Below are 72,089 nucleotides of genomic sequence, written 5' to 3'. Positions count from 1 at the left end.
CAAATTTCTTTTTAAACAAAATAGAAAATAAATAAACAAATAAATAACATTTTTTTTAAAAAGAGGAATAGAAAATAAATAAATGAATAATAATGAAATTTCTTTTTTAACAGAATAAAAAATAAATAAACAAATAAATAATATTTTTTTCTTTTAAAATAAGAATAGAAAATAAATACACAAATAACTGACAATTTTTTAAACAGAATACAAAATAAATAAATGAATAAAAAACAAATTTCTTTTTAAACAAAATAGAAAATAAATAAACAAATAAATAACATTTTTTTTAAAAAAGAGGAATAGAAAATAAATAAATGAATAATAATGAAATTTCTTTTTTAACAGAATAAAAAATAAATAAACAAATAAATAATATTTTTTTCTTTTAAAATAAGAATAGAAAATAAATACACAAATAACTGACAATTTTTTAAACAGAATACAAAATAAACAAATGAATAAAAAAACAAATTTCAATTTAAACATAAATGAAAAATAAATAAACAAATAAAAAACAAAGTTTTTGTAAATTTTAAATTTCAAATTTCAAATTTATTTTTTTTTTAATTTCAAATTTTGAAATTTTTTTTTAAATTTCAAAATTTTAAATTTTAAATTTTTTTTAAATTTCAAATTTTAAATTTTTTTTAAATTTCAAATTTTAAATTTTTTTTCATAAATTTAAATTTTTAAAATTATTTAAATTAAAATTTAAAAATTTTTTTAAATTCAAATTTTAAAATTTTTTATTAATTTAAATTTTAATTTTTTATCAAAATTTAAATTTTAAATTTAAATTTTAATTTTAAATTGAAATATTATTTTATAATATTTCAGTAAATTTAAATTTTTCTTTTAAATTCAAATTTAAATTTTTTTTTTTAATTTCAAATTTTAAATTTTTTTTTAAATTTCAAATTTTGAAATTTTTTTTAATTTCACATTTTATATTTGCTTCGTTCTTTTAAATGTTAATATTCTTGTTTTTCTTGAATATTTTTACATAAAGATAACAATAAATTCGAACAAAGTGAGGAAAAATAAAACAGAATATCGATAAATTCGATTGTACTATAAAGATATTCAAAATATATTATGACAAAGTAAATTTTAAACTAAGAGATGTAAATTTCTGAATTTCTTCTGTTTTCTGTAAATACAAAATAAATATAATAAAGATTTTTTTCCAAAGTATTTAGTTATTTAAATAATTTTGAAATCAATAACTTCTTCTAAGATAAAAATGTACGCGATTGAAACCGAATTATATTATAGTAGAGCACTGGTGTATCTACTATAAAACCAACGAGGCTTATGCTTCAGAGTTTCTGTTCCTGGATAACCCTAAAGAAATTACATCTTCGATATTGTGCAGCTTGACCTGTTATGGTGATCCCTTCATTGCTGGTTATGGAGAGTCCCAATTACAGACAAAGTTGCAGGATATCGAAAATGTAAAGAGGCATTCACTCAGCAATTTAGCGATACTGCGACGTGTCATTTATAATGAATCCAAATATAGTACTGTCAATTCATATTCATATTACATAAAGTTACTAAATAATCTTACTCTACATCCTTTATGCTATTGCTTTCGCAGTGTTGTGAAACTACAACCTTAAAAGATTTTGTCTTAGAGGTAAACACTGAAACACATACAGAATTTAGATTAGTTAACCAACTAATTAATAAAAATTGTGTTTTTTACACATTGGTTTAGACTTATACTATTTACATCTGGATAAAATTAGCAAACACCTCGTAGTTGGTCGTCGATTCGAATCGAATGTATATGTTACCGTCCAAACCCGATTTCAAGCCAGACTAGTTTGTCCTAGGTCAAACTAGTTTTATCCTACGTGTGAGGATAAACTAGTTTAGCCTAGAACAATCGAGCTTGGCCTAAATACTTTAGGTCAAACTAGTTTGTTCTAGGCCGAACTGATTTATGTAATACAAATCGGTGCCAGTGTAAAAAAAATGATTTTGTGTAATTCGAAATGCCACCACAGTACACACCTGCGGTTAAAGTGTACCTAGGTAACCCCAATGGCAGTGCTTCAGTTAGGTTGGTTTGGTTAGGTTAACTACATTTTTAGTAGACGTTTCCTTTTTTTTCTGTTGCTCAAGAACTACAATGAATCAATAACTAGTGACGTTAAATACTGGGCAGCCTGCCGGCGGCTCCCCTACGGGAAGAGTCCGTTGGGAGCACGAACAGTCGGAATGCACCGCCATTGGGGTTACCTAAATACACTTTAACCCCCCGTAAAAATTAATAGAAGGTGAATTATTTTATGTTACACTAAGAGACAGAAATAAGTTAATTTTTGATGTTAGTTTGACTTTAAAAGTTATTTTTGTTATTTTCTTTGAATTTTTAAAAATATTTTCGAAAGGGTTGATGTTACCCTAGGTATACAAAATGGCGGCTTGTCTCTGACTCCAGCATACAGAAGCGAGGAAACAGTGGGGACGCACGTTCCCACTGTTTCCGCGCTTCTGTATGCTGGAATCAGAGACAAGCTGCCATTTTGTATACCTTGTGTAACATCATTTTTTCGAAAGTTAATTACCTTTAAAAGTGGCATGGCTTAATTAAAAAAAATACAAACTGATAAGTACTGATTAGCTTATTATTATAGTTTTGTACAAGTGTTGTGCCACTTCTAATCAATATTGTTTTTCATAATTAAGTAGACTATGTTTTAATAAATATTGTTCATCTAATCGATTGCCTTTTAATTTTATTTTAACCATTAATATATTTGAATAATCATTCTAAATCAGTTCGGCCTGGAACAAACTAGTCTAAAGTATTTAGGCCAAACTAGATTGTCCTTGGCTAAACTAGTATATCCTGACACGCCTAGGATAAACTAGTTTGACCTGAAATTCTAGTTTGGCCAGTAACATATACACAAATTAATTGATATATACAACTTCAATGAATATCTAAGGGTGGTACGTACGACATTAGTATATAAGCTAGAAGTATTTGTGTGTTCTGAGACCGTGTCCTCTTTATCTGTTTTTATTGTAACGACTAGGTGTATACATAGACACTGGGAATTTCTGACATCATCTTTATTCGGAATATCCTATAGGCCGATACGCGTTTCGGGCATAAAGTCAATATCTTTGTAGTGGTGTTAACATGTATACATCTTGATATATAAATTACTTATTTTAACTGTAAATAAGTGATTTTAAACAAGATGTATACATGTTAACACTACCTACAAGCATATTCCTGAAGTTAAAGCTGACAGAAGAAGGGACTTATTTGCCGAAACGCGTATCGGCCTACAGTATATTTCGAATAAAGATGGATGTCAGAAATGTCCAGTGTCTATCTATACACCTAGTCGTGACAATAAAAACAGTAGAAGTATGTTAACATAACTGCCGAGTTTCATAGCAATTTTATCAAACGGCCTATGTGTGCATAGGAAAACAAACGTATTCATTTGTATATACATATAAGTTGAAGATACATACCAAAAGAAGAATGCGGAAAAATTTCCTCAATTTAGAAAACCTTTTCTTTTTTGGTGCATGGTCCATTGATTGTTTCACATGCACATTTGATGTCATAGGCTCAATTTTGCTGTTGTATTAAAATGAAAAATGTAAGTGAATTGAAAACTATTGAAAACATATATTTATCGTTATTAATTATAGATTAAAACAGTAACATATAAATTCAACGTTTGAATGAAGAAAGTAATCGATTTTTCTGCATAAGTGAAAATGTTGTGTATCAAACTTTATTACACAATGAAGGTTAATGATATGCACAGTGGTGATATTCGAAATATTTAACAAGGGGTTTCGCTGGCAGAAAATTTTTCCCTGACAATCATCGACAAACGAAATGGAAGTTTTAGCTAGAAATAAATACAATACTTTTTCTTGCGATATATCTAACAATCAGTGGCATATTTGGAACGTAACGAGCCCTGGGTGAAGACCAGGTGACAATGGTATTTTAATGCTGTCGACCTTTTTTTTTTTTCTTTTAGACAGAGAAATTCTTCGCCGCGGAATGGCACTCCTCGTTATAGACAGATGTTATCATCTCTCGAGATACATTATCCTTTTTCTTTCGCTGTCCATAGCCCGACACGTGTTGCACAGCCATCTTGTATTATCTCACGCGCGTGGCATTCTGGGATCTCTCTTATGACTGGATGTACTTTCAAGAACTCTCTTGAATCGATCGCGATTAAACCTCGTTTTGGTCGAGATTGAAACGGTTGAGAGAGATCGCACCAAGACATAGTCCCCGACCTTGCTCACAATCTAGATTGAAATGCTCGGTGCAAACGGGGTATAAGGCCCTAGTTTACTAGTATTACAGAGTATAATACGTATATTTTAATATATTTAAAAAAAAAACCAACTGAGAAATGTTCCGTGTGTTTAACAAGGTTCGGAAAACTGAAAATTTTAACAACGGGTTCGGCCGAACCTGTGCGAACCCAACTGAATATCACCACTGGATATGCAGTAGTACTTCAGGATACGAACGCTTAAGGATACGAAAGTTTCAGGATACTACGTGAAATTCGAACATATTTTTGCTCCACGGTACGAACAAAAGCTCACCATACGACGTTACATTAGTTCGCAGCGCCACCGTCATGATCACGCGTTCTTTCTGATTGATGACTGTGACTGATTTTATTGAAAAGAAACATCCCGAAAAGTTTCATACTGGCCGTATTGCTGGTCATTTAAATGATATTGCCTAAGTCATTTTTAGAACATATTATAACAAGTAGCAAAGCCAAATTCTTTGGATAGATATTTTAACCAAGCGACTTCTATACAGTGAAAAGTGCGGGTAGGAAGTGACAGAAAGAAAGCAAATGGCAGTGAATAAAAATTTTAAAAAATATATAAACAGAAAAGATTTTAAAAAATGGTGTTATGTTATTTTTAGTTATTGTAACATTATGTTATGTAAGTTAAAGTTTTAGTATCATTTCCCTTCTCCTCTTTACCGGTCACGAGTTTACACCTCCACCGTCGTAACTATACCTCAAAGATAAAGTGCAAATAAAAGCTACATTTTTTAATCGATTATTATCCTATTATGTTATTTATACATTTACAACTACAAAACGCATTTTTCAGTGTTTTCCTTACTAAAGTTGTTTTTTTTTTTCAATGTACTACTTAAGCTTTAATTTGAGTGTGTTTTTCGTGTTGGAACGGATTATATTGGTTTTACATGTAATCATATGGGGAAAAAATGATTCACCTTACGACGTTTCCATGATATGATCTCAGTTGAGGAACAGATTAATTTCGTATCCTGAGGTACTACTGTATATTGTATTCAGACAGAGATATTCAGTAGATGAAACAATTATGTTACAGCTGTTGACGTGATGATCTTATCAATGGAAAGAACTTACATACAGTGAAACTACTTTTTCCTCAAAGGCTCTGTCGATTTCATTTAACGTAACAACCGTTATCTACGATAACAGTGTTGAACGTAGTGTAAAACTTTACTATCATACAATGCCGTTTAAAACGTTTTTTAGAATTTGGACATTAATATAGTATTCTATCTAACTGTAGGCCAAAATCCTGTACATCTTGTGTTGATTGCTTTGGAATAGGGCAGAAGTAAATAATAAATACAGATTGTATTAATCCACATAACTTCCACACAACCAAATGGAAATATCTTTCTTACAACTTAGCAGTTCTAAAGGATTCTATCTCAGACAAATCTAGTTTTAGTTTGCGAATTCATCTAGTTGACTGTGATAAGGACAATACTATGTTCTTTCTCGTGGAGCAGAGAATACTGAAGGTACAAAGGATGAAAGGTCGATGCTAAACTGCTAAGGATCCTACAATCAAAGATACAGATAATTTAATAATAGAAATTCGTGCGTCACCACAGAACAGGAATTTTCCAGATTATTTGTCTCTTTCAGTATCTGTTAGCAAAATGTTGTCTAAAAAACTTCATATCATAAATTAACTGAAGATAAGTCACTTATTATCAACAAATATTCGATAAATAGAAAAAGTCCGTGAAAATTATGAAAATCCATCAATTTTAATAAATATTAACTAATTAAATTCCCAAACGTGATATTGTATTAATTAAATTTTTAGATTTTCCTATTCATTTTTTACAGGAAGAAATTCTAAATTCAAAAAATAATAATCATTGTCCAAATCGTATTTATCAACAATGAACAACTTGCTCATTATCATTAAAGTATAAAAATAATAGCAAAATTTAATTATGATTAGATCTTTTCATTTTATCATTTCTCTTTAACTACATAAAATAATCAAAATAAAAAAAAAATAAATAAAATAAAATAAATAAAAGAAATCTTATATTTAATGTTAGTGAATATATGAATATTGAATATCAACTTTAATAATAAATCATATTTTTATATTTTTCTAGAATATATTGAAATTATTTTATTTCTATATATATATTAATAAAAACAATGCACAATGTGAGATAAAAATATGTATTAAATAAACATAAAAATCTTACCTGTTAAAACCATCATTAGTTGCTTCTCGCTCATTTTTCTCATCACTGGCTAGAGCTTTTATTCTCGTATTTATCGCAACACAAGTAAACATCGTTTCAAAAACATTTTGAGAATTACAATCGTTGTTGTTAGAAAATCATCACTAAGATCACGAACTATGTGTGAATAATCTGTTTCTTCATAACCTTCTATATCCCAACTGCAGAAACTATTACAGTCATCATCGTTTGTTTGTGATTTGATGCTATGACCAGGAGGATCTATTTGTTCCTCACACAGTAAACTCTGGATTCCTAGAAAGAACAACGGGAAATGAGGAAAAATGCTTATTAAATACGTATATAACCAAGATTTGTACATTTAATCTTACCTCGTTGACAGCTTGCAGCTCAACTTTCTGAGCACGCGATACATGATGACTTTCATTCTCATTACAACGAACGTAAACACTTTTTTATCACCCGGTTGCGAATTAATCTTGCTATAGCCGAAAGTAATCCTCAGCAAGGTCCAGAACAAATTTCTGTGTAATTTGATTCTCGATAACCATCCAAATCCCAACTAGAGAAATTCTCTGGATCATCATAAATTGTTTGGGATTTTGTGCTGAGATCAAAGGGATCAATTTTGTCGTCACACAATAAATGTGCATTTCTAGAAACAACAATAGAAAGTGAGATAAAGTACGTATTAAATACCTACGTACGTAAGATTTTTATATCTAATCTTACCTCTTGAAGCAATCGTTGACAGATTGTGCTTCAACTTTCTGAGCACGCGATACATCATGATTTTCAAACTCATCGCATCGAAAGTAAACATCGTTTTTATCAACCGGTTTCGAATTAATCTTGCTATAACCAAAATAATCCTCAGCAAGATCCAGAACAATGTCCATGTAATTTGTTTCTCGGTAACCATCCATATCCCAACTCGAGAAATTTTCTGGATCATCATAATCCGTTGAGAATTCCATGCTGAAGTCTGGAGGATCAAATTTGTCCTTAGATAATACTAAATCTGGCTCTTTATCCTCATCTACATTTACATATAAATCTTCCTGAATTTTCTCCATTTTGAAATCTGAAAGAAAAAACAATTCGTGAATTATTTGAGTCTAAGCGTCAGGGGATAATCAAGCGAATATTTTTCACAGATTTATGCTCATAATTATTTACATTGACTGTCGTAATAAGATATATTCTACTCCAAATCCGTTTAAAATATAGAAATATATCGTGCAATTAATTTTTTATTCTAGTTCTTTGCTGTTAATTAATTTTAAGAACCTTATGATTACCTAACGACAAATTTTTAGATCGGTTATTCTATTTTTATAAAAATATTTGTACAGTATATTTTGTAGTCTGTCAAAATATTACTCACACTTCTCTCCAACACAATTTTCTCGAAAAATTTCACGCACAAAGTTTCGAATACGTCTTTTGTCTTCGAAAATAATCTCTCAACAAAGAACGCGTAACAATGGAAAATCTATTGTTGCCCGTATTCTTGCGTTTCCTCGTGACATTGAAGCTGTCGTAGTAAAAATACGTAAAATATTTAAAATATCCGACGGATATATATTTATTTCTGCTTAAACGATCTTTATTACAAATGAGTTCTGTACATTAATTGCTGGGCATTATAAAAATGTAACATTAATAAACTGTTCTTAAATATATTATTAATGCAGAAGCATACGTTTTATATTCATAAATAAGCTGCTCTTTTTTCTACCTTGTTTTGCATCAGTTTAAGAATCGTTCAATTTCAAAATCAAGTAGAATTTGGTACAAAAATTTTAATCTGTAACAAATTTTATAGCAACATTAAGCTAATTATTTAATTTAAATATAATGCTCAATATTTTGGAAAAAAAAATTTTGACAAATTTTAAAAGTAAAGTCAGTGCTTTTATTGTAACGTCTGATAACTTGACAACGTTGCCGAAGAAAACACCACCATATTGGAATTTGCAGATTTATTTCGACAAAATAACTTTAGATTAGTACAGATGAATAGTAAAAATGATAATACAGTAGAGCGTCGATAAGTGGAACCAATTGGGGACTGGGGTCCTTCCAGTTAATGATTTGTTCCAGTTTCCGACTTTGTACGAAAAAATACATTAACCTGTCCGATGTTCAAATTTTTCTCCGTTGCGTATCGCTTCGTGTTAAATTTTCGCCGATTTTAAGCCTAACGAAAATTTTTATAATAATCATCGAGGCTATTGTATCGTTAAAAATTATTTCTGCATTTTGTACAAACAGAATAAATATATTAAAAAATATAAAAAAAACATGAAAATTATACTTTAGAAGTAAATTTATTATCAAAAACATTCGATTTAGCACGACACAGTCCGACTGAAAATCGTTCTACTTTCCGGCCGTTCCACTTACCGACGTTCCACTTATCGACGCTCTTTGGTAATAATAATGAGAGATTTTCATTCACTACTACTAATGCTACGATAAAGCTAAAAGAACTTTAAAAATTGCCGGAACGAATTGATATGTAGAAAAAACTATATTTCTTATTAGACTATACATATACATGAGTCCGTATCTTTCTGTCCCTTCACACGCACCTAAAAAATTTCTTCTTTTAGAAAATAAAACATGCGACTACGTTCCCAAACCATCCATTTTTAAGATTGATCTATTTACAACTAGCGACACAACCGTTATGTTTCAATTAGATATATTTAAAACATTTTAAAATCTACTTCAAATAATCTAATGTTTAATTGCAACGTATATGATAAAACAATATTACATGTTACACGTGAATGCTAATTGTCTTATTCGATTTTTATGATTATTTTATAAAATGGGTAAATAGAACTATGGTTACTAGAAAACAGTAGAGTGCCATGACATTTGATAACAGGGAAGCGGTGTTTTCATAAAAATTTGAAACAAATACTGGAAATGACAAAATTAAACAGTTTGTTTATTTTAATTTCAAAATCGATAATATCTAATTTAGAATTAATAAACACAAGTTTTAGCTAAAGAAGGATGACACTGTCGTGCTCGATGTGGAAATCAGCAAGAAAATTCTGTACCAATAATTAGACAAATAATCGATCAATGTGTTCCCAGTATATGGAAAACGATACTCGGCAAGAATCAGTTGCAACCAGGTAACAAGTCTATGTCTTAGAACATTGTACTCCTGTTCAGGCTTATACAAGAATGAGCCACAGAGAAATGTAGCTACCGACAATTTTTTTTATTTTTTGGAATTTGAGAAATTTTTGAAGGAGAAAGCTAATAGTCTAATTGAAACTGATGAATTAATAAACGAGAAATTTAATCTAAAGAAACAGGGTGAGATACCCACATGACACTTGAGAAATAAAAAACTATGACTACACCTTGACAATTTGCCGAGGAAAAAAGAAAAACACAATTCTTTTGAGTAAACTTCACTCGCAAGAAGGCATTAGAAAAGAAAACACAAAAGACTTCAGAATCAACAATCTTTTACAATAAGACAAAGTACGAAGTAAACGTGTTTGATCAGGTGTTAATGTTATCTCATCACAAAAAGTAAATAAAAGTAATTAGTTAGTTACAGTCCAACAATTACAGAAGTCCAAGTGTGGATTATTGAAAGATTGTTTTAAGTTTAGTGGAAGTTGTTTTTAGAAAAAATAAAAGTTATACGGTTATATCAAGATACATGAAACTAAAAATAATTTTTTTTCCTTTCTCCTATTAAATATGATTCTTATAATAATTTAAGAACTAATTGACATGATGAAACATCAAATATAGCTGATGAAGAAGACATCATTTATGTTACGGCAGAATCAATTTAAAATGAATAATAATAACAAAAATTGTAACAGTAAAAGAACTGTTATTCATTTTTGCGAAAAATATTTAATAAAAATGTACGATAATGAACTTTCTCTATAATAAGAAAACGATGTGAAAACTGAATTTGATGTTACTACGTTTTTACCTGCCATATCGATTTGATGTGTGATTAAAGGAGTTTCCTTTAATTACACATCAAAATCGTAATGATAATAACGATTATAATATATCTATACGATCTTAACTTCCATTCTTAACGAACTTCCCTTTCCATACCCGTTATCCTCAAAGTTCGGCGACCATATGTCAGTTTACCACCCTACACATATCCCGTTGACGTACGAAAAACCGTTCATTTTGATTGGTTAGAAGCATTCGAATAAGGAGAATCATTTCCTGAAATCGAAGAGTTTTCTGCAAGTTCTCCATAAGAAAGGTCTCCCCGTCATAATACTTTAACCTTGTGCGCCAATATAAGCAAAAAGAAGTTGATTTACATCCACCTTCCGAACATCTTCCTTTACAGAAAGAAGACTACAAACATTACATAGGGTGAGGTAGTATATGATTAATACATCAGGAACACTTTCGTTTAAATTAAACTAAATCGTGTGCGAAATGCCCTCTGCGTTGCAGTCACAAACTCGACGTTTTTGAAAAAAGCCTCCACGACGAAGAATGCTTCTGAATCATCAGAATAACATTTAAATCTTTGTTCGATTTTCTATAAGATTCTTCACTTTTTCATCTTCAATTTCTTCAACGAACGTAGCGAAATGTGCCTTGACTGAAATTTTTATTTCTTTGTTCTTCGTACAACTTCAAATACTCTTCATTCTTGCGAAAGAATTCTTCGTTAGCTTTAATTATATTATTGGCTTCAGTAGGTTCGAAACTTGGTAAATTTCCTCCATATTCCAAGGGCAGACAATCGGGACTGATGTATTCGTGTAATGTGGACATATCAGAATGAAGATGCATTTACAAATAAATTATAGTTACCGTAGTTTTTATTCACTACAAATTAATAAAATTTGTTTCTCACGTAAAACATTGATCAGAAAAGCCAAACAGAATAAAATTTATTCCAAATTGAAGTTTTTTATGAAAAACTGTTACGTTAATATGCGTAACGTTCCATTCAATTTAAGAGGACGATATTTGATGAAAATTATGCTCGTGTTTGAGTAAATAAATGTCATATATCACCTCATTTAATGAATGCAGTTTTACATTAACTTACTTTAATTGCCTTAGCATATTGTTGAAACTAATAACCAGTATAAATTTCAAAATAAATTCTGTTCTATCGTAACAATAAACAATGCAGTAGCGAGTTGCGGCAACTTTCTAGGCTGTTATATCGTGTTTACTTAAAAAATAACTTGTATATTATTAATCGTAACTTAAAACATTTATATAACACTCTGTTAGGAGAATTAAATTTAAAAGATATCATCGTTATTATTTATTATAACATAGAAAAGGCTTATTTTTGAGGTTTGTGATGAGTTTTCGTAAAAAGGCGTAAACATCAATAGGGAGTAAAATTTTCATCCAGCCTACCCCACTCGAAATATGACGCATTCACCCATCTATCTCTCCACCTAGCATTTTTAACCACCAAAAGTTGATTGCATCTATGTCCTTTATACACAAGATATTATGCCAAATTTCGTTTCTTTATCATCACCCCATTCTAGGATATTAAACGAAATAGACGCCAACACAACATACAACGGAATTTTTCCTGTTTTTTGACTTTTTTTGGTTCAGGAAATCTTAAAACGTGTAAGATTTGCAAAAGACTGGGAGGGTCAAATTTGACATTTTCTTTTCTTATGTATACTTAACAACAGGGAGACAAGAATTACATTACAAATGATAAAAATGTCGAAACAAGTTTATCTTAATGTATTAAGAATTTATATGTTATGAAATTTATAATATATTTAACAATATTTTAATCTTTATTATATAGAAAAGACGTGTAACATTTACGTTTTTTACATCAATCTTATTTAATACAAATTTATCATATTGCATTTATTTAATAATTTATTTCATTTGACATAGTTAAAGCCTAAATTATTCATAATTTAGCTTCTTTTATTTATTTTCTATCATTTTCTTTATTTTATATTAACGGAATGGATTACCGTAAATGAAATTTCGGCTCGGTTGGGTAACATTCTAGGAGGGGGGAAGGGGGGGTTAACCCCCCCCCCAAGAGTCACGTGACTAAAATTATTTATACTATATATAAACGATTTTATATTTTCCATTTTGCGGAGTCACGTGACCGGAAATGACGTACGTTTTGTCGCGTGTGCTTCATATCGCTATCACGTTCGCTGAGCGACGCGCGCGCTGAGCGACGCGAGTTAGCAGGGAGACGCGCGCGCTGAGCGACGCGAGTTAGCAGGGCGACGCGCGCCGCGATCTCGCGCGGCCCGATTTTGGGGGGCTATATCTCGTGAGGGGTCGCCCGTAGGGGTGTGGTTCATTAGACATTTTTTGATCGCACAGGGGGGTCTATCGTTTGGGGGGGGGTTAACCCCCCTTCTCCCCTCCTAGAATGTTACCCAAGATAGAAATGATAAAATATGTTCGATTAAATGTTACCGACTTAATTTTCATGCAAAAATAAATAACTCTGAAATCACTTACATATAAAAGTGTTGTACACGATGTCATTTTAATGTTTTTTATTAATAAATTTATTTGCTTATATCAGTTCACTATTTATAATTTAGCAACCAATTTTACAGCAAATATGTTGCTGGTGCAACTATTTATAAAACATTAAAAGAACATAAAAATATACAGAAAATGATAAAAACTTTTATTCTCTAACTCATTTCTGTGTTATATTCGAGTTTTATATACAGTAAGCTATTGGTGAGTTTCTCCAAATTAGATTCTACTCGTGTTGTAAAAGTTTAATATTTGTAAGAGGGATAAAGAAAAATATATAAAAATGTAATGTAAGTTTAATAAATAATTAGAAATACTTACTCTGTCTCTCAGTTGACTTGGTAAAAAGTAGAATAAAAATACTTAGGAGCACCTTAATGATGATATTCAAGTACACGTAATGAATTTCACAAAATTGACTCTGATACGAATCATATCTAGTAAAGAAAAAGTAAAAAAACCTCATATAAATATACAAATTTTTAGACGTATATTTGATATTTTAATTGTAAAAGTTGAGTAGAAAATATCACTTTAAGTAACTTTTTAAAAATTTCTTGCAGATAATCTATTTCACGCCATATTACATTTGCATTGTAAATTCAAATGTAAAATATCAGTGAAGATTATTTATTGGAGGATTTGAGTTCTACTTTGCGTTCTTACCGCTTAATTATACAATGAGTATTACGGGTGACATCAGTACTAATTTGTTATGTTTTCTGGTTATCTGTATTTCAGGCTTACTCATAATTAAGGAAATTCTGATTGATCATATACCCTACAATGTGGGGATGACTTTGACAAAGTGAATACATTATAGCCAAAAGTGTATAGTTACAATTAGAATTTACTTTACATAATACTGTAATTTCTGTTTTGTGTTTTAAAAACGTGCAAAATTGTTTTAACTTTGTTTCTAACTTTGTTCTGTATTTTTCTATGTGCTGATTACAACCAATTCGTCCATATTCTTCATGTTTATCAAATTCGAAACATTACAAAAATTTTAGAGATTCCTGCTAATGTTTTAGTTATACATTTCTTTTCGTTCAAGCTCTCAAGAATTCTTCAGATTACTGAAAAATTGTATTTCGCGTAATATACTGTTTTCTATATGATATTGAATATATGAGTAATAAAATATTATTATATTTAATTTTTTTTTCAAGCTGGTATTTTCTACACACCGTATTTTAAATTCGCGTGAGTCTCAGTAAGAATATGACATATTCATTTTTTAGTAAACTTTAAAACAACTTTAAAGTTGTCGAAGAAATTTCCCAGCCATATTACAATTTTCAGAACTTTTTAATTTTTTTTTATAATTGTTGAAACCGTTAATCTGGTGCTGTAAATAAATAATTCATCATTATAAATAAATTCGTATATAAATAGGTACTACATGTAAATTACGGTTTACTTACGAATAAAACTTTCGTTACTGAATTCAGAAAACTTGGCGTATGTTGTAGAAAATGTGATATTGATATTCCCTCCGAATTTGGTATAAATACAGACTTTTTTTTTCTTGAGATCAATGTAAATTTAGTTGTAGGTCAAAGAGTAGCATTACAGTACGAAAGATATCACATCTATTTGCAACAGATGTAATTGAATTACCTGAAAATTAATAAGAGATTTCACCTATGAATGAGATACATCACAAAAAAATTGAATACAGCAGTGCCTCGTACTTCGAATTTAATTCGTTTTACGATACAGTTCGGACTCTGAATTGTTCGAATAGATTTTTTCAATTAGAAATAATGGATAGTGAATTATTCCGTTTTCAGACTCTAAAAATACCCATTCGATAAACGTAAATATGAAATACACAGAATTTAAGGTAAAAGTAACAATTCAATGCCCTAAATACTGAACAACAAAACAATTGAAATACGTAAATTCTGCCTAATTAAATGAAAATGGTATTCATTGTACCATAATGAGGAGTGGATGTTTTTATTCTTGAACTCGGAGGATGTTGAAACTTCCAGAAATTCAAATATTTTGCGGGATTTCATTTTACATGTAAAAATTCTGTACGTATAGATGTGTGTATATGTGGAGGCACGACTTTGTTCACCCAGTTTGAAGCTTAATAACTCCCGTGCTTTTCTTGAAAAATTTCTGAAATTTTGCAAGGAGGTTTGTATATTAGGGAAATTTACGCTGTTTATTTTGGTTGTTAGAGGCCATAAGGGTGGCATCAATAGAGGGTGCTCCTTTCTCGGATCCCCAGTAGGGTCTGAACTAATTAACATTTTATTTGATATTAGCATTTATACCTAATTTTTTTTCATAAAATTCATCTGTAATGTTAAATTTATCTTATTTTTATTATATTATAAAAAATTATGTTTTTTTAAAAAAAAATAAAATACTGTATTATAAGAGACGGTGTCGCAGGCAATGTTAAATGTTGTGTCTGGCAATGTTAAGTAACTTCTTGCTGGACTTTTTATGTTGATCTCGGACTTCGTTCCATCAGTTAATCTACATAGGTGTGTTTAGTTTGTACAGTTTTCCAACCACAGGTAGAACAAAAATGTTGATATCACGAGCCCATTGCTTCTCATTTATTCACACACGGAGAATTTTTTTCATCCCCTTAATCACACGCGAACTCGTCAGTTGACGGTCAAAGTTGTCACGTTTAGCTACATTTTAGCATCATTTTTAGCTATATTTGCTGCTTTTATTGCTTTCTTGTTTTTTACAACGGTGCACACTATCGACATTGACAGCTCAAACACGGCCGCTCGATCCACCACAAGTGTACTGTTTTCATGCTGCTCCATAAGTTTTTTTTCACTTCAATTATAGATTTTACAACATTTCTCTTAGATTTTGTTGCCAGCTCTCTCTGCGCAAATGTCATGGTAAATAAGGACTGATGTCTATAACCAAACATATTTAAAACTAGTTAAGTAACGTTGTATCAGCGTGCAGTCGAAACGAAGCTGCTCGCACCTTTATTTTCTAGATTATGAGGGGAAAAACACAAAGAATCATTATACATTATATATGATTTCTCAACAATATATTTGATTTCTATTGGATCATTTGAAAGGTACAAATATAAGGTCAGAATAAGCCATTAAATAATTGCTGTGCCAACGTCTCACGAAATTTTGTCTATCACTATGGGCCTTGGATTGACTCGTAGCGATCTTTATTGTGACTCTTTAAAAATACTGAGTCAGTTATTTTTTTCACTATATAACATAGGTAAGACCGATAGCTGTCTCTTTTTCCCCTATATCTATTTTGATTTTTGGAAGAGTTAATCCCTGTGATTTATGTATAGTCATCGAGTATGCTAAGGTAAGGGGAAACTGTCTACGAGATCGCAATATACTGCCATTGTTCAGAAAAGCGTGTTATGGGGAATATTAAAAACAGATTACCATAGATAAATTCCACTAAAATAAACAGAGGAAGAGCTGGAAGGCGAGCACTAGGAACATATATAATGTAGCGTATAGTTCCTAGTTAACCATTGACAAGACCTCCTTGCACCCATAAGTTGACTCTCAGCATGATTCTGGCATTAACTGAGAGATTCAAATATTTGGGAGAGACTAAGAGCTGAGTCATCTTTGGACGAAGGCAGGGAAATATCTGGAGTGTTTTCAGATGCTATATAAGCAACAGGGTACTCAGTTGACTGCAAGTAGTCTTCGTTGCTTTGTTTAACTTGCTCGTTTGTTGAATATAGCCGTTTGGAACTGATCAAGTTCATCTCTGGATAAATAGGCTCGATTTCTTGCCGTCAGAATGTTCAGATCTGTATCAGAGAAATCACGCGAAGCTAGATGTTGTAAGACATCTGTGAAGGAACTATCTGCGCTATTTTGTATATGAGGATTACTAAGTTCAATGCACTTTTCAAAAGAATCAAATGCGAATATAATGTAACGTCCCAACAAGGTAGGGACCTTGTTGGGACATTACGTTGTAAAAAAACACTCGAAGAGAGAGGAGTATCTTTAACAGGAGGAAGCTGACGAAAATCATCAAACAATTAGACAATGAATCCACCAAACGGCTCATCTTTCTCGGGGTTTATCTCCTTCAATCTTTTCTCGATCATGTAAAGCATTCTTGCACCAATCATTGACATTTCATCGATTATGATCAATTTGAGCGACTTCATCTCAATCTGGAATCTCTGTGCAGCTTCTCCATTTAGAGATCGAAATTTCGTACTAACGATAGGAAGACGAAGGAGAGAATGGATCGTAAAGCCATCAATATTGATCGCTGCTGCTCCACGTTTTAAAAACAAAATTTTTTAAACATATTATTCTATAAAGATTCTTTATACTTGTTGTTGTGTATCTAGTTAGCGATAACATTTACCTTTCAAAATTACTGTTTTAATGCTTGTCATTTTCTGACCACTAGATGACGCTTCTATACGTGCGTGCAGGAAGTGACTAACACTTGACTTCATGCATTCATTGTCAACATTATAACTCTAGAATGAGTTGTCCGATCTTGATGAAATTTTCCGTATTAAACTTTTGTGATTAAATGTCAAGCAAATGTGGAGGGGTGGTGTATATCTTCAGTAGGGTTGGACTTAATGACAATTTTTGTCATTATTTAGCATTTAAACCTTAATATGCTGTGAAAGTTAAACACCTCGTTGCTTGATTTTTATATAAGTTTACAACCTTAAAAGATTTTGTCTTAGAGGTAAACACTGAAACATTTCGGTTTCTCATTCGGCTGTAATATCCTATTTCGTTCAGATCTTGCCTGTCTGTGAAAAATATAACTATACCACATCCGATACCAATAGAGAAGTATCGATACCAGTATCAATATCGAGACGCATCTAGTGGTAGGTGTATTATGTAAGTGCAAAGTAGAGATATCAACCAAACCATCCCTTTCTATTCTTGGATAGATTTATGATTTTAACCCATTACTCTCCTTCCAATAAACAAACCCCTTTAACCTACTTTCTGCTTCACTTTAATCTTTTAATTCCGCGTAAAATATTTAATTTAAATGATTAATTTATCATTTAATTCAACAATTCAAGTGTGCCGTAAAACTTTTTTATCGCGTTTTTTAAATATATTTTTATAAATTTGGGGAAAAAGTAAGGCTCCACATTGCAGTTTAAATTGCATTTCGTTTCCACATCCTAATTCTCAATGAATAAATATTACGTACATCAAGAGAAGCAGCAATGCCAAATTTCTTCCTATTGTCCGAATAACAAATTGCATTTCTGAATTTATGATATTTAAATGTATATTTGGTAACCAGTTATTATCAACTATTATCATACATACTATTTAAAAAATTTAATTTAAATATACCTACATGCATGGTTTCAGATGCTAGAGTCTGCAATAGCACCGCGTAATTTTGTACAACCTGGTCCAGCGCTTGAAAGCAGGCGTAGAATATTTGTAGCCGTAGGGAATAGGGTTCTATTTCGATTCGATTGACCATGAGTGTCTTGAACTCATCATATGTCTCCACTTCGTTAATTTTTGTGTCTTTTATGCAAAATCCCGGGCTATACTCGTCAATTTTAGTTTGACGACCCCCTAATAATTGCGTCTTTGCCTAATTGGTTAGTTCTACTATTTCATCTAGCGATTCAAAAAATCAGTGATATTAAGGCCACTTGAATTCTCGGAAAAGAGGGTATTAAAGGAATCGTGCCCCAAGTCTACCTAATGCGAGTGGACTTCCTGCCGATTTTCCACCTGCTCGTCTTGGAGGATTTGCTTTTCTTCTGGCATTTATCATCATTCGAATTGTCAACATATCATTCGAAAACTCAATCCTGCTCTGAACCCAATGTGATCGAAGAGTCGGCATTTCTTTGATGCCACATCGGAAGACACCACTGTGTCCCGTTCGACGTAGAAGTTGCAACGGCGAATTGCTTTTTTTTTGTTGTTGTTGTTGTTTTTGTAAAAGAAGGTCACGCGAGTGGCTGCATGGGTGAACGATCGAATTCGGATTGGAGATAAGTGCGAGAACTGACGGAGACGACGTGACAGAAGTGATACACACTCAGATACTAGGTTTAACAAACAAATAACCGTTTACTTGCAAAGAAAAAGGCACATGATACCAATTCGTAAGATATCACTTTAACTGACCTATTTAATAAAAATGGTGGCTAGAGAGAAGGCTTACATCAAATCCCAAGTAGACATAAATACCTGGGGTTTGAAGGAACTGCTAGTGGACCTGATAGAGGAGAAAATTTGGTTTGTTCCTTGGGACGGTTGATTAAACGAGAAGCTTGGCACGTTATGGAAAAGCACGTTTTAAAAGAGCACAGGCTGATGTATTATATGTGGTAAATATCCCGTTCTGGTAGTAGATTTGAATTCGATGGAATCTAGGATTATTTTTGTTTTGAAGACAAATTTATTGCAATTCGGAGGCACTAAAATATTCCCATTTGGCGATGAAAAGATATTCCGTTTTGGAAGCACTAATGTTCCGGGTGATAATCAATAGAGTAATCCGTTTCGGACGCAATAAAGTTAACTTTATCAGGCGAGGGACTGGCGACAACTCAATAATTACACTGTCAGTTCTGATATTAAAATCGGTAGCGTACTGCCGAGAGGTCAAAGGATCACGGGAAATCGTCGCATTCGCGTCAAGAACATGCAAAATGAGAAGTTCTCAAGTAGTAAATAATAATCATTAACGACAATTATCAAAATAGGTATGATGAAATCGTGTTATATTTTTGTTGAAGTCCGGGGTCTTACATCTTCAAATTTTGCATTAATAATAATTTATTCTGAATATTTGATAAAATAATAAATTATATTTCTATATACTGTATTTTATAAACAACAAATAATAATAGAAGATATTTTAAAGCACAATGGTATCATGTCATACTTTTAAAATCCTTGACCTATATCAATCAGTTAAACATACAATGAATAAATTTCGTTTACATCGTCGATTTTATCCTCGCAGAAACAATAATTTCTATAACTAAGTATATCAATTAAAACCTTGATAATTCCAGTAAACAATTTAATGTAAATTCGACCCACGTTTTCGATCTTACTTAAGACCAGTGACATTAGAAAGTGGAATCAGAAAAGTTAATTTCGCTCACAACAATTTCTTTTGAGTTTTATCCTTTTTTGTGGTTCTTCGCTTCTATACGAGAAAAAAATTAGATCGCGGTTATAAAAATATTTTGTAGCAGATGGCGCTAAAATCTGAAAACAACGATGGACAACGCCAGCAGATCATAGCGCCACCTGCTAGAACGGAAAGAAATATAAAAAGTCAACACATCGAAAAATCTATGCTATTTCCCTTTACTCGGAAACGGGTTACGTTCCTCTTCACCTCCGCCTCCGCCAAAGGGCAATCGCTCACGCCGTGACCCATCTCTCTCGGGGCCCACGCAGCCCTCTTTTCCACATCTATCATTCCGCGCCCAGCCTGGAATTTTACCGCTGGCGACGGTATCTTAAGATAACTTAATATTGAAAAAGTCTTTCTATTTACAAACAATTAAATTACATTGAAAACTAAATTTTATTCAAAGTATATTCATTTTATGTAAATTAATTTTATTCAAAAAAGTACATTGTGTACCTGTACATTTCATAATTATTGACACTTAAATATAAATTTCCAGCCAAGAATTACCCAATATTATCAACTGTTAGTATATATGTTATTTAACAGATTTAAATCATATATGTTTACATAAGTGTTAACCTACATCCGAATGGCATAAATATATATCGTTTAGAAATGTGTAATTTCAAAGTCAGAATCTTCTTTCATAGCAGCCAAAAATGCTTCTGGATCGTGTGAATAAGATTTAAACTTTTCTTCAGATTTTTCTAAAAGTTTTTTCAACTTTTCGTCTTCAAAGTCTTCACGAACGTAGCGAAATGTGCCTTGGCTAAAATTTTTATTTCTTTGTTCTTCGTACAACTTCAAATACTCTTCGTTCTTGCGAAAGAATTCTTCGTTAGCTTTAATCATATTATTGGCTTCAGTAGGATCGAAACTTGGCAAATTTCCTCCGTATTCTAAGGGCAGACAATCGGGACTCACGAATTCGTGTAGTGTGGACATATCAGAATGAGGATGCAACTGTAATATAGAAATTAATTATTATAATCACTCTTTTATGGAATAAATAAAAATCCTTTAAAATATTTTTTATGATTAAAAAAGGAAATAAATTAAAATTTCTTATGTATATTATATTGGTTTCATTTTCACAGTGTCTTCGAAGGTTAATTATTTATGAATAAGTACTTATAATTTTTCCAAATACAGTAGAGCGTCGATAAGTGGAACCAATTGGGGACTGGGGTCCTTCCAGTTAATGATTTGTTCCAGTTTCCGACTTTGTACGAAAAAATACATTAACCTGTCCGATGTTCAAATTTTTCTCCATTGCGTATCGCTTCCTGTTGAATTTTTTTCCGTTGCGTGTCGCTTCGTGTTGAATTTTCGTCGATTTTAAGCCTAACGAAAATTTTTATAATAATCATCGAGGCTATCGTATCGTTAAAAATTATTTCTGCATTTTCTACAAACAAAATAAATATATTAAAGAATATAAAAAACATGAAAATTATACTTTAAAAGTAAATTTAGTATCAAAAACATTCGATTCAGCACGACACAGTCCGACTGAAAATCGTTCCACTTTCCGGCCATTCCACTTACCGACGTTCCACTTATCGACGCTCTACTGTATGTCTACAATTTGCTGAAAAATTTGACATTAATAAATGACATAATTTTCTTTTAAATGCTGTAATTAAGTCTTATATATTATACGGTGATGCTTTCAATTCCAGTATCTCATCGTATTGTTTCAAATAATAAGCAAGTAATAAACTTTCAGAATAAATTTTGTTTTATCGTATAAGAGAAACACTAATTTAGATATTAAAGAGGGTTAAAATTGACATTGTTTTTTTACATAGAATCGTTTCTAGTATAAATGTGCGAAGACATTTCGATCGTTTTGTAATATATGTTTTCGCAACTATAAAAACTGAAATGTAAAAGTTTAATGTTAATGAACAATCAATTAGATATACTTACTCTGTCTTTCAGTTTACTCGGTAAAAGTGGAATAAACAGGCTTAGAAATGCCTTAATGATGATATTCAAGTTGACGAAATGAATTTCACTATATCGAGCCTGGTATGCATCTTTCTATAAAGACAAGATAAAATAAACTAATTTCATATTGTACATTAAATATATTGATTTCTAGTATTTTCTTTTAGGTAATATTTATTTAACTGGAGTTATTTCGTTATTCGCATATCCACGTTTACCTCTCCTAATTATATTTTCGTTGTATATTTCTCCGTTGGAATCAATTAAATAATTGATCTTTTCCTACAACTACCCACTTATAGCAACGTCTAAATCACTTCTGAATTTACTATTGAAAGCCATTTTATATGTTGTCTTTAAGAATTTTCGTTTAGTGAACATTAAAGCAGGAAAAAAAAAATTCTTTTCCAACTTTAATATACAATGGTTTTGTCTCTGAACAGTTCAATCTGTTAAGTAAAGTGGAAGTTTACACTTGTAATCTTTAGCATAAAGAAAAAATACTGTCCATAACAATATCAAAAAATTTATCTTTTTCAAATAATAATGAACATAGAAATAATTCTGGGTCAGTGTAAAGTCTTAATTCTTTTTTCAGATTCTTACTAAAGACAGATGATTAACAATATCAAGACATAAGCATAAAAAGATAAAGACTTAAAAGTAGCCCAGAATTATTTGTATAATCATTAATTATTATTATTTGAAAAAGTAAATTAATCCTTGAGACTTTATAATTCATGCAAAAACTATTTTTGAAAACTGAGACAAAGTGATAATGTCGAAAGTACTGATGTGTGGTTACAAAAAGAACTAATTGCGAACATCGTGCGTTTTAATTTTCTATATTTTCTATAATAAAGCGTGTACAAAACTCTGATTTCACCACTCGTTTTTGTATGTACATACAAGGATTTCTTTACATTTCCGCTTACTCTTATAATAAAATGCAAACTATTGTATCAATTCAAATTTTCGATAATGTATCTAACTAAAATTTAAATACTTGTTGCAGTAGTAATTCTTCAAAATCACATAAAAATTGTATTTTAGGTGGTAGTCTATTTACAATATTATGATATATAAATAATAAAATATTAATACATTCCGTTTATTCCCCACTATACTATGCATTTTAGTCTGAATTTGTAGTTTCTTGCCCGTGTACATAATACGTTTCCTGATAACAACAAGGTCATCTATGTAACTCAATCCAAGGACAAATATTTGAATTGAATTCACTGGTTTCGATTTTTATCTATCTAGCACCATACTGTAGATTAAGAAAGTACAGACAAATAGACAAAAGAAAGACAGTGGGAATTTATAGGTGTACAATTTTTGAAATTGCAGCCCAATCAAACCGGTATGTGCAAAGGAAATAATAATCCCCTTCGAATAGTAACCGGAAGAAAATATACAGTTTAAAAAATAGTATTAGAGGATATTACTCAAACTAAAACAGCGAAATTGCTTTATTTAGCAATTATATACATATAAGTTAGAAATAAATTGTTTTATTGTACAAATATAAGTATACTCACGAACAAAACATTCGTCATTGAATTCAGAAAACTTGGTGTACATTGAAGAAAATGTGATAATGATAATCCTTCCGCATTTACTATAATTACGATACATTTATTTTGAGTACGATGAAAATTTAATTGTAGATCAAAGAAAAGCATACCACAACGAAGAAAATCAATTGCACTTGCAACAGAAGTATCCCAATTAGCTACAAAAGAAACAAGAAACTAAATGTGTTTATAAGAAACTCCAAGAAAAATTAAAATAGAAAAATTCTTTAATTGCTTCCTATGCATTTTCGTGTAATAAATTATCTAAATTTAGTTGAAATAATTTATTCTACAATAAAATATTCTATCTTCGAAGGAAATTCAACACAAAACATTTTATATACTCGTACTTTAAACAGTAAAATAATTATAAAACAATTTTACTTTTCATTAAATATAAACTTAATTTTTAGGCTAAAATAACTATTTATTATGAAACTTGAATGTAGTTTTGTAGTTAAACATGAAATAAATTTTGAAATAAACCTATTATAAACTAACAAATATATTTATAAGGTTAGTTTAATAAAAAATAGAATCTATATTTTTACAGTAATTTTAACTTCTCAATTATTTTGTCGATTTAGTAACAATGCTCACCATATTGTTCAATGTAAATATACCTTCCTTTCTGATCGGGTCTTGGCAAAAATTGCATCATCTTTAACGATAATACATGCTCCAACTTGGAAGGAAGAAGATCTTTAAAATATTGAGGATATTGCACTCTAACTTCGTAGTAATTCTTCAGCAATTGCAGAGATCTTCCCATTTCATATTTTCTAGCGCGAAGAAATCCCAGAAGGAAGATGTCGTCCATACAACACTTTATTCCTTGACCTTCTACGTTAAATAAAAAATGTCAAAATTTTATTATCTAACCTTATGTTTTGTACATATAAACTTTTAAAGTTTGATTTCCTGTTTATCAGCATGTTAGTGTCAGATTTGTTAGGTGTGTTGTTTTACTTTCCCGGCTACCGTATATATAGCATGGGGAAATATTAAAATCGTCTTAAATTTGACCCTCTCTTTTGCAAATCTCGACATTTTGAGACACCTGAATCCATGAAAGTGAAAAAGAAAAGAAAAAAAAAATTGCCGTTTGTGTGTACTTGTGTGTTTATTATTGTGTGTAAGTGTGTATTTTGGCGTCTATTTCATTTAAATTGATATCTGAAGATAACGTAATGGTTAGTAAACAAAATAATATGCCACGATACGAGTCATTGATGTTATTAAATTTTGAACGAATGGGGAGACACAAAAGATTGTGAGTTGTCACGTTTCGTTTAGGGTCGGACTTAATCCTCTCATTAAAATCGATAAATTCTAACTTTCAGATTACACATTTCGAACGTGTAGTACATAATAAATTAAGTTGTTTGCATATTTGTTATGAATTTATTCAGGTAGTTTACTAGTTATTAAACAAATATAAAAATTGGTGCCGTTACTCGTAATATACACTGAGATCTTGAATAGTTTAGGTTTTATGATGTATACAATTATTTTATAATAATTATATTCACTGAACAGAAGCCAAAAAACTATCAAAGTTACTTGGAAATGAATATAAAATGTTTGAAATATATACAGTACAGTTTGAGCTAAAAGCCTAGGAGTCTCGAAATCTAGATGAGTTACAGAATCAGTGTATTGAATTACGTTGACGCGAAAACCCAAAGGGCAATTCCAGTAATCTCTAAGAAGAAAATAATAAATTAAATAAATATGTGAGTGTCGGACTTAACGAAAATTTGGAGAGAAATTCATTTTTTGTCTTTCGAAAAGTTTTTTCAATTTTAATGCCGGAGGATGATCGCATCTTTCTTCCCGGAGTCGTTTTCTTTCCCAGGGAACTCATCGAATATGTCACTGGGAACTAATAGAAAAATTTCTCGATTGGTGAAGAAGGATAACGTGACTTCAGGAGAGACTCAAGGACAAGGGGTCGTCGAGAGTACGCGAGTGCATCAACAAAGTGCCCTGAACAAACAGGTGTATCGACGTCGCGCAGACCACCCGGAATATTACACCTTGTGTTTCTTTAGGAACACCTTCGAACTTCCTGCCAATACGGATTATTATATCCTCCGGCTCTCCATCGTTCCCGACCGCCAACCAAGGCAGAGTAAACGATAACACCTCCCCAACCGCTTCTGGATTCCTACCCGACCGAACTTCATCCAGCAGGAAGTCCGCACAATTATAAGTGCATAAAAGGTATCTATACCAACTCGCGGTTTCTTGTAAACTCCCTGTCTCTCGACCGATATTCGATATATGAAGCTGTATTTTTTTTTTTAGTTGAATTACATCGGTTATTTTAGTTGTTAACCTTGTATCCGACTGATTCACTTCCCAACCGCCGTCTCTCACCTCCCGTCCATCCCGAATCCGGTCGCACGCGCACGTAACCGCTCGCGCGAATTCCGAATTTGAAACCGTCAACGTTTCTGTGTCTATCCTAGAACACATAGTGGTGTCCATTCTGACGAGGCAGTAAAGAGGTGCCGACCCCACAAATATATGTAGTATTTCTAAATATAATATAAATATTTCACTTACTTATCATTTCTTTAAAACTTTTCAGAGCATTTTCGTCCCACAAAAACTCCTCTTTGTCTTCCTCAAATATTGAACTTTTTATTTTCATTCTGGATACGTAGTGCTGTAATTTTCAATTAAATCATTTTTACTGTGTGATCTTAAATACAATCCGGTGACATTGATAAGTTACAGCGCTCTGGTGGTGAACCATAAAACTAATCTTATAACAAGTACGCATGCTCAAAAGTGCACGTGCAACACCCGCCAAATTAAACTAGATTACGTCGTCATCTTTTTTCTGTAGTTGCCTAGTTACTTCAACAGTTATTACAAAGTTAATCACGAATAAAAGGTAGTGTTTAATTTGTAACAGACGGCGAATTAATCTAGGTCGTTCAGAAACGATACTAAACAATGATATGACGTAATTGACGATGCTACATTAATTTATTTTCCGGTAATTACAACATAACCAGAGAAAGTATTTGTAATAAGCTAAAAGTTTTACTTTACTGTTATAACATAATACTGTATTGTCACCGTCTAACACTTCTGTCCGGTTTTTGGAATCTCGATGTTTCACGACCTCTGAAACCTAAAAGTTGTTTTTATGAGGCTAAATACTTCTACATGAGTTAACAAATATAAGGTAGGATATTTTTATTTATAAAGAAAGAATTATAGAATTACATATGATTTAATTACTGTAAAGCGTCAAAATAAAATATAAGACATAAAACTAGACATTTTTTTCGTTAACTCCAACAGTCTTTCTTAATATTTATATCGTCCAGGCCAAGCTCAATTTTATCAGCTTTCTGATCACTTTTTTATATTATTTTACGAACCAGTTTAAAATTTAGAACAGAGGTGAAGTTCCTGTTAATATTTTTTATCCGATGTTAGTCTTGTGTGTCTATAATCTATTTAAAGCACTTATTATACTAACTAAACTGTATAACACGTAAAAAAATGTAACGATATTATCATAAATTAAACAATTAACGAAATTTTTGTGTGCTAAATCTCGTGTTAAATATTCTAAAAATGCAAACATCCTGAAAGTTATATCAATATTTATTATTATTTTATATTTAAAACGAAATAAACATTATCAGTTATCCTATACTGTTACAAAAATCTTTAATTTAATATAAATATTACGAAACTTATTTTTGAATATTTGCTATAAAGTCTTTAATAATCAACTGGCTAATATTACATTTATTATTATATAAGATATTTATTACAGCTACAGGAGCTTCTAAATATAGACTTTTATTAATGACGACTGTAGAGCAATTTTGATAATACAAACAATTCGTTTGAACGTTAAACGATATGTATTTCAATTACGAAAATAACATATAACACTACTACTTTATTTTACGTTATCTTAATAAATTTAAATAGCAGCTACAGAAATGAAACTGGCAAACTCACCTAAGTCTTTGTAGTGAAGACGAAAACAAGTTTTTCTTAATATTTCGTAACGTCCAATAAGCGATTTTGTTATATTAGCGCGTTGTAATTTGTTGTTTTTTCATTATTTACAAGTTTTTTTTACTATTTACTAGTAATAATCTAATAATAATTTACACAAACTTCGTTAAATATCTGTTTATTACAATCTATAAACCGAAACTGTGAATTAATAGAATAATTGACTTAACTAGTAAAACAAATTATGCAAGAAATCACGTGAAAATATAATCGTCTCTTCTATTGGATGTTACACTCACTACACCAATTTAATTTCTCAGCTTCTTAAATTAACTAAGAAACATAAAATCATTTATTGTATTATATTAGTTTCACAATTAAACACACATTTTTTCAAATACAAACGAAATGTTCCTATTATTTAAACGCTTCTCCACTATGATCAAGTGGCACAAATGCTGTAACAAATGCAACATTTGTTTCACTTGATCATAGCAAATATTTAAATATTTTAAACACGTTATGTAATATTTGTAACAAATTTCGGATTTTTCGGTAAAGTATTACTGAAAATTTTAAAATTCTTTTCGTTAGCTTTAATTATATTATTGGCTTCAATGTAGGATCCAAACTTTGCAAATTTCCTCCGTATTCTACGGGCAGACATCGGGACTGACGTTATTAAAATGAAGGTGTGCAGCTGTAGTATAAAAATAAATTATTATAAATTATGAAATAAATAATGATTATTTAAAATTCTTTGTAAGATTAAGAAAGGAAAATAAATTAAATATTATTATATCGTTACGAGACTTGAATTCGAAAGTAACTAAAAGTAGATAATATACAGTATGCAAATATATATGTGTACGTGTATCTTATTATTACAACACGTCTAAAACGAGAATAATTTAACAAAATTAAGTTTAAATTAGTCAATAGCTCCTTAAATTTTGCTAACTACTAATTACATTTTATAGTGTGCTTGTGTTTCCTTACAATACTTCATGAAATTACAATGTTAAACATTATATACTGCATTTTGATAACAGGAATGCTCTAGAAGTTTTGTAAAATTTGAAAATTTAAATTTTAAAACATCAATATTATTTTATTTTCTGGTTACGTATAAGTAAACTCTAAGGCCGATCACGTCATTAAATTTTTTATATGAAAATTATTTAGGTTTACGTGACAGGTATAGGAAATAGCAGTATTATTCTGTATAAAAATGTATAGCTCAGAATTCTGCAATTAGTTATTCAAATTATATTAATTCAATTGTATTTTATCTTTATTACTTTTACCTGTTTTTTCCTATAATATCAAAAAGAAATTAATCAAAAAGAGCTCTAATATTAAAATAAATTAATAAACTTTCTTTAATTGTGCCATATAAAAACCACGATATACGTGGAAAAACAACTCTTTGTTGACGAAAAAATCAGACAATAAATTAAAAGTAATATAAAATGTTAGTCTTTGTCGTTTATTTTTACAAACATCTCGTGAATAAGATACTATAGTTAAAGAATAAACCTATATTTTAAAGCGTAAACAGATCTTTAAAGGTCCTCTGGTGTATACACATACAACTTACCGAAGTCTTTTTAATGGGTTTTTGTTATATGAAGACGAAAACAAGTTTTTCTTAATATTTCGTAACGTCCAATAGGCGATTTATTTACATTACTGCGTTGTAATTTGTTCTTTTTTTTTCATTATTTACAAATTTTTTTACTATTTTAATAGTTGTAATAATCTAATAATAATTTACACAAACTTCATTAAATATCTTTCTAATACAATCTATAAACCTTAACTGTGAATTAGTAAAATAATTGGCTCAACTAATAAAACAAATTATGCAAGAAATCACGTGTTAATATAATCGTGTCTTCTATTGGATGCTACAGGATATCTAGGCAAACTTGTTTTTGTCTTCACTCTACACCAATTTAATTTCTCTGCTTCTTAAATTAATTAAAAAATATAAAATCATTTATTGTATTATATTAGTTTCACAATTCAAACACACATTTTTCAAATTCAAACGAAATGTTCCTACTATTAAAATGCTTCTTCACTATGATCAAGTGGCACAAATGCTGTAACAAATGCAACATTTGTTCCAATTGATCATAGCAAATATTAAATATTTTAAACTCATTATGTAATATCTGTAATAAATTTAATGTTTTTCGGTAAAGTGTTACTGAAAATTTTTAAATTCTTTTCGTTTCTATTGAATATTTTATTGGAATAATCTTAAGGTTGTTTGACGTGTGCATGTCCAGAATATTTAAAATGCACTTCATGAAAAATTCATTAGTCATTTTACGATGGTGAGATCGTTTCACATGTCTAGTATAATGATAGCTTAAGAGAAAATAAATTCATTTGTGCCATCTATAAGACAAATTTAAACTGGTTTTTAACATCAGGTTTCCAATTATGTAACTACTGTTTTAACTTATGAGAATAACTTATAACAATTGTTAGGAACAAACTAATAACTAGAGCTTATTTATATAAAGAATTAAATTAATATAATCAATTAATTCAGATTATAGTATCAGATAATAAAATACAGAGTTTACGGTTTCAATATTTATAAAAATTAGCTTATTACAGTGTACTTAAAGTATGAAATTATACACTGTATTCGTTTCTATTAAGCGAATTCTGTTACTTAGATACTATTGTTTCTATGGAACAGCTCAAAACGTTAAAAGAAAATTGCAATGTGATTTGTTATAAACATTATGTAATTATAGAGTGAATCTTTTTATCTTCCTAGTCCTATGCCCTTCAGAGGGCGTGGTGATACTACGAATTGACGGTTTTAATTGTATTTTTCCACAGCTCACGGCGTTGTGCGATTTGTATATGGCTTCATACATTGTATGTTCTGTAATCATCGTTACTTAGTTTGCCCACGTAAACTAACATCTGCCTCTAGGGTGTCCTTCTAGAATTTGTTTCTCACATCCAGAGCAGGCCCTACCATAGGGCGAACAGAGCAACTGCTCCAGGCGCTAAGTCCTACGGGGCGTCTCAGTAGTAAAGAAAATTAAAGGAAATTTGTTTTTTCACTTTTCGATCTTTTGATTGCGAGCGTGTGGCCAGTATGTGAATGGCCTTATCTGTTGAGATGCGCGCGGGTCGAGTACATGGGCAGAGTTCCACCCCGCCTCAGTTACATCACCAGTGTTGCCGCCACAGGCGCTGCCGTTTTAGTTGGCGAGTCTATTTCGAAGCGCCAGCACTGCCGAGCGTGTTCCCGCGCTTTATGCGTGAATTTCACTTGTCAGCTGACGTGTGAGTAAGTATTTTCTTATTTGTTAAGATATTCTTTAATACTTTACAGAGATACCTATGAGATGTACTGTACCTACTTTGTATTATAAAGGGTGTCCCAAAATTTACGCAAGATTTTAATTAAATAGAAAACACAGTTTTTTTAAATTATAATTTCTTTATTGAATCATAAAGTACTGTACCTTAGGTCGACTCTTGCAGAAGACAAGCTTTCTGATCTAGTCTTGCTGTCCATTGAAAATGATATACCTCACATTATCGTATGAGGAGATCATAAAAAAATTTGCAAATGCAAAAGTGCGTAAGCAGCGATTTAAATAAAACTTGTTCTCCGGGTGATTTAAGTAGTTTATTATTGTTGTAATTATTCACAAGATTACCTCCAGCAAACAGGCAGTCAAACATTTTCGCTTTATATATTTTGTACAGTATTGGCGTTTTAGCAGAGAGGAAATAAAAGAAGCGCGAACTTGACAATTGGACCCATGTGTAGTCAGAAAATAGACCGCTTGCCATATAAAACTACTAAACGTAAACAAGTGGTGGATGTTAATATAAGCTATACAACCACCAAAGCCGAATTATCGGACTAGAGTAGGCTATAATAAATAATTAATAAGACAATTTGGCTCTAGAGCTTGGCGTCGGGCGCCATCTCTTACTAAATGTAATGGCCGTCGATGGTCGTCGCGTTAGCTTATATATACTGGAAGAGAAGAGCGGACCGAAGGGCCGGGTAGCGTAACTGGTAACGTGTCTGCACGGATAGCAGAAGTTGCGGGTTCGAGTTCCGCTTTGGGCCGATTTCTTTTCTTCCAGTTCCAAATTATTTAATGTAATTATAATTTATCTCTTCTTTGAAACCGTGTTTGACGATTGTTGGACTATGAACCCAAAGTTGAGTTTTAAATTAAACACTTGGTTTTATTTCCCTCTTTATTTATTGAAGTGAACTCACTCAGCAAAATTAAATCACAAACAACCAAACACCTTAAGTTGCTGAGAAAAATTTAATAAATAACAAACGTTTTCAGCCAATTCTGTTGGCCATCATCAGGTTAAACAAATTCGAATGCAAACACAAAATGGAACAAAAAATTTAAATACAAATAAATAAAATAACGGATAAAATATACATATAAGAAAGTAAAAATTAAATATAAATAACAAAAATATATAAAAAATATGTATAGGTTAAATAATAAACTACACGAAACTCTAATAAATGCAAGAAGTGCATCTATCAATAAATTATACGAAATTCTGACAAATACAAGATATGCAGTGATAACAAAATCAAGGCATTAAATTAAGAGCTATCAAACCTCTTAATTAAATATTTCCATGCCGAAGGCAACCCTTCAGCATCCCTGGCATTAATGCAGGCATTATGTAATCTGCTCTTAAATATTTCAATTTTTTCGGCGCAAAACGCTAAAGTCGGTGAGTGTACAGGTTTAATGATGTCTGCTTCACCCCACTTGACTACCGAGCCTTCAACCTGTGCCATCTGAGATAGAATTGTGGCGTTAGATCTTTTGCTGATGTTGTATTTGTGCTCCCTCAATCTAATCCCTAAGCTTCTATTAGTAACTCCAATGTAGTTTTTATTAATGCCTAGTTCTTGGTTTTCATAAGGAATTTTGTACACTCCAGCCATTCTTTCTTTATCAATACGGTCTTTGTCGTTCCTTAATAATTTGTACAAGTTGGGAGCCCTCTTGAAAATTAACTTGGTATTTTTGCGGGCTGAGATTTCCTTCATGATAGCTTCTTTCTTTCTGTCATACGTGAACTTTGTGAATTTGCGGAAATCCCCTCCTTGAGCTTTTGTTTTGTTATTCTTGTAGTTTTTGATTAGTGTGGTTATCATATCCGCCCTGTACCCTAGAGTTCTAGCGATATGCGATATCCTGTAGATTTCTTTTTGTCTATCAACCACACTACTGCAGTAGAGAAAAGCCCTGCGAACAAGGGCACGGAAAGCAGCCATTCGTATTATGGGACAAGGTAGAAGTCCCGATGAAGATCATGGAGTTTCTAAAGTGGGGACCGAACTATGTCCCTGAAAGTTCAAACTCTTGGGACGCGTCAATTCAAGAAATAGAAAGAGGAATATCTGGGCTAGATCCTTTAGAAAAAGAATACCTCCGATGGAAAACTGTCATTAAAGACCGGATGGCTTGGAGGAAAGGATGTGATGCCGGTAAATACATCAAACTTACTAAATGCTGGCTTAGAGAAAACGATTTGGTTACTACTAGAGCGGACAAGAGCAAAACATTAGTCATCATGAAAAGGCAAACGTATAATGACGCTTTGGATGATTATATTAAGAAAACCGAATGCGAGCGTGTTGACGAAAAGATTATCGATAGCGTCGACAGAAGAGTTAAGAAACTTGAAAAAGCTAAAATCACTAATTTATTACCTTTTCTCAAAAATTGTCGGAATCCTAGGCCAGGTATGCCGAGATTATTTGCGTTTGCCAAAACCCATAAAGAGGGCAAGGAAGTAAGACCCATAGTTGAAAGATGCAGAGGACCAACCTTTTTTCTTGAAAAGAGATTACATAGGTTTCTCACCTCTCAGCTCGAGAATAACGTATATGTGGCAAAGGATCCTAGGGATGTGGTTAATGAGATACAAGATCTAATTTTAATGGATAATGAGGTTGGAACCGTAATGGACTACGAGAGCTTATACCCCTCTATAAAAATTGAGTCATGCAAGGTAGCGCTTTTGGATTTCATGCACAGCAAAAGCCCAGATTTGGCAAATTACAGTAATGATTTGATAGAGCTAGCTAACCTTGTCTGCTATGAATCTTTTTTCGCTTTTAATGGCCGTCAATACAAACAAAAAAGGGGAGTCCCAATGGGAAGTCCTATGTCAGGATTGTTGTGTGAACTTGTATTGAGAAGGTTAGAAAAGAGTGTTATTTGTGGCTTCATGAATGACATTATGTATTTTAAAAGATACGTGGACGATGTCCTTGTAATATGGAAAAATGACCGGAAAATCGAGGAATTTATTAATAGAATCAACAACAACGATGACGGCCTCATGCTAAAGATTGAACAGACGTGTTCCTCACGGATACATTTTTTAGACATTGACATCGAATTCAAGGAAGGACATTTGATTACTAAAGTGTACGTAAAACCAACGCATAGCCCTTTGTACATTCCATCGCGTTCGAATGATCCTTACCAATACAAAATGGCTGCTTTCCGTGCCCTTGTTCGCAGGGCTTTTCTCTACTGCAGTAGTGTGGTTGATAGACAAAAAGAAATCTACAGGATATCGCATATCGCTAGAACTCTAGGGTACAGGGCGGATATGATAACCACACTAATCAAAAACTACAAGAATAACAAAACAAAAGCTCAAGGAGGGGATTTCCGCAAATTCACAAAGTTCACGTATGACAGAAAGAAAGAAGCTATCATGAAGGAAATCTCAGCCCGCAAAAATACCAAGTTAATTTTCAAGAGGGCTCCCAACTTGTACAAATTATTAAGGAACGACAAAGACCGTATTGATAAAGAAAGAATGGCTGGAGTGTACAAAATTCCTTATGAAAACCAAGAACTAGGCATTAATAAAAACTACATTGGAGTTACTAATAGAAGCTTAGGGATTAGATTGAGGGAGCACAAATACAACATCAGCAAAAGATCTAACGCCACAATTCTATCTCAGATGGCACAGGTTGAAGGCTCGGTAGTCAAGTGGGGTGAAGCAGACATCATTAAACCTGTACACTCACCGACTTTAGCGTTTTGCGCCGAAAAAATTGAAATATTTAAGAGCAGATTACATAATGCCTGCATTAATGCCAGGGATGCTGAAGGGTTGCCTTCGGCATGGAAATATTTAATTAAGAGGTTTGATAGCTCTTAATTTAATGCCTTGATTTTGTTATCACTGCATATCTTGTATTTGTCAGAATTTCGTATAATTTATTGATAAATGCACTTCTTGCATTTATTAGAGTTTCGTGTAGTTTATTATTTAACCTATACATATTTTTTATATATTTTTGTTATTTATATTTAATTTTTACTTTCTTATATGTATATTTTATCCGTTATTTTATTTATTTGTATTTAAATTTTTTGTTCCATTTTGTGTTTGCATTCGAATTTGTTTAACCTGATGATGGCCAACAGAATTGGCTGAAAACGTTTGTTATTTATTAAATTTTTCTCAGCAACTTAAGGTGTTTGGTTGTTTGCCTCTTTATTTAGTTTAGTCTCTATGCCCGAAACGTGCAAATGGCGTGCCATTTGCACAAGCATAGAGCCCCTCATCAGTCAACTAAACAATACAACAATTAAAATATTACACTAAGTATTTGACAAACAAAATTAACACAAGGTTCTTACCGTTATCATATTCGATCTGCCATGCATGCAAGCTTTAAACTCAATCGACACGTATCTTACTTTTTCTATAAACAGAGTAATCCCATTTACACACAGTATTTGTATCTGGTATAAAAACAATGTATAAGATATGCCGTATACAATAAAATATTTTTAAAAACACTAACAGGAAGTAGATTAACCGATTACCTGTTGTACTGTACATAATCTTTTGTTTATTTTACAATATCCAGTTATCACAATATCTGGAAGATGTAGACCGTGGTTGTGTTCATATTACGAAATATAATAAGTGATTTTTCACAAGGACATAAAAATTCTTTTACATTAATGTCTTATGGCTGTTTTTGCCTCATTTTATGCGCTGCTGCGTAGTAGAAATTTCCATATTTACAGAGGTATTATAGATGGTAACAACAATGTAATTCTTACAACAATCACAAACGATTAATGTATACAGTGTGTTTTACAATATTTTAAACCAGTTTTCGTTTATTCTTACGCTTAGATTATTATTAATGCAATTTTTGGCGGTTGGGATTGAAACAGTTTCTTTAAATTTTCTGTTATACATATTCCTTTCTTTGTGTAGGATTTGAACGTTAGTTTTGTCTGTGTTGCAGTCGTTAAGTAAACAGTGATCATGGAAAACAAAGTTTAGTCTATGGTATTTGAGGTCTGCAATGTGTCCTCTTAATCTTATGCCTAGTTTTCGTTTGGTCTCTCCTATATAGAAATTAGTTGTGGTACAGGTTCACGGTATACACTACATATCTTGTTTTTTCTTTTTTCTCTGGTTCTGTGTTGGGTTTCGTGGGCCTTAGTCTATGTTGTAATTTTTCGTATTTGGAGCCATCTTTACGTTCATTTTTTGTAGAACTTTGTTGATGTCTTCATATAGTCCCTTTATATATTATAATTATTAAATTTAGTAAGAGATGGCGCCTAACGCCAAGCTCTAGTGCCAAATTGTCTTATTAATTATTTATTATAGCCGACTCTAGCCCGATAATTTGGCTTTGGTGATTATATAGCTTTATAACGGGTTAGCTGTTATTTATTTATGTTAATATAAGCTCCATTCTCGTCGCATAACAGTGGACCTAAGTGTAAGCTGTTCACGAAAAAACGGTTGGTGATTGGTCTGAAGTTTTTCGTCCAAAAAACACTTAAATAGCGGAGCGAACGGGAGAGGGAGGAGAAAAGGGCAAGAGACTGGTAACGCGGTAGTCTCAGGCACTTGGGCAACCCGCTGAGTTTACAGAGAGTGTAATCCTCTGGTAAACATCTCAGGGACATCTAAGTGCGGAGACTGGAGAGACCGTGCAGGTGAGCCAACTCCAGAAGCTGACTGAGGCCTCTCCAGTGTTGAATAGTTCCAGGAAGCCAATCTAATACGTGAGGCACTACGCTTTGTTATCCTGTATATACTATGTTTTCGAACTTGTACGCTCTACACATTTGATTTGTAAATAAACTGTAAATATTGTCTAACTTGAGTGTGGCGGTATGCTTTCGATCGAACCTGAATCACTATATCGAATAGTGATACACACGGAAACCAACTCAACGAGATGAAGTTTGGGATAGAACTTCACTTATTTATATACAGATAGATATAATAAAAGTAACTGAATTACTTTTGTAGCTTCATGTAATGCAGTTACATATCTTACTGCTAACATTCGAATTTAACGTTAATATTTTTACATTTGTCCCTGTAGTTCACACAGTTTATCGCCTATTATACTGTGTAATTTGTACTCGTATTAATTAATTAAGTTCAAATATAAAATAATATTTAAAAAATAAAAATATAATTAATAATATACAATAATTCATATCGATTAATGAGCGAAATAATACGATATTAATTATAATATGAAATAATTCAATTTATAAATCTAGTATTTGTAATTTACTGTACATCCCTCCAATATACTATACCGCACTTCCTTAGAGTTTATTATAATTTATTTGCTAATAAGAAATAAACTAATTTAAATACTATCGTGCCTTCTAGAAGGTCTTTTTAAGGAAAACTTGCCCTTATTCAGAGGTTACAGACTTGGAGGAAACCCGGAAAATTCAACATGGTCAGCTTGTCCTGGCGAGGCAAGAACCCACGACTGAACTCCCAGTGTTTAGGGAACGGAACCGCTTCGCTACCGGCTCGTATTTTGACATCTCATTGAGGTGATGTCGATCAAGTATTGAGGTTCTTCCTCTCTGTATGCTACACCATATATATATGGATCTAAACAATTTTCGCATATAAGAGACAGGAGACAGAGAAGTGTTTTTAATAAGACAACCCTGCCATGTGCAATTGTTATTTTAAAAGTGTTGAGATGGACTTTGTGCTAAAACTGTTAACTTTTAAATGAATTTTTCACCGAGATTTACTTTTAATTACATATTCTACAATTTTACGTAAAAGTCATTCATAAATATAATGATAAATAATGACTTTTAAAGTTAATTTGTACAATTAGAACATCTGAATGCTGCTATTAATTGCTATGAGTTATTGATTGAAACAGTTTTCATTACCTATGAAACTTCCTTGTTAATTTCTTCGTCATTCTATGCTACATATTGCCTGCTTAAAACCATTATATGACATAGCCAAATATGAAGAACCAATGAATGCGTAAATATCCCTTTTCAGACTACATGTAAAATCAATTACAAAATATAAACAAACCTCTCGAGACTGTAGTTGGGTAATTACTGTACTTTCTATCCGCTTTGTGTTTTACAACACTTTTTATAGTTTATTATGAAGTCGTACCAGTTGTCATTAATCTCTCCTCCATTATTTAAAAATTTAATCAATAATAATTTTAATTCTCAAAGAAAAAATGTTATGCACATAAAGGGAAACACAAGGCAAAATTTCTCCTTGTGACTCAACTTCCAAGCAATCATTTAATTTAATTAATGACATTTAAATATATATTTTATATATCAATTTATTACCAATTGTTATGTTACATATTATTTAAAAAATTTAAATCAAACATGTCTACATAAAACTTAATATACATCAGAATAGCACAGGTTTATATCATTTAGAATTGTGCAGTCTTCAAAGTTTTCACTAACGTAGCGAAATGCTCCTTCGCTGAAATTTTTACTTCTTTGTTCTTCGTACAACTTCAAATACTCTTCGTTCTTGCGAAAGAATTCTTCGTTAGCTTTAATCATATTATTGGCTTCATTAGGATCGAAACTTGGCAAATTTCCTCTTAATTCAAAGGGCAGACAATCGGGACTGACGAATTCGTGTAGTGTGGACATATCAGAATGAAGAAGCAACTGTAATATACGAATCAATTATTATAATCACTCTTTTATAGAGTAAATAAAAATTATTTCAAATTCATTTTATGATTAAGAAAGGAAAATAAAGTAAAATTCCTTATATAGTTTATCAGAAATTATAACAAATGTATATTATATCGATTTGATTTTCAAAGTGCCTTTAAAGGTTAATTATTTATGAATAATTAGTTATAATTTTTTCAAGTATATCTACAATTTTCAGAAAAATTTGACAATAATAAATGACATAATTTTCTTTAAAATACTGTAATTTAGTGTTATATATTATACGTGATGCTTTAAGTTCGAGTGTCTTGTGATGTTAACCGAGGGTAGGAGATGGAAGATGATTCTTATTTTCTCTACCTCTTAACGGCACAAGGCCTTGAGGTCCGACCTCGTTTGTCGAAAGGATGACTAGGGATCGAGCGGTCAATGTTTATTTAGGGACGAGGATCGTAGGATCCTGTTCACGTCAGGAACTGACACCAATCTGTCAAATTTCTCGCGGATAGATACGCGTTATTTTCGGAATCGTGGGATGCCGGATGATGGCAATAGAGGAAGAAACGCACACTCTTCTATAGTTAAATAAAAATAGCCGTTTATTTTGGGATTGATATGGAATACATCAATTAACATATTTGGAAGTATTATTTATATCATCGAATCGAATTATTAAACCGTGTCTCGATTGACTAGAGAGAGAGAGTTTACAAAACATCGCGAGTAGGATAAATACCTTAGTAATCCTGAGATTTGTTGATAAAGTCCGAAGAACAAGAGTTCACTTGAGTATAAGAGTCAAATGGACTGAAGAATATTGGGATGGACGGCTTCAATGGCGGGAGATGATAGTCCAGGGCACACACACACACAATCACTGGACAGTTGTTGAAACTTTTCTCCAGTTGCGTCATCGTTCGTTTTCCTTTTATTTCGGGATCTCAGGTTCGAGATTTCACGATGCACATCAAGGGTGGAAGTCCTTTTTGACCAATAGTGAATTACATGATATAATTATTTTTCAACAGTTAACTCATCTTCTACAAGGAAGTATTACCGTGGAAACGAAGGTTATGATTAATTTTTATGAGAAAATTTGTCGGGTGTTTTTCCGTTCTTTGTTTCTGTGTTTGATTTAACCCTAACTTTCGAAAATCGGTTGGCAAATAAAATAAAAATTTTATATCGATTCTCGTTATTCTTATATTCGGGTCCTCACAGTCTCTTCGCATTGTTGCAAGTAATAAGAAAGTAATAAACTTTTAGAATAAATTTTGTTTTATCGTGTAACATTATTGTGGTTATTGAAGAGCGTCAAAATTGACATTGTTCTCTTACATAGAACCGTTTCTAGTGTAAACGTGCAAAGACATTTCAGTCGTTTTGTAATATATGTTTTCGTTTCTTTACACAACTATAAAAACTGAAATGTAAAAATTTAATGTAAATAAATAATCAATTAGATATACTTATTCTATCTCTCATTTTACTCGGTAAAAGAGGAATTAAGAGGCTTAGAATTGCCTTAACGATGATATTCATGTTGACGAAATGAATTTCAATACGTTTGTATGTTTTATTTAAAATGCATCTACCCCCATAAAAAAATATATTTTGCATATAATAAGGTTTTATCTTTGAATATTTAAACCAATAAATGTTATATAAAATATATCAAAACTTTTAGTTGTTAAACTATATTACAATTAAAATAAGTGAATTGTAAATATGACACTTTGTTAACTAATTGTATTTACAAGTTGCTGTAGTAATTCAATTAATACTTTGTACAAGTGAAAGAAATTGAAAACAAAAAAGAAAAATTTTATACGTAATTACATCTCGTAGATATTAATTATATGTTGTAGCTGTTTTAATTATATAAATTAAACATTAACAATTATTATGTATTGATTTTTATACAAACTTGTATATCTGTTCACTAGATGCAGTTGAAGGACATTAACAATGACAACTGTGTCAAGCTTGAATAGCAAATGTGTTGTGTTTATACTTTCTGTGTGTGTAATAAATAAGATAATTCATTATTTAATTCTTTGACGTTTAACCTCAAAAACTTAATACAGTAATGCAATCTCTCAAATTCGCAAACTTTCCTGCCAAACTGACGAGAGACTCGCACTCTTCTTGCCTCACTGCGATGATCTCTACTGTGTCATAAGGCTTCTATAAAATAGCTTACTACAATTGTAAGAATCTGTGATTGTCTTTAGATGGGTTATAAATGAGAGCAGTGCTGGATACGTTGGTCTTCGTCCTTCAAATGATGTTAGACGTCTGCACAATAAGCTTTTTCCTGCATCGTTTTTATATTAATAATTTAATTACATTATTAGTTATGTTAAAAAGTGTTAATCAGTGAAGATAGTACGGTACTTAGGTGTAGTAAATGGCGCCCGTGCACGAAGTTGCCAGATAACTGCTATATGTTCTGACTTTTGAATGTCTTCAGCGCCAACTATCGATGACTTTTCAAAACTACAAATGTTTCTGTCAAAAATATTTGCTATCCTACGTTACTTATAATGCAAACAACACTTCCATACGAAGGTTTTTCATTATTTTTTATGAATGTTTAAAGTTTTTAGGGACTCTGCTGATTCTTTACATTCATCACAGTATATTTAAATTGAATGTTTAAAATAATATGTATAATAACAGTTTGTAATAAATTTTATATAGAATATAAAGTTACATGTCAATTATTCAGCTATATATACTTAAAGTTTTACGTGTAGGACACTTTTAAACTAGCAAACTTAATATTATTAAAATATACATGTTTTATTGTCAACGTTTGGCAGTATGCTCTAGTACTATTATGCAGTTACAGCAAGAATAAATTCATATGTATTTTTATGTTATATTAATCTAATTAGTGCCGAAATTTCATTAATTTCTATCAATAAATATTTAATTTATTATATAATTTTCTGAATTTCGTGCAAATCTTAATACAGTGAGGAGAAAGTCAGGACTGTAAAGATACTCGATGTTTTTATCCGTTTAACACAATAGCCCACATTTTTTAGAAAATTATATTTCATCTAAACAAAGATAGCATTTTATAAGGCCAGTTCTGGATATAAATACTTGTGAGAAAGTTTACCCCTCCTGGTAAATTGCTTATGTCTTCCATTGGCGTATCCATTGAAAAGAATCAAGATAGTATTTTATACTTCTGTTATTATGAATTTAAGAAATAAAGGTTAACTTATAAATCGAAACGAAATTTTTAATATTAACGTAGCAGAATGCAGCAGAATCAAAGGCAAACAGATCGTAAACCTCAATACGTCGGTCGTGTTTGCAAGGTCATCGTGGTCCGAAATCTTAGTACCTACAGAGCGGTAAAAGTATAATAGTTCTTAATCTGTACATTAATTGTTGACAGTAACGTTTAAACAAGTAGAAAGTAATAATTTATTTATAATGTAAAAAAATAGCAAAACTAGATAAACTGCATTATCGTTACGCGACTTGAATTCGAAAGTAACTGAAAGTATGTAATATACAGTATGCATATATGTATGTGTGTGTGTGTATTTTATTACTACAACAAGTCAAAAACGAGAATCTTTTAAGAAAATTAAGATTTAAAGTAGTCTATAGCTTCTGAAATTTTGTTAACTACTAATTACATTTTATATTGAACTTGTGTTTTCTTACAATACTTCATAAAATTACCGTGTATTACAATGTAAACATTATATACTGCATTTTAATAATAGGAATGCTCTAGAAGTTTTGTAAAATTTGAAAGTTTAAATTTTAAAACGTCATTTTATTTTATTTTCTGGTTATATGTAAGGACACACTAAGGTCGTTCATGTCATAAAATTTTTTATATGAAAAACATTTAGGTTTACGTGACAGGTATAGGAAATAGCAGTATTATTCTGTATAAAAAATATATAGCTTAGTATTCCGCAAATAGTTACCCTTGAATTAATTAAATTTGAATATTTTATCTTTATTATTTTTACCTGTTTATTCGTGTAATATCAAAAAAGGAATTAATCAAAAAGAGCTGTAATATTAAAAATAAATTAATAAACTTTCTTTAATTGTGCCATATAAAAACCACGATATACGTGGAAAAACAAGTCTTTGTTGACGATAAAATCAAATAATAAATTAGAATAAATATTATGTTAAGTTATAAGAAAGTTTCAATTGTATATTTACTTCTATTATGCGATTTTCTATATAAAATAGGAAATAAATTTTACTGACCGTAACATGTGTTGTTGAAAAAACAATACTAAAGACGTCAGTACTTCCTTGTATCCTCTAATATACAGGAACATCTTGTGTATTTAATGGAATTTTTACACACATCTCGTGAATAAGATATTATAGTTAAAGAATAAACCTATATTTTAAAGCGTAAACAAATCTTTAAAGGTTCCCTGGTGTATAAAGATTTACTACACAGAGCCTAAGAAAAAAAGACTCCACCAAATGAAGTTTTTGTTATTGTGATGTCAAAATTGAAGACAAGGAAACTTGTGTTACTTTTCTGTATGAAATCTTAAATGAAATTATAATTTAAATAGATTTCATTAATTGATATATCTCGAGGAAGTTAAAAATAAAAGACATTTTAACCTTGTGCTTTAAAATATTCATACGTGTTCTGTATATAATAAATAAAAAGATGATAAATTATTTTATTTATCTACAATAGCTTAATATATATTTGTTAATATAAATACATATACACTGCACCTGCCTGCAGTAATACAATTAAATGCGATCTATAGTATATTTAATAAGTGCAAAAATTAATTTGTGTTTTAGGTTTATAGATTATATAAGTTGGAATTAAACTAGTAAAAAAACTAGTAGATAATAAAAAATGCAAAAAATTACCACGTCATAATATAACTAACGTCATAATATTTTCTATTGGATGTTACCAGATAACAAGGCTAACCTGTTTTCGTCTTCATGTAAGAAACACTTTAGAAAGACAAAGGTTAGTATAACAATTTCATTTCTCTGCTCTTATTTTCTTAATTTGAATAGACATTATTTAAAATTCAAAGAAATGGTTCCTTTTGTTGAAACTGATCTGAGATCGACGTGAATAAATATCTCTATTTACGTGCGCCTGTATCAATAATGAATTACTTATATGATAACAATTGTAGTGTTTGTATCACTTGATTATAACTATTTTATAGCAAACATTTAAATATTTTAAATACATTTTGTAATCTTTTTAATTAATTTAAGATTTCGGTGAAGTATTACTGAACATTTCAAAATTATTTTCGTTTTTATTCTACATTTTATTGGACTAACTTTAAGTTTGTATGATATTTGCATGTTCAGAATATTTAAAATGGTCTCTGTAACACTCCATGAAAAATTCGTTTATTGTCTCAATGGAACAAAATAATCTCGGATTATTTTCTTCTCATTCATTATTATAAAAGCTGTAAAGTAAATATGAACAGGTTCTTAACCTCTGCTCTATATTTTAAACAGGTTTATAAATTACTGTATTGAAATAATATATCTTATAATAGATTATTATGACGAGACAAAAATGAATATTCAGAAAGTTAAGGAAAAAACGAGTCAATTGTATAATTTTGTCTTTATTTTATTATTGTGTTTTACAGTAATTAGATTATATATAAATCCATAACTTTTGTTCATGGAATTAAAACTTGCAGTGCATTTGCTGTATGATTATGTCTTATAACTCGAATATTCAGTTAGATGTGTTTAGTCTCATAAAAAGTATTTACACGGAATTACAATTGTAAAATTAAAACATCTTTAGAAAAATTAAAATCGTTTAAAAAACCAACGGAGACAGATTTTGTTATTAATCTTACTCAATTGTACTATAAACTGGTACACAAAAATTTAAATTATCTTTCCTTTTCTGACTTGTGGAGGATTAGTGACTTTTTACCTCTAAAACTTTTATAAAAAAAATGAAGCAGAATTAAAAATTAAAAGGTCGAAACAAGAAAAAGAGTTTATAGCAATAAAAAGAATTTCTTTTTGTTGATAACTGGTTTTTAAGATTAATAAAACATCATTTTATAAAATAATAGAAGTAGAAAATATCGGTTTAAATTCTCTGATATAAATTACAGAAAATTAAATTGCATAAACGATACATTTGAAAATACTAACTAAAGATTATAACAATAGAGTAATGATGTACACTTTTGTAGACAGCAATATACTTTTTACAAGCTATAAATCTGCGAATACAGTAGTGACGAATCATGGAAACTCGTTGCCTAAGTTTCCCTTATGTTTAAGACACTTTAACCCAAACAGAGAAAATTGACTGTGGTGTTATCCGTTACAAGAAGTTATTAAGAAATAACTTGTATTACTAATTATTAAAAAGAGAACTTAACGTTGTGTGTAGATATGATCGCGACTGTTGTTTATCTCCCTGCCACCTCGATGTTTAATCACCGAATGTAAATTCTCTTTATACACAAGTTACCATGCCAAATTTCGTTTCTGAATCCTTATCCTATTCTGAAATATTAAAGGAAATAGAGTTATGCTAATGTAATTTATTAGTGTCACTGGATTTTCTTTAAAATCATACAAGAAAAATAATTTAATTATAAATTACAGCATTACCTGGCGACAATGAAAATAAAAAGTTCAATATTTGAGGAAGACAAAGAAGAGTTTCCTTGGGATGAAAATGCTCTGAAAAGTTTTAAGAAAGTTATAAGTAAGTCGTATATTATTATTATAATTAGAAATACTACATAAATTTATTTAATTTATTATGTCATACTCTCTATAAGCAAATATAATATAACTTTTGTACAACTGTGGCTATGACAAAATGTTAGCAATAAAATTGCAGTTTCTTAGCAAGTAAGTTATCACAATGTTGACATTTGAAGTTTTTGTTAAGACAATATACATACGGTTGTGTTTGACCTAACTGATTTGAATATTGTCAAGATTGTAGAAGACTATATTAATGATAGATAGATTCAGAGATTAATGATTTTTCGGTACAATTCCAGACCTGGAAGACACTGTTCAGACCTTAACAGAGATGTAGATAATATCCACAGGAGCAAACAAGATAAATTTATAAAAAATAAAATCTCATTAATCTTATTCTTATTCTTATTTCAAGAAGTCTTTTTATTTTTAAAATTATGCTTTTTGCCATTTTGTATTAATTTATGAAGGTAGAGGTAAGGTTTATAAAAAAAATATTGTAAATGCTACTAAGGAGTAAAATATTTATTAAGTCCTATCCCACTCGAGACATGCACACAATCTCCTGTATCTTCCCATGCCTCGATTTTTAACTACGAAAATTTAACGCCCTTATACACAAGCTACCATGTCAAATCCCGTTTCTTAATTATTAAGTCATCCTGAGATTTAAACGAAACTGTCGTCAACACACACACACATACACATACACTAACACATATATATACATATACACGAACGTTTTTTTTTCTTTATTTTTGGGTTAATGAATCTAAAAATGTAGAGATTTTCAAAAATAGGAGGTCAAATTGAGTGGATTCCAATACGTTCCAGTGTTATATAGACTACAGAATATTAGGACTGAGTACAACGATATTTGTATTAAACATCAGACTAATAAGACGAAATACAACTTTTAAACTTTATATATTTAAGATATGAAGTCAGATTTAAATCTATTGATATTTTTTATTTGTGTAGAAGATCAAGGAATAAAATGCTGTATGGACGACATCTTTCTTCTGGGAATTCTTCGCGCCAGAAAATATGAAATGGGAAGATCTCTGCAATTGCTGAAGAATTACTACGAAATTAGAGTGCAATATCCTCAGTATTTTAAAGATCTTCTTCCTTCCAAGTTGTAGCATGCATTATCGTTAAATATGGTGCAATTTTTGCCAAAACCCGATCAGAAAGGAAGATATATTTTTCTTCTTCAATACAGTAAGCATTATTAAAACTTTTTATTATTATTATTTTATTTTAAGAAACGGAACAAAAGCAATCAAGAAAAGTGAATTAATGTTAAAATCTTGCTTTCATTTTGTTATTAAAAAACAAATTATAAATATATTTGTTAGTTAATAATAGTAGAATACTTAATTTATCTTACGTTAAATGAAATCTATACCACATTTTAAAATGATTATATAATTTCATCGTAAATAGTTATATAGATTTATAAATAAAGATTTTGAGTAGATAAAAACAAAGTTTAATAATTGTTTTACTCGAAGTATCAAACACAAATTCGTGTTAATAACAACCACTTGGCTTTTTTCCACCTTTATTTAGTTGATACGGTACACGTTTCGGGCCTTATGCCCCTCATCAGAACTAAAATAATATAAAATAATGTATACAGCGTTTTTACCGACAAGTTATATAAACATTTAAACGTATATAACATACCAGTTCTTCCCCCAGTATGGCACTTGTACACGGTAAGTTTGGACATTACAAACTCGAGGATAAAAGTTATAAAATTCTTTTACATCTGTTTTGAGTTAAAAAGTACAACTATTTAATATAACAATAAATTTACATTAACTGTGAATAAAACTGGGACAAGTTCTTACTTTGTTGTTCTCTTGCACTTCTTAGTAGATGGTTAATACACAGTACATTTTCAAAGGTCGTTCGAGCACTTTTGGCTCGTTTATGTTGAGACAGAATCCAGAAAATTTTTTAAAAGACAAATTTGTAGACCAACTTTGGTCTACAAATTTGTCTTTAAAGAAATTTTCTGGATTCTGTCTCAACATAAACGAGCCAAAAGTGCTCGAACGACCTTTGAAAATGTACTGTGTATTAACCATCTACTAAGAAGTGCAAGAGAACAACAAAGTAAGAACTTGTCCCAGTTTTATTCACAGTTAATGTAAATTTATTGTTATATTAAATAGTTGTACTTTTTAACTCAAAACAGATGTAAAAGAATTTTATAACTTTTATCCTCGAGTTTGTAATGTCCAAACTTACCGTGTACAAGTGCCATACTGGGGGAAGAACTGGTATGTTATATACGTTTAAATGTTTATATAACTTGTCGGTAAAAACGCTGTATACATTATTTTATATTATTTTAGTTGCTGATGAGGGGCATAAGGCCCGAAACGTGTACCGTATCAACTAAATAAAGGTGGAAAAAAGCCAAGTGGTTGTTATTAACACGAATTTGTGTTTGATACTTCGAAGAATAATACAACACGGTTTCACAAAAATCAATTGTTTTACTATTTAAAATAAAAGTTTAATTTTGTCTTTATTTGCATTCCAAATTAACATTTGCAAGAATCGTATCGAATTGCGAGTAGAATTTGTGAAGTCCAAAAATTGCGGAAAGTTCTCTTCTGTACTTTTACTGATTCATTTACTTTAATACAGTAGACCCCCTATAACACGGTAGATACGTTCCGTGTTATATGAATTCGTGTTGTACGAATCACTTAAATACATGAGCCAATCACAGCCCGTCTGCCTGGCTGTGATTGGCTCATGTATTTAAGTGACTCGTACAACACAAGAGTATAACGTAAGAGATGTTCAATTATCAAGCTTTTGATTCCCTATTATGAAAAGCTCGATTTTTTCCACATTTTAAGCTGAAATGATCCATTTTAGGGGAGTCAGAATAGTCATGAGTACTTATCTAATAAGTTATGCTTAGACCGATCCGAATGAGTTCAAAGTAGACATATCTGTCATATTGAAAAATAGAGCAACTGACCTACTTCTGGTCATTCATTTCACCATTTCATGGTGTAGCATGTGATCTTTTAATGGTCTTATTGTATATAGATGCAACGTAATCTGAAATGTTGTTTGGATTGTTGGAAATGTTAGATATGATATGTTTCGTACTGTAATGATGTTCTTTGACCTACAACTAAATTTGCATCGAACTCAAGAGAAAAGAATCGTAATTATGGTAGATGCGGAGGGAATATCAGTATCACATTTCCTTCAAGTTACACCAAGTTTTATTAGTTCATCAGCGAATATTTTGTTTGTGAGTAAACCGTAATTTATACTATATACGTCCTGTATTTATATTCAAATTTATGTACAGTAATTGAACTATTTCATCGTTTCCTTCATATGCGCATCAATTTTTTAAAGGAAACTTTCTTTCTTATATTCTTAATTAATTTAATTGTTTTTCCTGACACCGGGTAAGAAAGATATTTCACGTTTTACCTTGCGATAATAAGATATAGCCCTCCTTTTTAAATTTTATTTTATACGTATCAAGTAGAGAGGTTGTGGATTCGTCGATAGGGTGATCGTTAATTCAATAAATATAAATAGACAGATTAAACAATAACAACTAAAATGTTAATAAGGTAATAAAAATACATAAAATAAAGATAGTCTATCAAAATATCTACTCTAAACACTATAACTCTAAATTGAGAGAGGAGAGTTTACAATATTATTTAAATATAATACAGTACCTCTTAATAATTATTTCAAAAAGTTTCTAATTTAATATTGAAATATTATATTAATCTTATAAAATATCAACATCCATATTCAGATTCTCACATAAGCATGAATCCACTAGAATATACACTAAGAAAGAATTTTTGGAAACTGTCCCCCGTGGGGGAGAGGGAAAGAATTAAGGCTTATCCTAAAAAACTCAGTTTCTACTGTACTATTTTAAATGCAATTTTTTGTTTTTAACTGCGCTTTAGTAGGGTACTTCATTTAGTATGGTACCACGTGGGGATGAAAGAAGTGCATTCCTTAACAATGGAAGTGTTATGAATGGAAGTGTTAAGAGAAAGCGACGTGCAACATTTACAGGCGAAAATGCGGTATGTTGAGTTTTTGCGGGAAATCCAACATATTTTTAGAGCCATCTAAAAATTTTCTAATTAGTTTGGAAATAGGGGGACCTAATTCTTGCATTCTGCGAAAACGGGTAAGATTGGCTGTAACGTGATAATCTTAATCTCCGCTAAAGTTAGTTTTTGCCCGACCAACGCCGGGCTTATCTGGTGGTATTATATAGGAAACATGAAATACAATTTTCCTGTAATCTGAAGAAATTTTTGAAATGAAAGTGAATGAGGAAATGTACTTAAATTTTACCAAACTAAAACATTATCAGAAATTTGCAGATTTGTTCTAATATTACGAGGTTGATTATTATAAAGAATATGGAGAAAATGGTTGAAATCATAGCACATAAAGAAACATTAATAGAATTTTACACACATTTTTCTGAATACGAAACATGGAAACTTAAATAAAATAAATTTCAATGTAAGTTCCAATTGTGACTATTCACTTTTGGCTATAATATAATCACTTTGGCAAAGTCACCACATTAGGATACATGACTGATCAGAATTACTTTCATTATGAATATATATATATATATATTTATTTATTTATTACGACCACCACACTAGTAATTCGGTACACGAGGGAAAAAATATAAGCATATAATTTTGGACATATTCATTTCAACTTGCACAACCCGGAGAAATATTAATTAACCCCAGAGCCCGGAGATAACTCACCAAATCCCGGAGTCTCCGGGTCAAACCTGGATAGGTGGCAACCCTAGTTATGACCCTTAATACTCATTGCAAATTGAAGTGTGAGAACACAAGGTAGACCTTGAATCCTCCTACACAATCAATTCTGCAAATAATTTTCGATTATATTTTACATTTAAAGTTACAACGAAAATACTTTATAGTAACACGAGTTAGTTGAAGTCTGTAAAAAAATGTTTATTGAAATAATATTTTCTAATTAAGTATTTTGATTAAACATCAAATATGCATCTAAGAAAATAAATTATGTTATTACCTTTTTTATTTTTTATATTATTTTTTTCTTATTAGAGAGATGCGTATCAGGCTCGATATATTGAACTTCACTACGTGAACGTGAATGTCATCATCAAGGCTTTTCTAAGCATTTTATTTCCACTTTTACCAAGTAAACTGAGAGACAGAGTAAGTATCTCTAATTATTTATTAGTTCACATTAAATATTATATTTATTTTTGTTAATGCTTTTTCTTCTCTTATATAAATAAAGACGTCTTAAAATTTGTTAATAAAAGACATAATATTCCTAGATATATAAGACTTTTTTGTGTAAATACATTAAAAATTTGGCCTTTACTTCTGCATGACATTTAATCGAACACAGTTTATCATCTTCTTAGATACTTGTAAAGGTTTTCTGAGCTTAAACGTTTTTTATTTGGAAAACTAAGTCAATTCATCTGACTAATATTAATCTACAATTATTTTTCTACTAGTAACATGAAATAAAAACATAATAGCAAATGAATGTGAGGAGTAAAATTACAGATAATCTCGGTTAAAATCATTTTAAATGAAACGAAGTAGTGAAATAAATGAAATGTAAATGGCTAATCTATATTAAGTAAGCTTCGAACCGATGTCTGTATATACTGTATACATAATATTGTTTTTCATAATACGTAAAAAATTGTAGTTTATAATGAATTTACTTTCTTATTAGAGAGGAAAATAAATTAAAAATAATTTGTACTTATTGCAACGAAAATCAATTATATTAACTGTTTTGTAAATTACAGGTGCATCTTCATTCTGATATGTCAACACTACACGAATTTATAAGTCCCGATTGTCTGCCGTTGGAATACGGTGGAAATTTGCCAAGTTTCGATCCGACTGCAGCCAATAATATGTTAAAAGCTAACGAAGAATTCTTTCGAAAAAACGAAGAATATGTGAAGTTGTACGAAGAACAAAAGAATAAAAATTTCAGCCAAGGCACGTTTCGCTACGTTCGTGAAGATATTGAAGACGAAAAGTTGAAGCAACTGATAGAAAAATCTGAAGAAAGATATAAATGTTATTCTCATGATCCAGAAGCATTTTTGGATGCTATGAAAGAAGATTCTGAATTTGAAATTACACATTTCTAAATGATATAAACGTAGTCTTCTAATGTATATTCATGTAAACGTATTTCAATTAAATCTAAGAAATAATCCGTATGATTACAGTTGATAATAAATTAAGTATAAAATAAGCATATAAATGTTATTAATTTAAAGATTTATACATAGCAAGTCATTGTTTTTTGGATGCAAATGTTAAGAAAAAGTCGAATTTCTAAAAAGTATCAATGAATTTAATTAATAACATTTGTACTTTTTATTGTACTGTACATTTACTATAACCGATTTTAAAATGTTATACTCTTAAAATTTATATTTATATTAATGTATATTTTCGCTGAAAAATGATAAATCGTAGAAATTTTCAACAATTAAATAAAATTATTCATTTGTCTTTACAAAGGTTATATGTTACGTAAGGGTTTATCACACCGAGTGTCCAATGTAAGACATTTTAGAAATTCTTTAAAATTGGGTACTGTAGCAAAATAAAGAATTTTAAAATGTATTAGATTGGTGACTAGGTGTGATAAAGTCTTACGTAAGATAACCTTTGTAGTTATATAAATCAAACAATATACTAATCGTTGATCTTCTCCTGGGAGAAAAGATACTGGCCACTACTAGTTAATAGTGGTCTACTATTAATATTTGAAAAGTGATCCGTGTTAGACCTGTTTTTGATGGACTTGCATGTGTTCCAAGTTGCTAACTTTAAGGTCCGAAATACTTTATGTAAAACTTATTTAGATTTAAAAAATCTTGTAAAAATGATTGAATGCTTTTGTGTGATAACAAAGTGTTGAAATTTTGGTAACAGATTGTATAAACTACGTGGGAAGTATATTCTCGTAACTATTGCGTTTATAGAAAAATTGTCGACTGTATTTTGAAAAAATTGTAAACCTATAAATTCCGACTGTAGTTACCCATTAGTCTGTATATTTGTTAATCCTTCCTTAATTCCGAGAAAGGAGTTAGATATATGAAAGTTGAGATCAGATATGGAAATTGTAACAGAAAAGGATCAGATTACCTATATAACTTTCGATTTGTATCGCATGTCACGTTATTTTAATTCAAATATTTTCCCCCGAACAGAGTTAGATAACCGGCACGAGTCTGTTGCTAACAGGAAAAGTATGATGTTCAGGGGCAAAACACTAGTACACTCCACGCAGGAAAGTGCGATGTGATACCAGTCGCAGTAAAGGCATAATAGCGCATCTATTTCGGCTACGTCATTGTCACAGTAATTAAGTGAATATAATATATTTATTTTAAAATGATAACTTTTTTGGTAAGAGTTATATTTAGTTAATTATTTTAGTCCACCTGCTGCCAATATTTTTGGATCTTCTGTTTCTTGAATTTCCTGTCGAAAATAACAATTTAATGTTTGAACGAAAGGACTTTGTGTAAAATAATTAATTTTTCTCTTAGTTTGCGATCAATATAAACTACTGACAGTAAACACTTCTTTGTTATATACGTGTCAATAAAATTTTTTTATTCGTAAATTACTTTACTGAAAATCACATTTGAATTGAACTGTATGTATAATTATGTTTAACTTGGATTTAACTTTAGCTTGATTAAATATCGATCTGTTCTGAACTTTTTATGTTAATGATGTTAATTACAAGGGGCATTCATTTATAAGGGAGAATGGTAAACCGGTATATCTAAACCAGTATTTTTCATTTATACGTTCATTTATATGGGCGAGAGAGGGATACATCGCTAAATATTTCTGTATCAAAAATTTTCCTCCAATCTAACTTATTTTTTATTATATACTCGAAAGTTAGGCGTAGACAAGAATACTTCACACTGAACACAACAGGTAAAAACCATGTTATTTCCATAGTAGATTAAAATGTATATTGAAATTTTAAGCTGATAATCAAACACACACTAGATCATTACATGCATTGTATTATAATAGTTATTACCAAAAAAATGAATTTTTATTTAATTAAAGAAATCTCAGTTCAACAAAGTGAGTTACAATTACCCGATAAAAGAAATTTAACATAGGTTAATTAAATCGCTTTATAAATGTTAAATCACATAGTCAGGTTGATAATTATATGCGAATCTGTCCAAAGAAGTTCACATTGTATACAAAAAATATTAAATCATAGAAGAATATTAATATAAAAGTATTTTATAAGCATTGTTTCGAAATAAGCATGTCTGCAATTAGAAAATTCCCAGTAGATTTGGATTTTGAATACTGATTAGCTGCTAATCAGAGAAAATTGGATGGACTAAGGTCTGACCATTATGTATAACACCGCATTAGACTATAAATTTACCAGCGACGAACTGCTTTCGTATTTATGATGTTAATAGAATTTTATCTAGAATTAATTTATAATTCCAATTCAAGACCAAGAAGTAAACATATTCTTTTAACTGATTCTACTTTTTTTGACATGAGTATAACAGATAAAAAGTGAATATCTTATAACACAAACTATTCGATATATATTTACTTTTTAATGAATACGTTGTTTTTACCTGAGATGTAAATTCTTCTTGTGTTGAATGTTTCCGAAGCTTGTGACTTTTTAAACTTGACTGATATGCAAATTTTCTCGCGCATTTATCACACTGTATTGAACATTCATCAGTGTGTTGTTTGGTGTGTTCTTCTAAGAAATATTTTGATTGACACCGTTTCTTGCACAACTCGTACTGATATCCTATGAATTCTTTGTATCGCGGTGCAAGCTGATCCATAAAATTGTTTTACAAATTTAATAATTATATAGTTCATTTTTAGAAAAGTTCTATGAAGTCAGACGTGCTTCTATACAGCTACTATGTGCATATGAATCTCTTTGTTTGATTCAGCAGTTTATTAGTTTAAAAGTCTACCACACACTACACAAACTACGATCAGAGTGATTGTAAATGAAAGAAAAAGAAACAAAAGAAACAAATGACACTACAAGTTTTACAACATATTACGAAATTGAAATACATATTTCGTCACTAAAAGAAGACTCTGTATAATGTTTTAGAAAAAGATGGCTCTCCAAACTTTGTTTTAATGGAGAAGAATAATCGCAATAATTGCACTTAGAAATCTGTTCCGGTGAATGCCTTATTTTGTGTCTGTTCAACTTTGACTTTGTTATTGTAGAAAATTCACATTCGTCGCATTTAAACGGCTTATCTTCAAACGTTCACATGCGGACACATTTAAATCTATTAATGTGCATGTATTGTTTTAGACACACGTGACATGTTAATTTGTTGCAAGCAGGATTGTTCCTCAGATGGTAATGGAATTCTTGCTGGTTAAAAAACTGATTATTACAAATCATGCATTCAATGACTTCTTTGTTGTCACTTGAAGCCTTTTAAAAAACACGTCGATATTACTAACATTTATATGTTTCATTTTATAAAAACAAAATCGATATGAACTATTCGATTTTGATAATAATCTTTAGATTTTGATTTTTATATTATTTTCAAAAATTTTATTTGTAGATTTCAACACTTACATTTTTTTACGGCGCACGAAGCGCATCAGTTTTTCCCTAAGACCGTTATGGAGCGCTCAACCGAGACATTACATTAAAGTAATGATTAAGAGAGCTGTCCATTCTGTTGACTGACTTAACCCTGAATGAAATGAAAGAAAAGAAGAAATTATAATGATAGATTAGATGGACTATTAAAAGATGAAGAAAAAAGGTCTGCAGAGTCAAGACGCCTCGGCATACATTAACAAAACAAACTTTAGAAAATAAAAAATAACAATTTAGGCTACTTTGCCTACATTGACACTTACAATGTCAACAGTTGTAACACATATACAATTATATACAATATGTACAAGATGATCAGTTGTTTTTTTGACAAATTTAATCAATTTTTTCACATGTAGTAGTTTTTCCAATTTCTTCTCATGAATATTCTGGCTGTTTTCATGCAGACAGTTTTTTCGTTGCTTTTATAAATTTACAGAAACTATCGTATAACATTTTATTTTTAACAAGTGCTGTGCAATTTTGGCGGCCTATTTGAGCCAGCCAAAACGCATTGTCTCATAAGTTTTCAGGACAAAGAGCATGAACATTATCCCTTAAACCCCACTACATTTCAAAAAATTAAGTTATGGACTGTCAATTTTTATTAACTTTTTCGATGGAACATTAATTGCGCTGAAAAATTGTACTCGACAATTAATAGAAAATCACAAAGTTTAATCAAAAGCGATCGATAAAATTTAACATCAAACAAAATTTTAAAAGCCACATAAAACAAGATTCAGTAAGGTCCCGCTCAATTATTTCGATTGCATTTCTCTAAAACATTCACATTCGTGCATTTTCTGTCGAAACATCCGACAATTCATCACAAACAATAGAATTTTAATAATTAATTTTGAATAATATTGTAACCACAATTGTTAATTTATTGAAAGCAGGATTGAAACAAACATGGTAAGTGTTAAAATCATATCAACTTTCTAAAATAATTAAATAAAGAAAATCTAATTATTATAAAAATCGAAAAGTTTATATCGATCTCGTTTTAATATAACATATAAATAGTAGTAATATCGACCTTGTTTTCAAAAGGCATCTGCTTCATGTAGCAAAACAGCGGTCATTGAATGCAAGATTTGTAAAAATCAGTATTCTAACCAGCAAGACTTCAATGACCATTTGAAGAACAATCCTGCATGCAACAAATTAACATGTGACGTGTGTTTAAAACAATTCACTTACATTACTAGATTGAGAGATCACAAGCGGAGTCATTTGCCCGAAAAGCCGTTCAAATGTGATGAATGTGAATATTCTACTATAACAATAACATTATTGAACAGACACAAAAGAATACATTCACCGGAACAGTTTTATAAGTGCAATTATTGCGATTATTCTACTCGATGGAAAGACAGTTTGGGTAGTCATCTTTATCAAAAACATCACACGGAGCTGTCTTCTACTAATCAAGTATGTATTTCGATACATTCATACTAACTTTTAATCTAATAAATCACAAAGAAACAACTTGATAAAATGTTGTAGTACTTGTAGTGGGATTTTTCCTATTGTTTTTTGTTTTCGTTTTTGTTCGTTTATACACAAGCATTTTGATTGTTGTTTGTGCAGCGTGTGGTAGACTGGTAAACGAATACACTGCTTAATTGAAGAATGAAATTCATATATACATAGTAGAGGCCTAGAAGCACGTCTGACTTCATAGGACTTTTCTAAAAATGAATTAAACGCGACATAAAATGTCCTTATTTGAGAATGCCAGAATAGCACATCTATAAGTTTTTATTGTTTCAGAACTAATTATACTGCCAATTTTTGTACATCAAATTATATTGATTATAAATTACACGATTTTTTTAAATTGATGAGATACTGTATATTATACATCTTGTAATATAATTGAGATGGGTTGAAAATAATGATAATAGCAATAAGTGCAGAGTCCAAACGATTAGGAGTTAAAAGTTGAAATTTGGTAAACAGTTAGGATACGTTACGAGACTAAGAACACTAAGAAGGGATTTTTCGAAATTTCCTCCCCCTCCGCGGGGAGAGGGAGAAAATTAAGGATTATCCGAAGAAACTGCTTCTACTGTACTAATTAAATGCGATATTTTTTATTTCTAACTGCGTTTTAGTAGGATATGCCATGAGAATGCACATTAAGAAGGGATTTTTGAAAATTCAACTCTCCTAGGAAAAAAAAAGACAGTGTTACTGTTATTAATATAAAGTGTAAATAATAAAGAATAAAAAGTAAACAGTGGCACATATAGTGTACATTTTGCAAATTAATAAATATTTTAATCATTTCCACTGTTCCGTAACCCAAAAGCAATAAATCCAAAGTAAACGAATTTGAACGAATATTTGAATTCGAAAAATAATGTTCCATACAAGTTTTCTTTGATTTTAGAACTTAGAATTAATGTTTTTATTCAAGTAAGATTATCATAGTTCTTGCACCCGGTGAAAGCGTGTAAGATCGGCTATAATCTAATAATCTTAATTTTCTCTACCGTTACTTTCTCTCTGACAACGCCGGGCTAATCTGCTACTTATATATGTTTATTACACGATTATATTGTTTTCATTGTTTACACATGTTTTATTGCTTTAATGAATTTTTATACAAGTTAATAATGTAATTGTATAACGTTTATTTTTTACGTGAGCGTTTCTTTCACTGATGAAAACTGTTGTAATTAAAACTATAAACAAATATTTTAGTTTACGCGAGAAAGTTTAATTTGTTTTCAGTAAATTATGAATTGTTAAAAATATTATTATTATTCGAATACATGGTTTGGAAAGTACATAAAGTTTCAGAACCATGTATTCGAATAATAATAATATTTTTAACTGTCAACCTAAATGATTACATGTAATATATAATTATTAAATTTTTAAAACTATTTAATGCATTAGCTTCCACCGAGGTATAGGGATTTGAAAAAATATGAATGCGAGTTGTGCCACAAACGATATCCATCAGACAAATTTGAAGATCACATGAGAAAACACACCGGAGAACGACCATTCCAGTGTAAAGAGTGCTCGAAAAAATTTCAATATAAGTCAAGTTTAACAAGACACGAAGTACTGAAACATTCAACGCAAGAAAAATTTACATCTGAGGTAAGAACAACATATGCTTTAAAAAGTGATTATATCTCGAATATTTGTTATAAGATATTAACTCTCTATCTGTTATACGCTGTTTGAAGAGTATAACAGATAATAAAGAACAATCATGCAATAAATGACTTAAACGAATATGTTACTTCTTGTTATGAATAGAGCGGTTATTAATTGGTTTTGGATAAAATCCCAATAACGTTACAAATAACAGAACAGTTTGTGTCATTAGTAAATTATTGCATTAGTGCGATATTACATATAAGGACCACACCGTAAGCCATCATCTACTGGGATTTTTCAATTGCAGCTATGCTTATTTCGAAACAATGTTTATAAAATAATTTTATGTTAATATTACTATATGATTTAACATTTTTAGTTTAATGTGGACTTTGGACAGAATCACATATAATTATGAACCTGACTACGTGATTTTACATTCATAAAACGACTTAATTGATATTTGTTAAATTACAGTACTTCCATCCGGTGATTGTAACTCACTTTTTTGCACTGAAATTTCTTTAATTAAAGAAAAATTTTTGTTATTTTTTGTAATCACTATTATAAAATGATGCATATAATGATCTAATGTGTTTGATTATCAGGTTAAAATTCTTATTCACATTTTCACTGAAATTTAAAAAATAAGAAAAACAAATAATCGAAATGAAATTAATCGTATTTCTCACTCGTGTAGCAAATTCGAAGAGAAGACACGTCACAGCGTATTACAACTTCTGGACAAGATATATCGCATCCTAATACGAACTTTCCTGTTGAAAACTTGTCAATAGAAGTAACACATGAGAAAAACGTTAAAAACAATGATAGCGAGAAAATTTCTCATTCGTCTGACACATTATATCAATGTGATCAATGTTCCTTCAGTACAAACTATAAGAAAAAGTGGTTACACCATAAGCACAGTCATACTGATGACGCTCCACTCACTTCAATGGTAATTTAAATAATATTACAATTCTAACTGATTCAGCTAATAGTAATCGATTAACTATAAACCATGTAATCACTACTTAACGGATTAATCATTACATGATTTTATTTGAAAAATGAGCATAAAGAAAATATTTTCATATTGTCGGAATTTTAGAAATATGAGAATAACGTGCTCTGTTCGTGTTGTGTACAGTGTGAAATATTCTAGTCTACAAATAACTTTCGAATTATAGTACTGTATATAATAAAAAATAAGTTAGAGTACATGAATATGTTTTGGTGCAGAAATATTGAGTGATTTATTCATTTTCTCTCTTATAAATGAACTCCCGTGATACTGATTTACACTGCAGATATACGTCGATAACTTGAAAACATGGCAATACCTCATGATTTGGCAATCGTAATATTTACGAATTTCGGGTTTAAAAACAGACAATAAAATTAGTAACTTATTAACTATTTAAGGTATAAAAAATATAGTATAAACTTCATAAATAAACCTATAAATTTAATGTTATTACTGCATTCAACAATAGCAACATTTACAATCGATACGTGTGGTTGTTTAATTAAGCTAATGTGAAATGTAAGTTAAACACAATTATATATACAATTTAAATGTGAATTTCAGTAAAATAATTCATGAATATAAAAGTATTATTGAGGCGTATATAAGTATGAAATGTTAACTGTCAAATGTTTATATGAATCGGAAACTAAAAGAGAAATTCATTATTTTACTTAGTGTTTTCGTCAAAACATTAAATAATTACTTTTTACAGGAAATTGAAGAAACAGATGATCCAAAAATATTGACAGCAGTTGGACTGGTTAACAGAAGCAGATTGGAGATGTCGAAAAAGAAAACGAAATTCTTAAATTTGGATAAGCCATCGACATCCAAATAAACTTTACAATCAAAATTTAAACAAAAAAAAAATATATATTTTTTTGCAAAATTTACATAACCTATTTCTTAAATTAAGTATCAAATTAAGCTGAACTTTGAAATTTTGAAAAAATACATAAAACTTCGTGAAAATAAAGGAAATTTATAAAAATTTGAATTTTGTTTTAATTTGTAATAAGAGTTTAATCTACATATATAAAAACTGTTGTTTGACTGTCTGTGTGTCTGTGTTTGTGTTTGTCCATCATGCATTACCACACCATTTATCCGAAAACTTCGGGAAGTTGTTTAATACACTCCCGCGAAGGTTTGTGGCATATGTGAAAATCACCATTTCCCCTTTTTCAAACATATATTTATATATGGATTAAGACTTTTATGTCCAACAGATGGCGCTAACTTCTGACGACTTAAGTTTGCTTTTCTGTGAGGCATTATGCTTTTCTGTAAGAATGGACTAAAGCAGATCGTTTTCTATCTATCTATATAAATAAACTATAACGTTTGTTTCTTCCTACCGATTCCATTAAAATTTTGACACAACGTTGCATTCGAATACGCACGTGTTTTGATATAATATACATGTCGAAATTCCCCCTACTGGGGGAGATGGACGGGATTAAGGCTTACTGTGAAGAACTCGGCTTATATTATACTATTTTAGACGCGTTTTTGATTACATTTTAATAGGGTACGTCAAGAGAATGAACTGTACACTAAGAAAGGATTTTTTGAAATTCACCCCACCAATTTATATCGTTATATAATATATTTTCTTGTTTCTGTCATCAACAAAGACCGGTTTTTCTACTTATGTCGTGGTTTTTATATGGCGTAACTAAACAAAATTTAATTTATTTATCGTTTTTTTTATAAAATATTAGATCACTTTTTGACTTATCACACAAAAAACGGCAAAGTAAATAAATACAAAACGTTTGAAATTAATTAATTTAAGTAAGAATATTTTTTATAAAAGTAGGCCAAACAATTTTTATATGGGAATTACACTGCTTTTTTGTATATCTGTCACGTACGTCTAAATAATATACATAAAAAATTTTGATGATATGAATGTCCTTCGAGTCCCCTTAGACGTATAACTATAAAACAAAACAATAAAAATGTCTTAAAATTTAAATTTTCTAATTCTACGAAACATTTCGCACCTTTCTGTTACAGGTAAATCGTAGGTACAAAACTTGTTGAACATACGAGTAAAATATCACTTATATTGAGAAATTTTTCTTCTTTAATTATAAAAATTTAATGTATATAATGCTTAACATTGCATAATTTCATAGTACACAAGATCAAAATAAGATGTTATTCGTATGTAAGAAAATTAATTTGCAAAGTGTACGTGACTACATTTTTAAAATATCAATAAATTTATATTCACTCAAATTAATTAAAATATCTATAACCGTGAGGCAGATAATAGTAAGGGGTTGTTACACCAATGATACTGGGCACAAACGCTCAAGAATCAAGGTAAACCGATTTAATAAAACAATAAGCTGATTACAAAAGTATAGAAACCGAAAAATCCAAAATGCATTTCGGACTATTTTCTAAATAGTCCCTCATCGGTTGGTTAACAAAAAGTTTAGTATACTTAAGAATTATACTTAAAAGTTATACAAGATGAAAGAATAATATTAAAGGTTTCTACTTTGATTCTTGAGCGTTTGTGCCATTTATCATTTGTGTGATAAGCCCTTACTATTATCAGTCTGACGGTTATAGATATTTTAATTAAATTAATTACACGTAGGGCAAAAAGCATTTTCTGTAATAATTATAGTCACTTGTTAGATATCAAATGTAGTAAATTGGTACAAATGCAACTCGGATTTTCTTGTCCATCAATTAAGCGATCAACAGAAGCCCATTAAACGAAAGATACGTCACACGATAACGTTAAATTACAATCACTTTTCTATTAGACATTATAACTGATTGAATATTTTTAATTTTGTATTTTACGCAAGAACCTTTCGTAAACAAAAAGGTGAGTAAATTTGTATAATGTTTATAGTTTGAGCTTTTACTTTCTCCGCTGTTATAAATAACAAGGAAAAAGAATGAAATCGTGAATATAATGAATATTCCCCCAAGGTTTTACATTTGAAGGGGTCAGAGATAGGGATTGTATACCAGTTTACCGATTTACCGGTTAACAGATAAATTGACAAAAAATCATTCGGTAAACTTACCGGTAAATTTCAAAAATTTACCGGTAATTCGGTAAATGAAAAATCCATACTAGAAATTTTTATGTAGAAAATATTGTGTTTATAGATATTTGAAAGGGCTAAAGGGACATTGAAAATAAAAAAACAGGTAAGTGTAAGCAACAATATACCTAATTATTAATTTTATGTGAGAAATTTTTTCCGGCTATTTGGGGCCGTCCACAAATTACGCAAGGTATTTTGGGGTGGATAGGGTCAGGGATTTCTTATGGTTTCTTACACAAGGGTAGGAGGTAATAGATCTTGTCTTACGTAATATTTTTATTATTATTTTTTTTTATCTCGTTTATCTCTGTGAATATGGCTTCAATTTAGAAATTTTTATTAAAAACGCTCGTTGTACTAAAGCCATCTCGTGTGACCTGATAAATAATAATGCTAATAGACTTATGCTCTACACATTTTTTATCATGGTTAAAAATCTGTGTGGTGGTTTCTCTTTTTTTTATTTGAATAAGTACACCACTTTTATGGGTGTATAACACTAAGAATACATAAACCAAATTACATGATACAAAGAAAACATAAAGTTAATATTCGGCTTTTAGTAAAAACTAAAATGTAAAACTAGATATTATAAATTTTAAATAGTCTTTTCTTCCATGTTTTTTGAACATAATTGTAAAAAGCATCAAACAGTGGCTTCTGAACAAGCTGATCGAGTGGAGATGGCCACCTGAAACCAACAGTAAAAATTTTTAATTTCAGAATAAGTCTACGTTGATCGTAAATTGCACAATTAAAAATCATATGGTCTAGGTTTTCTGTAGAGCAAAAGCAACAGGCAGTTTTTGCCCGGTTATACATCGCCTGGTAGCTTCTAAAATTCTCATGCTCGCTAAGTAGTTGAGCAGTAGGAAACGTTAAACCTCTGAGTGCTGATGAGAACCTGCATTAAACACTAGGAAAATAAAGCCTTGTTATTCTACTAGTTTTACTGCTCAATTATTGTTGATTCCACTTTTGCATAGCGTTGCATGAATATAATTTTTAAGGCTGCTACGTGAGAGAAGGATCTGAATGTAGTCAAATCAGTGTCCTTTGCAGCTAACTTAGCCTGAAAGTCGGCTTTTTCTTTTCCTAGTATATCAGTATGGTCAGGAACAAATAAAAGTCATCTTAATAAATAAATAATAAAAGCAATGGGATCGGTTAATACGACATTAAAAAATTAATCAATTCTAAGAAATTTTTTATTTAAAAAACAACGAAATAAGCTAAACAAAGGCGAACTTAATATTGATGTATTTATTTATTTATGAAAAGTGGGGGGAACTCCTGGTATCACTCATAGGTACGACCAGGAGGGGAAAAGAAATGAAGGAAGAAGGAGAAATGCGAAGGATAGGGGATGAAAGTGGGGGCAGGAAGAGGGAGAAGAGGTGGGATCCCACAGCGCACGCATCAGGACAACTGCCTGACAAGCGGTGGGGTGAACAAGCAAAGCAGTAAAACAGATAAGACAGTAGCATGTAGCGTAGCGAACAGTAGCATAACACTAGGATACAGAAAGTCACAATGGAAGTGAGAATCACAAGGAAACAGTTCCTGGGTACATGAAGAAACACTGTAGAAGAGAAGTCCACTCAATCAGGACTTACACTGTTGTTTGCAGTGTGTAGACTGCTCGCTGGATTCAGTGCTGCCGTCGCTGAGAGAAAGTCTGCTAGCTTATAATAAATGTCCTTGTTTTCAAGGAAGACGTTAAAAGGACAGGGCCAGTTGAAGCCAGCATAGAGTACACTGCCTATAAGAGTGTCACGGTTCTGGTTGAACAGCGTACAGTCAAAGAGGAAGTGACTGCTGTCCTGGATGGAAGTGCCATCACACTGACAGATGTTGTCTTCTAGTATATGAAATCTTTTTAAGTATGCCTTGAAGTTGCCGTGACCAGTTAGCAACTGGGTCATAGCGAAAGAAGGAGAGAAGTGTCTCCACTGAAGGCGCTGGGTGATGTTAGGGATGAAGTTGTAAGTCGTCCTGCCGGTGATGCTGCTATCCCATTCCTGTTGCCATTGGTGGATTGCAAGCTGGAAGTTCCAGTACTTAATTTTAGAAGGTGGGATCTTGTCGTAGCTAGACGGGAGGGAGGAGGCTGCGGCGGATTTAGCGAGGCTGTCGGCGGCTTCGTTGCCTGCTACACCCGAGTGGCCACGTACCCATTTAAAATGTACATTGTGGTTGTGCGTATTAGAGGCAAGATGACGGTGGATTCGAGGAACGTTATCGCCTCTGCGCCGGAGGCCAGTAATGTAGTGGATGGCAGTGATGCTATCGGTATAGACGATGATGGTTTTGTTACGGGGGAACCAATCAGTGAAAACGTAGTCAATTGCCTTAGTAATAGCAAGTATTTCCGCTTGGGGGACGGAACAATGAGGACCTAATTTGAAGGCAGACTTATGAGTGTCGCCGTTTTGATGGTTAATAAGAACAAACGCTGCCCCCACATTCTCGTTGTTCTTGGACCCATCGGTGTAGATGGAGATGTCACAGGTATCATCATGAGGAAGGGTGTAACTACTGATGGTAGAGTAGCCTACCGTCATATTAGAGTTAGCATCCTTCACCTCAATACCGTAGGATTTGATATCTTCCTTTACTTGCTCAGGGAGATCAGAAAGCATAGTATTAATCTTATTGGTGTTGCAGAGGTAGTTGCTGGTGCCTAATTTGTTAATGTTCCAGATCCTGGCTGCCATTTTGGCTTTTATGTGGACAGGAAGCAGACCAGCAATGACCAGAAGGGCAGAGGTCGGGGCCGTCCGGTAAGCCCTGCAGATCCTAAGAGCTGCAATGCGCTGGGCCTTAGAAAGCTTCCTTTGAATGTGAACCTTCTGTGCAGCCTCCGCCCAGATCGGAGCCGCATAGAGCAAAATAGGTTCAATTGCTCCTAGATAAATGTATTTGGCTGCTTTGTATCCAATGCCCCAGGTATTCTTAGCGATGGAAAAAAGGGCGTTTGATGCCTTAGTTGCTTTCGAGACCACCATGTCAATGTGGCTGGACCATTGTAGTTGTTGCTCGAGTTTAACACCTAGGTATATAAATTCCTTGACACGGGAGATTTTGACACCATTGATCTCAATGCGTGGGCTTCTCTGTAGCGGAGTGTTTTTAGAAAAAATTATATAGCAGCACTTCGAATAATTGATGGGGAGCTTGTTTTTGTCGCTCCAGCTGAAGACCTTTGTTAGGAGATTATTACTGAGGATAGGTAAATTGCCAGAGTTCTTGTCAGAGACAAGAATAACTGTGTCATCAGCATAGCCTTGGATAAGATGGTTGTTGTCATTATCATTATTAATATTAGATAGCAGATCGCTGTGGACGATAGTCCATAGGCCCGGACCGGAGATTGACCCCTGTGGACAGCCCTTGGTGACATGATGGCAGTGACTAATGTTGTTTGCAAAAAAGCCAGCCTTCCTGTCGTTGATAAAGCTTTTGATCAGATGGAATAAGTTTCGAGGACAGTGGTGAACCTGGAGCTGTTGCAGGATTGTGGGCCACCAGAGGTTGTCGAAGGCTCCACGGAAGTCGATCGAGACTAACAGCGTGTGCTTCCTTTCAGCTTTGGCCTGGGTGATGTACTCTGTGATCTTGGTGAGAGCCATAGTGGTGGACTTCCCAGGAGTAAAGCCATGTTGATGATGGCTAAGGGCATTCTTTCTTCTTAGGTAGGATAGGATCCTGGTAATAACTAGCCTATCTAATACCTTGCCCATAATTGGGAGCAGGCTGATAGGCCTATAGTCTTTCGCAAACTGAGGGATTTCATTCTGGCGTTTCCTGATAAATTTTACTGATGCACATTTCCAATAACGAGGGAAATAACCCAAAGTCAGGCATCGGTTGTATAGTGTGACGAAAGTTGATGGAATGGCGAGGAACACCTCTTTGACCATTTTTCCAGTGATGTGATCCATACCAGGTGCCTTTTTGTTGTTGATAAGGTTAATTGCATGATTGACTTCTCTGTAAGTAAAGGGGCGATCATCTTCCTGGTTGGTTGGTTCAATCGTGCTGTTACGGGTCTCTGTTTGGTCCACGGTGTCGTCCTCAGGGTCGTCGAGAGGAAAGTGATACTCAAACAATTCCTTTAGAGTATTCTCCAGGGAATTGGTATAGGATCCCTCGTTAGTCTTAACAGCCATAGGAATATTTACCTTGTCTCTCCTTTTGAAGGCAATATAGTATGGGTCACCCCAAGGTTCGTTAAACCGACTGCAGTATTGCCTCCAGGCTTGATGTCTCTTTTTATTAATTAGGGTTTTGTAATTATTAAAGTTGGATGTGTATTCGGCCTTCTGGGTGAGCCTGAGTTGCTCGTCCGTCTGGTTTTGATAGCGTTTTCGAAGAGTACGGACATGCTTACGGTGCCTCGTTAGTTCCCCATCCCACCATGGGGCATTGGTCTTTGTTTTGGTCCTCTTCTTGCTGGCCAAGTGGTAACAGTTAAGAATAAGGTTAGTGAGGTTCTGGATGCAGTTGTCGATGTCCCTTTCGTCCATTTGAATAATAGGCATATTAAAGTTCCAGTTGTCTTGAATAAGTTGTTGGAAGGAAGTCCAGTTGGTGTGATGGTACATGGTGGTGTTGACAGTATCTACAATATCAAACTGTAGCTCGATCTTGATGTACCTATGGTCACTGGCACTCGGCTCGGTCATCGTTGAGCAGTAGGAAACATTTGGTGCCATATGAATATTTGCCAGGGTAACATCAATCCAGCTTTCACCTCTTGTGGAATAGAATGTGGCGAGGGGGCTGGTGTTACATGAGGTCAAGTACAGAGTTGCTACAAACTCTTGCATACGAAAACCCCTGCTGTCTTCGACCGGGCTGTGCCATAAGAACGATTTGGCATTTGTGTCCCCACAAATCAGCCAAGGTCTATCAGCGACTGTCTTACTGATCTGATCCAGGTCATCTAACATAGGCTCGATGTCCTGGTACGGAGAGCAATAGATTGAGGAGATAAATATACTTCCATGATTAATTATGATAGAACAGGTGGTGACATAAGTAGTGGAGAGGTGCGGCAAAAACTGAACGGAAAGGTGTTTATTCCTAACCAAAATTGCCGTTTTAAAATTGCTCTTAGATCCCCTGGGTGGGAAGGATGTCATGCCAGAGTAACTGGTGAGCTCGCCTTTGAAGAGGTAAGGTTCTTGGACCACAATGAGATCAGAATTCCAATTTTCGGCTGTTTTATTTAATAGGGAGGAAGGGGCCTTGGCCCGCTGTAAGTTAATCTGTAGGATAGATATATTCCTTTTGGTATGGCTGTTACGGTTAGAAGCATAGGTTGTAATTAGGTTATGAGCGGTAGTGGACAAACAAGAAGAATTAGGTGACCTCGTAGTATGTAGTGGCTGGTTACAATCCATAGTTGGTCTGTTTTATAGTCTGGGTCTTCATTCTTATTGTAATTGGACAGCGAGGGTTAAAGGCATTGTGGTCTGTGGTATATCTGTCTTGAACTGGAATATCTTTATTGGCCTCCTTGCAGTTGGTGCAACAAGGGGTGTGGTCAAGCCTCTTACATTCCCCAAACCTGTGTCCCTTGGTACAGTGGCTGCACCTCTGCTTGTTTGGGCAGTTGGCCGAAATATGATTATACCCGCAACACTGGAAGCATCGCACCAGTGGGATATAATCATTAACAAAAATATTGGCCCATTGGATAGCTATATGTTTAGTACGTATCAGGGAGTCACGTAGCCTTGGTGTTGTAGACAAGACGATGTGCCTGCAGTTTTCTTTAGTACTGTTTCTGTGCAGGATTGTGCTTACCCTTGTATTGTCAAGAAACTCCTCTTTGGTGGTAGTGTGTAGAAAGTCATTTTGTTCGTAGATTATGGGGAGGATTTCAGCCTCGTCAACAGTGGTGGGTACGTTGTTAAGGATTACTCTGGGTCTCCTTCCCTCAGATATCCTGCTTTTGATTTTACTTTGAATTTCTGGAAGCTTTTCAATGGCTTCCGCTAAGACTTCGGCCTCCTTGTGGCTATTTGTTCTGAAACAAATGCCATCCCCCTTTACTTTTCTCACTGCTTTAACTTTCACTTTGAGCTCATGTGGTTTTATTTTTTTTTCTAATTTCACTTTCAATGAGTTGCATGTTAGTAGTGGAATTGCCGCCCTCCTCGTCAGTTTTTGGGTACAGGACAAGAGCAAAGCTTCCGCCAGAGCCTTCATTTTCTAGTTTGTTTCGGAGAGATTTGTTTATTGTCCTGGTTGTTGAGGTAGGTTTCATATTCAGCCGGGTGATGTCTGCATACGTGGTAGCTGGAACAGCCTGGGCTGTTGGCGGCGAACACTTGGGGTGGTTGGATCTGACCTCACGCAGGATGCCTTGGAATTGACCAAGGCAAGAGAAAAGGCGAGTAAGCCTTTCCCGAACTTCCTTGCGCCCCTTAGTGGATATATTCGATTTATAAGACCCTGGCACTAGGTCTAGAATTCTGACAAAGTGCTCATTGGCCTCTGCGAGAATAGTTTCCTCGAGAGAATTGACATCGTCCCGAGGAATGGTAACACCTTCCATATTGAAGATACAAGGAGTACTGAACAATGTGGATAGCCAAGCCACTTAACCGATGCAATAAGTCAAAATAAAAAGTCCCCAACGGGATAGCAACAGTACACAGCACGCCGAGTGGCTACCTCCACCACGTGGTAGAGAACAAAGCCCTTTGTTCAGAGTGAAAAGGTCACTGCGAGATACGGAAACGAGTCGTGTTTCCGCAGATGATGAGAATCTCACCGACAAAATAATTATATTATAATTATGATAACAAATCAAAGAGTCTATACCCGCTGACCAAGGAACGAAATAAAGAGCTATACACGTTGGAGAACTTTCGGCTGATCTCACGCTGAGTGGCTACGGCGCGCCGACCAGTAACGCCACGTCGATCGGCTGACAACCACGTGGCGCGGAAAGTTAATTGTTCTTAAACGAAACTTTGATCGTTGATAACTTTTTAGCTCTTATAGACAGCAAAACGAAGGTTACACCAGCCGTAGATAATGGTAATTACTGTCGAATACCGTCGTTGAATTAAAACGATGGCACCCGAGGAGCCCGATGGGGCCCGCACAAAGTCAAAAAGTTCGAAGTCACGTAGCTAAAAAACTACGCGACGGATAAAAATAAGTGAGACACTTACTGAAACTACTCGTTATACGCTGCCGAATGATGTATCACATTTAACGCTGAACTGAAAATATCCAAAGATATCGCTGTCGGAACACGGAGCACAAAATCCACCATATACACGCTGTCGCGACGGCGAACTTAATAGGCGAACAACGAAATAAGCTAAACAAAGATATTTGTCTAATTAATAAAGCAAAGGAGATACAACCAAAAAACATTTTGGAGATGGCTGAAGTTGTATATGAATTGATGTGTACATGCACAGAACGGAAATACTATGTTGGAGAAACAGGAAGAAAACTGGAAGTGAGGCTGAAAGAGCATGAGGCGGCAATTAGATTAAACAGAATAGAATTCCCGTGGCAACAGCACTGCAGCATAAAAAACTGTATTATTGACCGAAATAATATTAAAATACTGTATAAAGTAAAAATTCGCGAAAAACGACGTATTATAGAACATTATTGTATAAAACAACATGCAAATTGTATAAATTTAAATACCGGCGTATGCATTGATGCATGCTGGGATTACTTCATGAATTATAAAAGTACCGGCAATGCAACAGGGTGATATCCACTGAAGAGGCTGTGTAAAGCGAAATATATATGGATACAATAAAGTAAGAATCACTGAGAATAGTTTACTGGTCTTTCTCTTCTTTCAAGTCTGTCGAAGTCGGAATTAAAGAGTGTTTTCACTTGTAATACGAGATTTTTTTAAATCAAAAATTTCTTAGAATTGATTAATTTTTTAAAAGTCATCTTATTTACAAGATATTTAATATGGTGCTAGATATATGCGATTTTATTGCTATTGCAATTAATATTTAATAGAGCTTATAGGACAGACTGAAAATCACTGTAAATGTTGATAGAGAGAGATTTGTTTGATAGTGAAGTGGCCCATTGAATAGCTTGGTAGACAGCATCTTCTTCAGCTTGATAGATGGAGCTCTCAGGGAGGTATCTGTATCTTTTAACATATTTTGGGTAAAATATGTCAGTTTGAAAAAAGATACAGATAGTTGAGCCGACATGGAGCAGGCTTTTGAAACCATCTGTGTAGAAATTAATATATTATTGTCTGCATGGTTATCCATGGAAGAAGCAGATGACATCAAATTTCCCTGGAAGTAACCTTCCTTACAGGATGATGATCAGAGATAGGGTAATTGCAATGTGGTAGCATATGAACAGCCGTAGATAGGAGTGAAGACTGTTGTTGACCCTTGATGTTTGTAGTTCTGATGCAGAATTTTAGAACCTTTTCTACAATACATAGTGGCAAGGAAGGAGCTCTGCTAGTATCGGAGAAGTACTAGTAGAAACAGTTCTGCAGCACTTCGAAATCCTGATGGCAAACTGTCTTTGGAGAGAATAATTTACTTGGTACTAAATTTTTTATCAGTTACATGACTCCAGCTAGAGGCCTTGTGAAGTAGCATTGGTTGTATTTCCCAATTATATATAGTTTTACAAGTTTTATGATTTAGTCCCCAAGTGCATCAAGCACACTTTATTAGCATGTAGTTTATTTTCTTGGCTTTAGCCAACATGTAATCGATATGACAACGGAATGTGGTTCCTCTCTATTTTTTCTTGTTTTGTGTTGTATGAGGTTTCTGTTTACATGTTCAGTAGCTAGTCGAACTGTCATAGTTTTTGCACCCTTTTTGTGAAATTTATAATCGATATATAAAGATCAATATTATGACGTTGATTAATGATAATAATTTTAAAAATGTTAATAATTAAAAACTAAAATTCTTAAAATAAATTATTATTTATTCGAATTTATAAAATTTTTTATATTATTAAATTTGTTCACATAAAGTCTTTTATAAACAATGGTACATATTAACTAACTAATTACTAATGATATATTTTGGACCTAAGGGTTATAGGGTTTCATTAAAAACTTTTATTATTGTTAAAATCTTTCTATAAAATCATGAATAAATAATACGTAAGATAGAGAAGAAAAAAGGGGAGATCAAAAAAACTATTACGGTTTTTTACACAGCAGTGGGTGGGGGTTTAGAATAACCGAAAGCGCCGTTACTTTATTTATGGACGGCTTCTTATGATCAAAAGAACATAGTTGCTGCCATACATGAAGGCAATCCTTGCAGCTGCTGGGCACAGAAGAGGTAATCCTTATAACTGTTGGCACGGACAGAAAATCCTTACAGTTGCTCGACATTGTTCTTGTGTTTTGTACAGTTATAAATCTCAATTTCTTTACGGCGCACGAAGTGCATTAGTTTTTCCCTAAGACCGTTATGGAGCGCTCAACCGAGACATTACATTAAAGTAATGATTAAGAGAGCTGTCCATTCT

General features: G+C 31.8%; 2 protein-coding genes and 1 long non-coding RNA gene across 4 annotated transcripts; 2 read left to right on the top strand and 1 right to left on the bottom strand.

Moving 5' to 3' along the window:
- Positions 1-20,659: 20,659 nt before the first annotated feature.
- Positions 20,660-27,933, bottom strand: LOC136981732 (alpha-tocopherol transfer protein-like). Of its 2 annotated transcripts, XM_067278083.1 has the most exons (6): positions 27,778-27,933; positions 26,353-26,455; positions 24,382-24,624; positions 23,746-23,939; positions 22,181-22,294; positions 20,660-21,211 (listed from the first exon to the last, which is right to left on the bottom strand). In XM_067278083.1, the coding sequence occupies exons 2-6, from the start codon at positions 26,438-26,440 to the stop codon at positions 20,858-20,860; spliced, it is 993 nt and encodes a 330-aa protein (XP_067134184.1). In that variant the 5' UTR covers positions 26,441-26,455; positions 27,778-27,933; the 3' UTR covers positions 20,660-20,857. The 2 variants fall into 2 exon arrangements, with proteins under 2 accessions (XP_067134184.1, XP_067134183.1); XM_067278082.1 differs by lacking the exon at positions 27,778-27,933 and having other exon boundaries at positions 26,353-26,511.
- LOC136981738 (uncharacterized) lies at positions 26,926-46,794 on the top strand. The gene is made up of 3 exons (XR_010881766.1): positions 26,926-26,983; positions 45,465-45,567; positions 46,554-46,794. It is a non-coding gene; the product is annotated as an uncharacterized lncRNA (long non-coding RNA).
- Positions 46,795-48,701: 1,907 nt separating this feature from the next.
- Positions 48,702-51,870, top strand: LOC136981737 (alpha-tocopherol transfer protein-like). Its single transcript, XM_067278089.1, has 3 exons — positions 48,702-48,864; positions 50,717-50,830; positions 51,445-51,870. The coding sequence occupies exons 1-3, from the start codon at positions 48,706-48,708 to the stop codon at positions 51,796-51,798; spliced, it is 627 nt and encodes a 208-aa protein (XP_067134190.1). The 5' UTR covers positions 48,702-48,705; the 3' UTR covers positions 51,799-51,870.
- The last annotated feature ends 20,219 nt before the right edge of the window (positions 51,871-72,089 follow it).

Source organism: Centruroides vittatus, unplaced genomic scaffold (genome assembly GCF_030686945.1).
Source record: "Centruroides vittatus isolate TY-2023 unplaced genomic scaffold, ASM3068694v2 contig_790, whole genome shotgun sequence".
Classification (NCBI taxonomy): domain Eukaryota; kingdom Metazoa; phylum Arthropoda; class Arachnida; order Scorpiones; family Buthidae; genus Centruroides; species Centruroides vittatus.
The sequence above is the reverse complement of the archived record's forward strand: the minus strand, read 5'-3'. Positions and strand labels throughout refer to the sequence as shown.

Bases quoted from the DNA above. Each gene is read 5' to 3' on its own strand.
- LOC136981732 (XM_067278083.1), bottom strand. From the start codon at position 26,440: ATGAAAATAAAAAGTTCAATATTTGAGGAAGACAAAGAGGAGTTTTTG. The intron at 22,295-23,745 runs GTGAGTATACTT...TTGTCTTTATAG, and splicing joins CAATGACGAATGTTTTGTTC to AAAGATGCATACCAGGCTCG. The intron at 21,212-22,180 runs GTAAGTATATCT...TCTATATTACAG, and splicing joins CGAGTAAACTGAAAGACAGA to TTGCATCCTCATTCTGATAT.
- LOC136981737 (XM_067278089.1), top strand. From the start codon at position 48,706: ATGTTTCGTACTGTAATGATGTTCTTTGACCTACAACTAAATTTGCAT. The intron at 48,865-50,716 runs GTGAGTAAACCG...TTTTCTTATTAG, and splicing joins CATCAGCGAATATTTTGTTT to AGAGATGCGTATCAGGCTCG. The intron at 50,831-51,444 runs GTAAGTATCTCT...TGTAAATTACAG, and splicing joins CAAGTAAACTGAGAGACAGA to GTGCATCTTCATTCTGATAT.